A 57,782-nucleotide genomic window follows, 5' to 3' on the forward strand; every position below is an offset into this window, starting at 1 on the left:
ACATCACCCAATCTTGCACTGTGCAGACGTGAGATCAGGTGACGTAGATTGGGAAATAAACGTTTTTCCCGATTGATAAAAGGGCTCCTTCTGCACATATCCAAGATACCTATGCATGCACAGAAGGAGCACCCAAGAGCTCCCGAGATGTGTGACGTAGGTATCCCGGGAGCCTCTGGGCTCCCATTAATTCTCGATTCCCGAGGCATTCGAGAATTAACCCCCCTTAGCGGTAATCCTGAGTGTGACTCGGGGTGGATTTTACCTTCAAAAAGTAGTAATCCTGAATAACACACAGGGTCACTTAAAACTAAAAAAAAACACTCTTACCCTATTCCGCCAGCGGTCCCCGCAGGTCCTGGGGACAGGTCCTCCTCCTCCGATCTTCAGCTGCAGAGACGATCTCCGGGGTTTCCTGGTGACGTCGGTGCATGTGTCGCTGCGGGCAGGAGGATCGGCGGGAAATCAGCTGTATTGAGTCCATTACAGAGAAATCTGCATATAATATATATATTATTATAATATATTATTATTATTATACTATATATATTATACATGCCACTGTTAAGTTATATTAGGTTTCACTATTTTTTTAAATTGATTTTTATGTTTTTTTATTTAAAGTTAAATATTAAATTTATTAAATATTGGACATATTTTGGTGAGTTATGTCTAAGAATTATAGCCTACAATGTGGCGGTGCTGCACGGTTTTTTTTTTTTTAAATGGTGCTGCACCTAAAAAAAAATACAAACAAACATTTTACTTAAAATAAAAGGGCTGTCTACCCAGAGGGTCCTGCACAATGGTATGCCCACCTGTGGCCATCTACAGAAGCCCTTATTAGTTTTTATACATCCAACATCAGAAGGCTTTTCACATTTGCAGTCACCTGGTTCTGATGTTCCCTTTCATCACTTAAAGTGACTTTATAGAAGCTGCTAAAAATACCTCTAATGAATCAGAATGTTGTTACTTATGAATAGGATCACATTAAAGAACCCTGACCAGATGGAAGATGTGAGTGTTCCTGTCATTACATCCTCTGTACAGGGTTGGGCAGTGGATAGCCTGGACTGCCTGCCATGTCCCCTCTCCCTGAGTCACTGCTGGAGTGGGCGGATGGTAGGAGCAGCAGATTGTACAGAGGGAGAGGACAGAGTGATGTCAGCCTGCAGGAGGAGGAGAGCTGGAGGAGGAGGAGATCGCACACAGTGCAGACAGAAGGAAAAAAAGGGGTCGGGCAGGGATCATGAGGACTTCTGTAAACACACAGCCAGTGCAACACAGACACACACTGGTATCCTGCCACAGGAGCAGCACTGTCAGGTGAGTGCACCATGCTATATACTGCCAGCTGGCATACTCTGCTGCCCATCAGCTGGGGGAAACTTTCTGTGGTGCTGCTGGACTAGGGGTGTGCATCAGATGGCACTGCCAGTGCTGAGTACATCAGATGGCATGGCCAGTGTATATACTAAGTGCATCAGATGGCATTGCCACTGTGTGTGCTGGGTGCATTAGATTGCGCTGGCTATGTGTGTATTTAGTGAATTAGATGGCACTACCAATGTGTTTTCTATGGGCATAAGTTGGCACTGCTAATATGACTACCCGATGCATCAGATGGTACTGGAAATGTGTGCTTTAAATGCATTAGACATCATTAGCAATATCAGTGCTTTACAAGGTGTAAGTTATTAGCTCGCAGTCCTTGCATGCAGCTAGAAATACTTTTTTTTTTATCATGGTATACCTATAGATTCTACCTAGTCTGTCTTATGACTCTATCTGTGCCTTGCCAGTAATTACTTTCTTTTATTTTGTGTGAACTTTCAAATGAACATTCCCCTTTGATCTGTCACCCATTGCACTGCCAAATTCTTTGTAGATGAGTGAGGTGGGTGAGGTAGTGCAATTATCACAAGCTTCCTGACCAAGAGCAGTTTATAAGTATTTAAATGAACATTTATAAACTTTATAAACTATAAACTTCAGTGTATTTTCATGTTTCAAATGTTTCTAAATATTTAGAGAGCTGTAACACATTGTCACATAGATCAGACTGGAAGTCCTCAGCATAAGTTGCTGCATGCAGACTATAGGTAATACTCTTGTAATAGACATTTAAAAGGAAGGTTTCATTTGTCTTACAGTGACAACAAGTGGAATCAAAGCATTGCAAGATTTTCTCCAAATCCTGCCATACCTGTTGTACCTGAATTTTACACCAGGTACCCGTCACTGCTCTAATTTACTGCTCTGTAACACAAAGTGCAGCCCTAATTCTGGATGGGACTTCTAAAGAATGGCAAAAAAACCTTTACATGTCAATTGCAGGAATGAAAATTCTTTATGTAAAAAAGTGCAGTAATGTGCAAAAGACATCAGAACTTTGCCTTTTATTACATCATCATAGTCATGGTAATATCAGGAAATTCCTGACTGGTTGCTGTAAGTTAATGCCCTTTGCATATTACTATGATTTAATATCCATATCATTATAATTCTCAGTCGGATAGAAAATTCCTTATTTTTAGAAATAATGTGTTATATTTAGTTTAAATTTATATATATATATATATATATATATATATATATATATTCTGTTGATACCTGCCTATAGTAAATATAAGGAAAGAGGTAAACTTAGGTACACTGATACCTAGCTTCATGTTTGTTTGAGAATATAAAAATATGGTGTTTTTAATTGTGCTGGTTTAATCATTATCTTTGATTTGACAGATAAGTGTGGTTGTCAGTGCAGATTCCTAATACAAGCTTGTTACATAACACCAGACATACCTAAATATGTAGATCAGCGTTACATTTTAAACCACTTTACTCTGATACTAATTAATCAGAGATAGAGCTGATGTTTGACCATTTTAAAGTGACATGACAATGAAAAGCAGGTAATGGTGTGTATAGCTTTCACTAAATTGGATACCCTAACATTTTAAACAATGGGTATTGTGTAACTGCAGGATCTTGCCTGCTGAGTAAACTATGCCTGTGTGTATATCAGTTCTGGTATGTATCAGTGCTTGGTAGGGAGTGTCACTGTACAAGTGAAGATAGCACATTGCTGGGTTATATTTTCTTTCTCTTCAAAGCCTTCCAATAAATGCATCTAAATGAACAAATTACATTTGTCACGTCCAAACAACATCATGTTTCTAGACAGATTTAATACAATTTAGGTTGCAATAACTGCATTTTTCTTCTTTTATATGAATATTCATAAGCATCAATGGTAGGGACCAGCCCTTATTCCTAAGTACACTGTGCAGTTCAAAAGCCAGTAAGCCTAAATTAAACTGGTTTATATAATGTAGCAGGTAATGAGATGCAAATCTGTCCTGTAAATGTTTCCACAACTTTATCAGGAATGAAGATAACTCTGTCCTGTTCACTAAAGTTGTAATCCTTTGTAGTCAGATTTGCATTGTTGACAACACAAACACAGCCCATAAATGTATGAGACTTTTGTGACACACAAGAACAGTAAAACTGTGTCAAGGTTTTGAGGACTGAGTGGTGGGTCCATAAATAGTCAAACATTTCTGTTCATGTAAATTGGGAGTAGAGAAGGAGGAAATATGCAGAACAGGCAAACCTGCTTGATCAATTTTTCCAGGTAAGAAGACTCCATATACATGGTAGTCACGCGAAAGGCCCAACCAAACTAGCAGCCCCTGTATTGTGACTCAACTCTTCAGTAACCACCTAAAAACAGCCGGGTGGTTACTGAAAAGTGCCAGGTGGTGTACCCAGCACCCCGGGGAAAACACTGTATGGATACATTACCATCACTTGTATTAGATACTTTCATAAATGAGGCCTGCTGCTATTATGGGGGGAGACACCTTCTAATATTGAGCTGAGTATATGCCTAGTAATCACTGTTGATCTGTAGCAAAAAATGGCAGAAGGCTCCAACTGGGTAATTCACTGCCAAGTATCTAAAGTTGTGTTTGAATGTGAAAATGTTCTCTTGCATACTTGTGAAATCATTTAAAAGCCCTTTTACTTTAAAGTAGCAAATATTCTAGGTTTCTTGCATCCCTTGTTTCTTTAAATCCCTTGTGAACCTATCAGGTGACCCGGATGTCAAAATGTAGATACCATGCAGTGTTCTCCCCAGCCCCTTTTAGCTGGGCGCACCACTCGGCACTTTTCAGTAACCACCCGGCTGTTTTTGGGTGGTTACTGATGATTTAGGTCATAATAGAGGGGCTGCCATCCACCTACATCTTATTCCCACCCAGCTTAAAATAATTTCTGGGTTGAGCACTGCCATGTGGGGCATGCAAGTAATTCCTCTACTTATTTCCTAGTGGGCCATAATACCTGTAGTTCATCAGCCGACACTGTACATACAGCCTTAACATTTATGTAATATAGAGCTAAGATTGGCCAACCTTGGATTTAAGCCTTTCATGGGCTTAGCCCACCACCATTAATAAACAATTATGAATGGCAGCCTTAGGCTACATACACACTTGCAATGGTTGCAATTTGGCGTGTGTACAGCGCCCATCATCCTTCGTCTGAACAACCGTCCTGGCGGATCCACGGACGATGGACGGCGAACAATCGTAATGGCATCGAAGGGGGAGAGCGAGCAGCGGGGTGCCGTTTGGCTGACTGGCGGTTCTGTGTGAATATTGGTTAATCAGTCATGTAGGATTGCTGCAGCCAATAGTAACTGTTTTTATCCATAACAAGAATACAACACGTTTTCCCCAGGATGGGTTGTCATTAAAATTGTGCAAAACTTTCAAATCATACGCTCATGTGGCTTTGCCATATAGCTTCTATGACGCGCCATGGCCAAAGAAAAACAATTTCCTGAATATTTATTTATTTTATTTTCTTCACAATTGTGGTGGCCTTATAGAAAAACTTTCCAAGTACATTGCTAAACCCTAAAGCAGCCTTTGTCAAACTTTTTTACATGGGGGAACCCTCGAAATGACTTTCATGGCTTCAGGGAATGTACACTATGTATGTCCAATATTTCTTGTGATTACTATTTGGTTTTAGTGATTTAAATAAATTATGTTTTTTTATGGTTTCAGATAACAGTATCATGAATCAATATTGATTAATTAACTAGTCTTTATATAGCCCAACATATTACGCAGCCCTTTATACAGTCTAAGGTCAATTTGGGGGGGGGGGGGGGGCCAATTAACCTAACTCATGCTCATTGCTCAAGAAACCCTTAGAAATCCATGGAGGAACCCTTGGGTTTCACAGATTCCTGGTTGAGAAACACTGGATTAAGTTCGTACTTAGCAAAGTCAAATGTTTTTTAAAACAAATATATCTGTAGTAGTACTAGTGGAATAGAACAATCATTAAATGTTATGGTAGAATTCTGGTTATACCCATGGATTTCTGGAGCTTGGATTTCCTAGATGAATACCCTATAGTGAACATTCAGGGCCATAATGTTCTTCAGATGAGATATGCTTGTCATCCTGATTTATTGTATGAAACAGTTCAGCTGTTGCCATAATCAAACAGGCAGGAACAGAAAACAGACAAGATTGAAGAAGGAACATTATGATGCTGAAACTTCAAAAGGGCTCCCATAATAAGTTACATTTCGTTACATGTAAAAAAAATTTAAAAACTTTAACGATCGTTCCTTTTTTCCTGGTTTGTTTGTGAGTTTGTGAATAAGACAACATGGAAAATAATACTCAGTGTTTTCAATTTTGCAGAACAAGTGAAGCATGCTTGCACTTTCCAAATTGTTGCTTAATATAGAATTTATAGCAAACTGTTCTGATGAAAGCAATCAATAAAGAGATGTGTGGTATATTGGAAGGATTGTGCTTTTACAGTTCTGCAGCAGGATGATAATAATAAAAAGAAATCTCTTTAGAAAAGAAGTACATTATGTACTTGCCACACTCATCTGTGGTCAAGAAAATTTACAGTGTTTATCTAAAGACAAAAGAATGGCTGCCTGATAAGTCTACCATTTCTAATTTAGAACTATCCTAGGTATTTATATTGTTACATTGCCTTGGCCTAGAGTAGCCATCATCACTAGTTGGCTGTTTTATATAATAGATTCCAGTATCAAGATGGTATTTTTATGAAGTCCATACATGGACAGGTCTCTCACCAGAAATATGGCCTGACAGATCTTACCACAGTCTTGCTGGCACTGTTTTTTGTCCACAGTGGAAAAATTTGGGCACACAGTGGAGGGTTAGATTTTAATTATGTAAGAACTGCGGATAAATACAGTGTAATAAAATAGCTGTTCTTGCACATATAATGCAAAGTTTAAATTTTTCTCTTTTTTTTGTTAAAGAATAGAAAGGGAATAAACCCTCTGGCTAAGGATAAGGAATATCTGCCCAATAGGACACACATAAAAAACTACAGGGGTTTTTAACCCTTCCCTACTCTATTCAAAGCTTAAGTACCATTTTGGCTGTGAATACATTTTAAGTGATGTACTGCAGGGTATGTCTAGTATGTCATTACCCCACAACAGGACCAAATTCCTCTTATCAGAACCAGCACTGATTTATCTACACTGTTGAGCTGGGATATTGTACCATAGCACTAAATAAAATTGCAGTGTAGCTGCTTTTTGTCATTATGTTAGTTGAATTTTCTTGTATGAGTACAACAGAAGCTGGTTAGAAGAGGAAATAATGTGGGCAGACCCAGCTAATGTTGTTTGATACTGATCTGTCTAATAAATGTTTTGTGTTGAACCACACGCTGAGTAGAAAATGTACGGAGTGCAGAATATTTACAGCAAGGACATTCAACCTTTCTCACATATCTGAAGCTTTGTAAAGATGCTTTTATGTTTACATTTGTTTTTTAATTTAGAGGGTGTATAGAATTACATTTGCTTCCACTGACAAAAAAAAGTAAATTTGTAAAGAGAATTTGATGAAAACGTACATTTATATCCAGTTCTGTCTGTTTAGGCCTGTATGAGCCTGTATTTTTGTTGTGCTGCATTTTGGAAGTGACACCAAATGCAAGATCCTTTAATACTATTACTTGCTTGTTTGCCTATTTCTACAGTATATGTCAAACTGAAGAAAATGAATCCAAACATTCCCATTTGAAGATGACCAACAAATAATTATTTTTTTATACAGAGCGTATAGTTGAAAATTAGTTTGGTGTATTTCAGTTTTGTAATATATATTTTAGTCATAGATCTCCATCACATTCCCCTGATGTTTCTACCAAGGAACATATTGTTCTCTAGATAGTTGGAACTCTACATGAGTTCATGACACAAGGTCATATGTATCGTGATCATGGTGTACCAATAAAAACCCAATAGAAATTGTAATCTTTATCCATTTATCCAGAACTCTATTAAAAGAGAACAGTTCACTCTCTGTAATATGATACATTCTTGATATCACTTCTGTTAATATAAGCATGCAAAGGAAATTATATGAAAATGACTATTTTATTAGGTTCCTCTGATTGAAATCATGTGAATAGTACCTTGGTACTTAGTACCAGGGTAATGCAAAATGTTTTGATTTTACAGTAAAAAAGTAAACTTGCTGTCCACTATTGACATTTACAACCATTATAAAGAATACATATTATTATAAATAAAATAAATATTTTCAGTTTGCCTGTAAATATCTTTCACCTACATGACATAAGTGAACATAAGTAGAGTGAATACATTAAACATTTTAACATTAATATTACAATCTTCGTGCAGAAGATAATTTTAAAAATATATATTTTCAGATTTACACATACATAGGATCAGCATGATCACAAAAAAATGATCACAACAGTGTGTGTTCATGTTTTTTTTTTAAAAAAATGTGTTTTCTGTTATATAATTTGTAAAAAAAAAAAACCCCTATGTAATCAAGTCTAAAGCTGCGTACACACGTGCAATTTTTGTCGTTGGAAAGGATCTTTCACGATCCTTTCCAACGACAAAGGACTACACGATGCATGAACGGTGCTGTACATACAGCACCGTTCTGCTCTATGGAGAGGGGAGGGGGAGAACGATGGAGCGGCACCCTGCTGCGCGCTCTCCCCCTTCCCTTGCATTAGGATCGCTCGTCGTTCATCGTTCGTGGATCCGCCAGGACGGATCCACAGACGATGAACAACGCCGACTGTACAGATGCCAGATTCTCGCTCGATATCTGGCCGATGCCGATTATCGGGCGAGAAAAATCTGACGTGTGTACATAGCTTAAGAGTTGGCCTACTCGCTGAAAACAAGGCCTAATATTGTGTGTAGTGGTTAGGCAGATAGACAGAGTCGGTGTAATAATTAGTTATCTTTATCTCTACTGGCTAATCTACAAACATAAAATTTTAAAACAGAAAAGTATGTAAACATATAAAGTATATTATCATTCAAAATAAATTAAAGCCTAGTATTTATAGATCTATAGATCTATTTATAGATTTATAGCTTTAAAGTAAATCTCATCACTTGGGTTTTACAAGTAAACATGATCAATAAAAATGCACTATACATTTCTTTTACATAATCTATTTTGTTATGGGTTACATATAAACATCTGCATGTTAAACAATAATAGAAATTATGTAATAAATTCTAATATTTAAAACATTTGGCTTGTGTATTGCAATGGTAGCATTTGGGCACTTCGGTCTGACAACAGTTTGATTGGCTGGGTTACTTTTCTTTTCAGCTAGTATACTATTGTTCTTCATAATCAGTGCTGGGATATGCAAAGTTCACTGCCAGTGGCACAGTTATGGAATATACCCCATACAGTACCAAATCAGTATGGGAATAAAGAGCAGCCCCCAGTTATATTGTATGCTTTAATGAGAGCAAACCTGCCCAGCCTAGTAATGCAATAATGTTTTTCTTAATATGACGTTTTATTACGGTATGTTTTCCAAGAATAACAAGAAATACAAAAGTACAAACAGTATAAAACAAAGGCAATAAAGGCTTAATACAAACATTGTAACTTTAAGTAATGATAAAAAAGGAACATGGGCAAAAAAGAACAATGGTTCAAACAACATTCACCTTAATTTTGTTTATTAAAATGTCCTGAAATGGTGGCAATACTGTTTTTATTGTGCAGAATGCCAGGGGCTTTTAGTTCTGTTAAATATTCAATAAAACATATTTAGTTGGATCTATGCAATTTAAATACCTGTTGATCGTCAGATCGTCAGAAATACAATGAGCTCAAAAGTTACAAAAGTTATTATCCCTTCCTCTGTGAACTACCCCCCCATTATGGACACAAGGGGTCTGATTTAGGCTCTCCATGGCTGGAGAGAATACACTTTCATCAGTGACGCTGGGTGATCCAGGAAACCTGGAGTGTTTTCAATCCTGAACTAGCTTCACTGATAAATGTGTATCCTCTCCAACCTTGGAGAGCTTTAATAAATCAGGCCCAAGGGGAGAGGGAGGTTTTCTATATACACTTCCTGTACTGATGTAACAGCCATTAGCTATTAGGGCTTGCCCCCCTGTTTACCTTTGCTACCAATCCAAAAGTCGATACCAACTATTCATCATACCTCCTGCTGGCCGGCAAAACATGAACAAATGTACACACTTCAGGTTTCAAGTCTGTGATTACAATACCAGAGAAAAGTAGACTGTGGAAGCACATTAGATTTCATTTACATTATGAAAAAAAACTGAACTTTTTAGTAAAATTCTTGGTACATTTGTTGAATATTTACTTCCTCCCATTCCCTTTTTTGAACTTTTTATATGTTTTCATCCTTTAAGTCTATCTAAATACAAAATTCTTCTTTTACTTTTTGATAGAAAATGGAATGTCTAGGTCATCAGGACACATACATAGAATAAATATTTGCAGGCAGTGTGTCTCTAAAGGTTCTTTTAGTTATCCGGGTCATGGTATAGCTAGAAGTAAGCCACATTCAAGAGAATCTCTTCTGTACTGTTGAAGACTTTTCACCACTCATCCTATCAGCAAGTTCTAATCAGCTTCAGGAATATACTACAGAATTTATAGCCATAGCTAATTTAATCACCCTAATCCAATCAGTTAACAAGACCTTAAATTGCATTTTTTTCCAGCAACACTAGAATGTTGTGTATCGAGCACTGTTCAGTTCTCCTCCTCCATTGAAAATAACAGTGGCTGTATCTGCTCAGCCTTTTAGTGATCCACCATGGATTACAGATTTTCATGACCATTCCTATTGGTTGACAATTGTCTAGCTTATATACATAGCTTTGGATAGGGTGTTTGCAAGAGTGCTGCACAGGAGCACATGGAGCTATCATCTCATAAGACTCTGGGAAAAAGGGCCAAATAAGATGTATAATGGCAGGGTTCACACACTATATCAATATTTCTCTTTATAAAGCCCATTGAATGATCGGTCCCAGTTTGTTGCAACTGCATCTAATAGTACATGTCTTGCTTGCACAAATAATTTACAGAATGCATCCAAATGCCAGAAAACCCACAAGCCTGTGAGTTTTAAAATAGTCATTCAACTCTTATACTTAACTATACATTTATAGTACACCCATAATTTCTCCTGATAGATTCAACCTATAATAATACCAAAATGGCATGTTTTAGGGGCAGTTGTGTATCTTCTAAATGTCCTTTATGTTTTTGCGTTGCTGACCATAATGTTGTGTACATAGTGATCAGATGGTCTGAATATATACAGTACATGTGTTTACCGTTATAATTTGTACCTTACACCATCTGTCTTGGGTTATAGTCAGCACCACCAAACCTGTATTTTCTAAGAGGACTGTAATTTTAGGTTTCCTATGAAGTGGCTAAATACACTGAGCTACATTCATGCCTCTGTGATCATTACAATGGTTGAATTTACCAACAAACGTCAAATAGACGCTTTTTGTCTGTAATTTGTTCCTCTGATACATAGGGGCGCCAAATGTTTGTACAGGAAATTTTATTTTTGGAGATCAAAGCTGTAAAAGCCAGACAGACAGTGCAAGCTGGGCAAGTGGGTTTGGCACCAGGGCTAACATTTGGTAAAATTGGCATATAGCTGTTAAGAGAGTCAGCGTTCCCCTGGGAAAATGGTATACAGCAGGCGTTCAGAACTATCTACTTTATGCAAAACATCACTTCAAATACATCGACATAAAGACCTATATTGCTACAAGACTTTTTCCAGTTAGAAAACATCAATTGTAGTGAGCATGTTATTATACACTAATATGTATTGCCTTAATTGCAAAGTATAATTTGTACATTTTTGTATTTGTATTATTTTGCTACATTTGCTAAAAACTTTGGTTAGAATTGGGAAACAACAGTAAATGCCTCTGAGATTTATTTTTTAAATCGTTTTATAAGCATCTATATTGAAGACCAGAAATGTGTCCCCTTTCTTAGTAATTTAGCACATCTTTTATTTTTAGGTTACTCCTAATTTATAACAAATTATTTTAAATTGGATCACTAATTAACATGTGTAACATACAAAAACAAGTAAATGAATTTGTGGTTGCACAATGCTCAAAGAACATCTTAGTTCTGCTTATATTTTTCATTTAGAATACAAAGCTTTAAGGATTATAAATCCATGCTTCACAAAATACCCAAATTCAAACATTTTAAGGTTTATTTTTACACGTAAACTTTTTTCATGCCAAAGGTCCTTCTTACCTAAACTTGATTACCTAAGCTTGAAAATTTAAGTGACCGTTGTTAAGTGTCAGTTTTCTAATCAAATTCGCACAGATGCTGTCTGTATATATCTACAGCAGTTTTCTAGTGTTTTTATTCACTTCCAAAGAGATTTTGCGTACACCAATTGATTAGCTCAGGGCAACCTCCCACCAGTAGTTTAAATATTTATATCTATATGGCAGGGATATTGGAAAAAGCCCATTTGTATTATGAACATCAGAGCTTGCAATGTCACAGCAGGTTAAACACAGACTAAATCTGACAAAGTTTAACCACCTAAATGAGTTAATTGCACTGTAATAATGAACTCTGTTCAATTCCTGCATTATGTTTTCCAGTTAATGTTCAAGCTCATCCATTGCTGTATAAGAATCATCTACTTTTAGTTTTATGACTAAAAAAGGACAAGTGACAATACATATTGATAAAGAATGCCAACTGTATGTCGGCGGTCCCTGCAAACCCCTTTTGCAGAAATTACTGGTGCCCTGACTGCCCCGTTGTGCTTTTAAAGGATTGAGGATTCTACCTGCATTGCTGATTGGCCAGTGGCCAGTATGTGAAAGAAAAGACAATGGGCCTGATTTATCAAAGTTCTCCAAGGCTGGAGAAGATACACTTTCATCAGTAAAGCTGGGTGGTCCATTTGTTAGCAAATGTTTTCAATCCTGGACCAGATCCATTGCAGGTTTACTGGATCATCCAGATTCACTGATTTAAGTGTATCATCTCCAGCCTTGGAGAGCTTTAATAAATCAGGGCCAGTATATCATACTCCGAGAACCTTGTGTGTTAGTGTGGCTCTCTGGGATGAAAGAAAGAGTAAGGCAGTGAAGAAAAAGTAAGTGTATACAACTTCTGATGCTAGAAGATCACCAGACCAGGATGATTGCAGTCAAATTGATAAACAGCAATATAGCTGTGAACATCCTGTTCCCTGGGCGGATAACCTAATCGAGAAGTTGGAATTCACAGGGCAGAGCAGTGGTTCTCCACCCTTTTTACCAAGGGGACCCTTGAAATAACTTTTTGGGGTCTTCAGAGAACCCCTACTATATTTACTTTATGCACAGCTCATAGAATATAGTGTGGTGGGCAGTAGGAAGAATGTCTCCTATTTTACTGGATAGTGGAAAAAATATCAGACATACAGATAGTCAAAAAGATGATTGGTGTCAGGTATAAACTTACAAGAGAGTTACAAATTGCTCACTGATCAACCCCTAGCAAACCTGCTTGTGACACACTGGATTAGAGTATTCTGGCTGAATATGATTGTTTCAATTCACCTTCCTAGTTCATAAACCATAATGCAATCATGAATGGATTGTATATAGCTGGATAATTCTAAACCAAAAATATTTGGAGATCAGATCTTTGCCATATGAAGGTTTTTGTTTACTCTACTCAAAATGTATTTCTCTATGTATGGAGTTTCTTGGACCATGTAGGTAACTAATATGAAAAAGATATGTCAAATTACCAGTTGAACTCTACATTCAAAATATTGGATGTAGTACAACATATAACACACCTTCTTCAGAAGCACAGGTGTGTGCAAGAAACAGAGCAACCAATTGGAAATTCTTTTTCATTGCACTGATCTGTGAGGAATGACAAACTTGAATAGCAATGGTAACTATACCATCCACATCACCATTGTACCTTTTATTCCAATGTTTTTCCAGTATTTATTGCTAAAGATATTAAGACATAACAGATTGTTACCTTTTAGCTGGTGATTCATCCTGTCACTATTTAAAGCTTTTATCTTCTGCAGCCCTTTCCATAACATGCTGAGTATGCCTCAGGGATATTAAAAGCACTTATGAGTAGCTGCAGTGTTAGCACACCTTAAAAAAAGTCTTCCTGCTGATAAGTCTTAAAATAATGTTGCTTGGGGTTTCTGCTTTGCTATGTCAGAATGACTAATAAAGGAGAGGGGTTATCTGTGTTTTCCCTAATCATACAGAATATCCTCAGCTATAGAGCCCAGCATGAGCTGTCATTGCTGACCTCTTCTAAAAATGATAGTCGCATGGCTGGCATGGTCAACTTTGCACTAATACTGGAGTCAATGAACCATAACGTTTATACGTTTTTGTTTTTTATATAAATATGATCTTTTTATGTGTCAGTGATTTGGATATTAATATTGAAGGGTTAGTGCAACAGTATGAAAACTAGAATTTTCAGAATAGTGTCATCATTAGCAACTTCTGAATTTATTGCACTGCAAGTGTACCCAAAGCAGAACTGTGGTCCTTTAAACATATAGGTAACACTTCAAAGTAGAGGTCTACTTTTACAAAACAGTGCATATATACGTTGTTGTAACCATTGGTAATGAATCACACCTTTTTATGTAGTCTTATAAGGATCACTGGTAGCTGTTCACCTTGGGTTAGTGCCCATCACTAAACCTTGCAATAATTCATCATACACTTTTAATATTGACCTTCTGTCTTGCACTGCAGGTTGAAAGTCAGGGAGCCAGGGCTTTGCTATATGATGCAACAAGCAACTTTCAAAGAAAAAAAAGAATGTGCTTTTGTTACTTCTTTGTCCAGCCATAGACTAAGGGGCAGAAAGGTTACCAAGCAGTATTACTTTCCTGCATCAGGAAAAAGTCTGGTCCCCAACCTGCTTGTTCTGTCTAGCAATGTTGTATACATTTAAGGACAGGATGGGAAGATAATACAATACCTATATACAGTATGTATGTATAATGTGCTGTTTACCTGTTTGCTTAGAATTTTGCTTAATGTTTTAAATTGGATGTGCCAATAACCATCAACTGATTGAAATGTGATGAAATGGATTGTTGATGTAAACTATCACATTCTATAGTCATTAGTCTGACCCCCTTTGTGATAATGACACATATAAACCTGAGTATTTGAAAGCTGGGCTGTTGAACATAGAGGGGCCGCAATTTTTGAGAAAGCACTATACCCCCATGTATTTATGTAAATATCTCATATAAATATCAAAAGAAGTTTTAGACTGGGCTGGACTTAGCCCAGAGACTCATTAGGGTGGTAGATCTTCAGTTGTATGACCAAGCTTAGGTTGGTACAGGTTATGGTACAGGGTTTACCCTTAAGAGTCAAAATAGAGAGCCAAGAAGCTCTACAATAATCTTGTTACAGTGCCCTGATTGATATGTCTACTGCTATAAACTCAAATGGATGCCTGATAGATTGATAGTACCTTAGGGTTACTTTTTTTTAGCTGTTGTACAAATGACTTTATATGTACAAGATGTTTTACATTCTATGTATGTTAATGTGGTGCTATTACTGCACTTTTCTAGGTTTGTACTCAGTGTCATGTTTTATGGAAGACATGATTTTTAATGTTTGCAGGTAGAGGAATGTAAACCAGATTCTGATATATATTTGGGTGAATGTAATTAAGGGTCTAATTTGGTTACTATAATATTTCTGTGTGTGTTGACAACACCGTAACATTGGCTGACGTTGAATGGCCTCTTTCATACGCTTGTAATAAATTAGTCACATCTCTAGCAATCGAAACTGCTGAACATGAATACAGATAAGGATCCAGGGAAGGGTTGTTCATATGTCCTATGATTGAAGGAAGTGGAGTATTTGCTTTGTGTGTGAATATTTGCACCAATAATCCAGCATTCAGTTGCTATGAATGTGGTTTGACATATGTCTCTGTCTAATTGTTATTCTTCTTGGTAGCTTCGCCTAGTATGACTTCTTATAGCATCCCTTCCTACAAACTAGTTTTCTGTTGTCATTATTTGTGCTTTATATATTTATATAGTAAGAATGGTTATAATGTTTCCTTTAATTTGCTTGAATGTTACAACAAATACTTAAATTTGTTTCAAATTTAACACTAATTTAGTGATCAGAAAGTCCATTCACTGAAATTACTACTTATGTGGATGTGGGGGTTCACAAGCCATTCCATTGCAGACACATAAACTGCTCATACATTGTGGCAGTTGCTCTATAAGTGGTATTCAGTGTATTTAAAACTAACAACAGTGATCTCTATTGTGTTTTATAGCATTTGCCACTAACAAAGTGTAGTAGGGATCATGCTGATTGCCATTTTGTACATAAGTGCCATTAAATATAAGGAGCACCAGTTAGTTCATGAGCTGGTGATTAGTCATAAGAGTGATGATCATGCCAGCTGATCTCCACTTTTTTAAATAGGGAAAACACAATAGTGCTGTAATTTCTGCAGAGAAAAGTCACTTTTCTGGTCATCCACATGAAAACCAGCTTTATCAATGGACCCCAAATTCTTAAATGCATAATTTATCGTCTACTAGTCTAGAATATTCAGGTATGATGTATGATGTGTATAGTGACACATGAGGATGGAAGAGTTTGGTTTTTGTTGCATGTTCCCTATTACAATCATGTTAATCACGGCGCCTTGAGACTTGTTCAGAATGTTGGTTTTATTGAGGATATTGCTGCAGTTCATTGCTGTCAGTCAACTGACCCTAATCCCTGGTTGTCATTTAAATGAGTGTGTTTAACTCCTTTTTTGGCATGCATTTGGTGTGTTTTTTGAGACACTACATGTAGCTTCCAATCTGCCACCCTTTTAACGTTCCTTCCTCAATGTGCCAGCTCTGCCCTAAAACCACATCTGAATACCACCCCAATAAAAAAGCCTATGACCTCTCCAGGATGCCAAGTGGTTGAAAATAGGTGCAAGGTTAGCAGTTTAGCACACAGTTCCACAACGCCAGCCTGAAGTCCCAAATTGTTATTGTTACTGCATGCTTTCCTGTTGTATATTGTGACATGTCAGAGTTTATTCATTCAGATTTATAAATTACTGAGAGGTTTAATCCGGAAAAAAAATATATAATAATAATAAACAAGTGTCACCCAGAACAACCAATACAATTTAATTCACTGGTCAGTAAATTTAATTGGTTGCTATGGGTTACTTAGATTTCACTTACTGTTTGATTGACCAAGCCTATACCATGATTTGTGTTGCCTGGAAGTAGAGGTTGGACGTCAGCAGGTATAAATGAAGCAATGCTTACATTGTAAATGAATAGAATTTTCATTCTGTGATTTTGTGAGCAGAAGGAAAATGCTGGGAATATTCCTAGGAGACTGACCAGTGTTTGCAATAGACATTGGGGATTTTCAGCTTGTTCTTGGTTTGGTTGTTACGGTTACAAGAAGGCCCTACCTAGTGAAAAATAAAGTGTATCTCCAACATTAAGGAAGAGGTGTGCTGCTCCTATAGGATTGTCCCAAAAAACTGTAGCAACCAAACACCTCTGATTTCTGGGTGTTTTCGTTATAAATATATTTCAAAGTTAAAAATGATAATATTACAAAAATGAAAAAATTACAATGAGCATTCTCTGTATGGGCAACTCCAAGCAGAAGATCAAAGCAAACAACAAGGAAAATTCCAGAATGATGTGCAATGGGGATATAATATGAAATTTAAATGAAACCCTGTCTCCAAATTAAATAATCCCAGATAAACATACTCATAATCAAGTAAATTCACTATTTATTTGCAATGTTTTTCTTTTTTATATATACACTTTATTCACTTGCAGTTTTTCTTTAGGCGTGCTAGAAAATAGTCAATTCCATAGCACAGCCCTTTGCTCCTTGCCTGTCTAGCCCTCTCATCTTCCCTGTGACCCCCTGAACTCCTTCATCAGTGATCGCTAACCTTTTCAGACCGGTGGACCTCTAAATTTACCAGCCCTGGCCACGCATACGCGGGGAGCCGGATGTTGTGTGGTCAGAGAGACAACCCGCTCACTTCCCAAAGCCTGCGCTCCGTATGAAAGACGTAGTCCGCAGATCTGGCCAGTGCGTCCCCTCAAGTGAAGTACTTTTCCTGACCCCACTTGGGGTGCACCAGTCAGAGCCACGGATCACCAAAATTTTCTTGCGGACCACCGGTTGGCGACTGCTGCCTTACATAACCTTGAGTTTAGCTTCTGATGGAGGAGCAAAGAATGGAATACCATATGGAGTCACCTGAGTGACAGCCTTAAGTCTGCTGGGCCGCTGACACCACATCCAAGATGACAGCACCCAGAGGCAGGCTTAAGACTTTTTGAATGTTTAAATAAGGGAGGCTTTAAAGACAAAAACATACATAAAATAATATAAACATATAAACCCATACAAAGATTTGTGTTAAAATGAATGGTCTGGATACTGAATGAAGCAGCCCATCTGAACCAAAATTTACTGATTCCTGGCTGTTAAATGTAGAAATAATTATGGAACGCTGGACTGGATGCCCTGCCAACTATATAAACTGTATTTCCAAGCCAGTGTTCTTCAACCAGGGTTCCTCCAGAGGCTGCTAGAGGTTCCTTGAGCAAAAAGAAATGTGGACCTTTCAGGTCAGTAACTACTGGCACCAATATTCTTGGCGATCTTAAAAGGGTGATATCATTCCAATGAGCCAACAGTGTTAAAGGCATTTATTGACCACCACACTAATATACTTTGAGCTGTGGATACAGTAAATATAACAGGGGGTCCTTGAGGACCTGAAAGTTTCTTTAAGGGTTGCCCCATGTAAAAAAACAAATTAGAAACCCTGATATGAGCTATACTGTCTCTACAACATTTACCTTGTGGAATAAATATACTGATTAAAAGTATAGGGAAGCTTGGTGATGCCATTCATAGGTTCTTGGCTGTCACGCTGGTCTCCAAGTTTAAAAAACATTAATCTCTGGCCCAAAACACGTGTGTAGATAGGGGGATCTTACTTTTGCCTGAACACTTCAGTGGCTGAGAAAGTATTGGAGCCTGTAAGGTATCATTATTGCCATCAGGGAGTATTTTTCTGATGGAGGTCAGCAATAGCAGCTCTGTTCATCATCTTTTAAAGGATTACTTTAAACACTTAAGCTTTTGGATAAGAAATACTCAAAAAATTGTTTATTTACTAAATATGTTTAGGCTGTTTACTTAGCAAAGTGAATTATCACTCTGCAAGAAAGCACTTAGCTTAGTGAATGCGGTAAAAAGGATCTTTGCAAAGAATACCCCATTATGTGCAAGGTAAAGTAAAAAAAAAAATGGATTTTTGCTTGCATATGATTGGACGGTTGAAGTCAGCAAAGCCAAAATTCTTATTGCTAAGTGTACAGCCCATAGTAATCAACCCTAAAATATCCCAGGCCCTTATGTGTTAACATATCACACTGTTAGTTTGGTTTCCCATGATTCCTATTGACACTGCGGTGTCATCTGCTAATCTGAATGCTGCTTTAGATGGCCCACAGTCTCAGATGGCCCACAGGCTAAGAACAGAGTTGAATTACATAATGACATTTACAAAACCTTATTAGAAAACAATATAACACATCTATATTTGACCACAGAGCACTGATTATATCCATTCCTTTTACTGCATTAGTCAGCAGGAGAAGACTTTTACAGAGTGATCCATTCATCAAATGTTTTATCCTCAAAGAGGGTTTAATTTCCGCTTTAGTATTGAGAAGCAGTAAGGAGAATCAGATATTAAAACATCTTATTGTACAAGTGCTCTGACATATATTAGTAGCTGAAGATGATCATTGATATTTGACTTTCTCAGTGGGTTGGGATTTAGATGAAGGAACAGATGACTGGTTTCTGGCATTGTCCTATAAATACTATATGATTCATCTTCCGTAACCGATGACCTTCATGTTTGCAGCCGAAGCAGTTATTGCTTTTGTATTGACTGGGTATATAAATTTTATTTTTAAGCCCCTATAAAATTTTACATTTTTAGTCACATGTGAATGAATTAAATTCTAATAGCTGTTAGTGCTATACACAACTTTAGTCACGTGCTCCCTGTTAAATGAAGAGTTCCTGCAGAGGTTGCTAAAGCTTTAGCTATCTCTATTCTTCCCAATAGCCAGCAATGTAATGTACTGTGAGCTGTGGATATAGTAAAATATAGCTAGGGTTCCCTGAGGACCTGAAAGATTTTTCAAGGGTTTCTCTATTTAAAAAAAGTCATAGAAAGACATTTTGACAGAAAGCATGAGCCTACCATGGGTATGTTAAGTCACTGTTTGCTGGTGGGAGCCTCACAGGTTAATGATACAACGTTTATTGTCAGGTTAGGTTTCGAAGGAGAGGAGGGGGTGTTCTGGAAAGTGAAGGTGTAGAGCGGGTTAGCATAGCCGAGTCCTTAACATGTATGTTAGTACAAAAATGTAATTAAACATGCACATATTCTATATTATCAAAATATATATTTTTTTTAATATGTCCTACTTTTTAAGTAAATTATACCGGAAAGGGTTCTTCCTTTCCTAGACTGACAATGCTTGCTCAGTTCAGCTGCATCTGTTCAGTTCTGGACTGCACTATAAGCAGACTGTGTGGTTGTACATTTTACTGTATTCATTGTAGCAAAACTAATGCTCGGACCTTGCTAGTGAGCTCACACATCCACAGTTAGTCATACAAATAGTCTACAGCAGCCTTTCTCATCCTTTTTACCACCTAGAAACCTATAAATTTTGAATAAACCCCAGTTGTAATGAATCAATGGGAAAAATGCAATTTGAATTGGATGACATCATGAAGAATGCCCTTCATGCACTAGTGATCAGAATGCCACTTTTACAGAGAGCTAACAAAGTCTTTGATGTCAGGCAGCTGGCTCTACCAAGTGGTGTTGGTCCAGAAATATGCAAGCACAGAACCCCAGATAAGTATGGCGGTCTATAGAATGTGAACAGTGCAGGTGGACAAAACATGCACAAAGCAGTTTCTTTTTTTCACCAAGGAAAAGTACAGCTTAGCCAAAAGCAAACACTGCAGCCTGCTCATTGCACAGTGAAAAAACACAAGAAAGAACAAAACAGAAAGGTCATCAATCTTCCCCTGTAATGTTAGTAAATGTGCACCTGATTGGCTTCAAATACCACAGCCCTGCTTCTCTCAGTGCCACTGTACAGATTTAAAGAGCCTTGTATCAAGACAAAATCATATAATTATAATATAATTATTATACTACTATACATTACTCTAAATAATACATTTACTTTTTTCTATTACAGCTGAAAGGTATAAACTACTCTTTCAGTGGGGCACCACTCACACTAAAGAGGTTTTATTGCATGTTGTTTCCTATGGTACTTTAAAAGCACTGTTTTACCTTCTGCCTTGCAGTGCAGAACTGTGCATCCTGGATTGTAAGGGATTACATCAAAGACCTTGACTAATGCTTGGCGCACCAAAGACAAGAGTGCAGAACTGGTGGCATAAGAGGCAGAAGCCTGGGGGAGCATAGGATAATGTAAATAAAAGAGCTTTAGAATGGTACCCCAGGTATAAACAAACATTTAACCATTGCAATATGGGGGGGGGGGGGGTACAAAGTAGTTTTTTTTTATACAGCATTAATAAATAATTGTAACCCCTTTTATCTGCTGAAATATTGTGAAAACAGTGGACCATGCCTGCATGATATGTATAAAAATGGCCACTAATCTTTATCAGAAGCCCACGTGACAGCACACAATAGGGACACAGGGACAGCACTGTCACTGTGGAACAAGAAGTGAACCTGCATGAATAAATATTCATGTATTTCAAGGAAAGTAGCATTTTTTAAAAACATTACAAATTTCTTGTGAAATTACATTACAGGTTAAAGTTTAGAAGTTAGTGATTGTGTTCACTTTAATTTCAATAAAGGGAAGTGAGTTTTAGAATTCCTCAAAAAGGGTGTGATCGCTTGCCTTTCATAGTATTATGTAAATGACTGCCTATAAAAAGAAATGAGCTTTCCTTCTGTAACCTGTTCTGTATTATGTTCACATGAAACATTGGCTTTGTGGAAATATAATCTGTTTTTTTATATTCATTTATTTCATATGTAAATAAAATGATCAGAACATCAAAAAATGTGAGACATTTCAAATGTTTCCTTTAAGATAGAAGTGTGGACAGCATGCATAGTGGTTAATTGCTGGGAAGCTGAAAAAGTGATTTTATTTCTGAACATCGCACTAGAGTAATGCTCCATTAGCATCATTTGCTGTTTACGTTAAAACTCTGGTGGGAAAAGATGGAGCCAGACGAACAATTTGGCTTTAGCTGCTGTGAAGAAGAGAATTATCAGGGCGGTAGTATTTTTATTTTTTTAGTGATTTGTCTGTTACCCTTCAGTGAACACCAGAGAGTTTGTTCTTGGGGCGGGATTATGTTTGCTGATATACCAGTGACTGTTTTATTCATTTCTGTGGCTTTTATTGCAGCAATGTGTATACCTGGTTAACAAATAAAGTGCTGTACAGCCTCTTTGAAGCGGCAGGAAAAGAAAGGCTTTTAAAGTGTGCATGTAATCGACACTAAATAGCACATTAAAGGGAATTTATGAGGTTTTAAAAACTGTGAAGATTTTAAAAAAGCCTTTCTGTGACTTTGTTTCTGAAGCTTTTAGGCAGTGAGAGAGCAACACATAGAAAGCAGGTTAATGTTCCCTCTGCATATTGTATTCCATACAGCGGTATTATGCTTGCCACATTCTTCTTGCTGGATCACAAATCATCTTGCCCGTACATTATAAAGAAAAGTGTTGGACAGATTACCTGTTTAATGGGCCAAATGTGCTTATACACCACATTTCCTCTTATCTTTGGATTCAAGCAGTGGGAGAGTCAATCAGTTGTGATGTTGTGACAACCAAAGCAGAAGCAATACTACATTCCCTAACACTCCTGCATTGCTGTAGAAACCATGTGCCTGACATAGGTAGTTAGCTGTTGTAGAACCCCGATCTGAAACTGAAAGGTTTTTTAAATTATACCTGACAATGCTTTATGGCATCCCTAAGTATAATATTTACAAGATATGTGTATTTTTACTGTAGCCCTTGAAGCTGTATAAAACTTCATTGTTTTTTTTTTTTGCATTGATATGTCCCCATAGTAGTGACTTGCTCCCATTCCTTTTTCAAAGTAGTTTGTCTATTAGCTCTAAAAAAGAATGCTCACATTTTTAAATTCCTAAATTTCTGTATTTACACAAAAATAATAATTTCTTGCATCAAATTAGGCAAAGCAGCGTTCATCAGCAGTTCCATTCATCCCTATTATTAAGTGCTGAAATGGGTGGCATTGTATCTAGATGCATGAACTGTCAGAAGCATAGCATTATTTAAAAAAAAACTTTCAGATGACATTTCCCAGAAATGTGCACTTTCACATAGATGTGTTCTGATTTCATATAGCTCTGGCATTCAGCAACAGCAGTGCCTGTCCATTCATGACTCATAGTCTAATGATTGTTCAAGTAGAACTATGCCAACAATGAGATTATCTACAGTGTAGGCTTTGGGAGGCAACTAAATATACAAAATTATGGGACATAGAACTATGAGGAAATGAAGTAGCACATTTCATTTAGATATTTGTTTCCTGCATTGGATCATTTAAGAGATGAGAGTTGTACAAAATAAACCAGGCTCAATAAAACTACGTTTGGTAATCCAGTCTTCAGGTACCTGAAAAGGAGTTTTAAGTTGTGACTTTTATTGATATTGGTATAAAAAAACCTGTGCATGACTAAAAAGAATCCTTAAACTAAATTTTTGGAGTTTAACACCTGGTAAGTGAAGCAATGGCATCCGTTAATATGTATATTTGCCAATATATAGTTATTCATAAAACTGTGGAGGTCTATGTTGGTTCAGGCCAAAGAACAATTACAAAGAAAATAAAAATAGTAAACTAGCATACCATACTGAACTTGGCTCAGTTCATTTAGAAGGTGTTTTGATTCTCTCTAAATTAGGGTAAAGGAGACCTATTATGCTTATGGAACGATCAGTCTGTGATAAATACTGTAATGTAATTGCTAAATGTTTCATCTGTAAAATTTTGAATTAAATGAACTGTGACACTTAACTGCATATTCTTGTATTAGTTGATAGTTATACATTGAGTGTGTAATATATTTAATGATTTATTATAAATTCTGAAATAATGACTAAAGGCTTGATGTTGCCATGTAGAACTATATGGAACTCTTTAGTTGATATGCTGTCGGTTAGCTCAATACAGTGTATACAGTTAAAGTGAATGGAGTAATCTGGGCTTTGTTAGCAGTAGATTAGTACCAGGTGCTATAGAATGTGAAATACATTGGCTGGAGAAGTGTACCTGTGAACTATGGCTGTAACTGTGGTCCCTGTATCAGGAAATGTTATATAGCAGCAGGCATCACACCTAATGATCTCTGTGTCTGAGCAAAATGGTGAAAAGCTGCACTGTTTATCTTACCTATGTCAATTGAATCAGTAATACACTGTGAATACTGAACACGACTACCAACTAGCACCACTATTGAAAGGACTTAAAGAGACAATAGGATATGTACTAGAAACAACTGTGAGATCTCTTCTGCTATTTTCCTGTTAAAAAAAACTTTATGGAATTTCAATATTGAACAAGAATTATTTTTTCTTTTCACAGATGATGTCATACTAGGCCTGAAACCTAAGACTATCTCTTGTCCTGTGCCTGACTTTAAGCTGCAAAAAGTATACAGTTATTTTTGAATATTTTTTAATCACCAAAAAGGAAACTGTTGCCATATTTTACTGTTGCTCCGATGGATGCTATTGAGACTACAAACATTGAAATACACACAGAAGTTCCACACAGTGAAACACAGAATGGATTTCCTAGATCAGTTTCTTCAAACAGTGAAGATGACAAAACTGTCAGGACCAAAACCAAAGGTCTACCTAATGGTTTGAGGAAGGGAGCAAAGAAATATCCAGACTATATTCAGATTGCAATACCAGCAGACTCTAAAAATAAATTTCCTCTGGAATGGTGGAAAACTGGCATTGCCTTTGTCTATGCTCTATTTAATATGGTTCTAACCACAGTCATGATCACAGTAGTTCATGAACGAGTCCCACCTAAAGAGGTGAACCCACCTTTGCCAGACAAGTTCTTTGACTATATTGACCGAGTGACATGGGCCTTTTCTGTATCAGAGATATGTGGAATGATTCTGGTTGGAATCTGGTTACTCCAGTGGCTGTTCCTCAGATATAAGTAAGTACACATGAGAAAAATGTTTCTGAAAATTTCTTAAACTGCCTTTTTATAGAATGAACAAACTGATGGTATTATTGATATGAAAATAACCTAATGAAAATACATAACTAATACAGCTTTGTATTTCCATAATTAAAAAAAGGTTTGCTTAGAGTTTCCTAACACTAGAAAAAACTGACTGACATGATGTTTTTGGAGCTAATTTTTTATATGCTTTTTCCTTTCCAATTCTGACAGCTTAGTGCAAAACATTTGAAAGTGGAGCTTTTAAACGCTCCTTTTACATGAACATGCATAGTTTTTACTTGGCAAAAAATGGAGGGATTAAATTGCAAAGATCTTTCCTTTGGCACTGGCATCAGTAATATCAGCCTTTCCAAATATCCACACACTTTTCCCCTACTACTGTATATTGTAGTTAAGAAGCTGTACTGTGCTGAAGGGCAGTACTTCTAAAAAATCTATAAAAGACATGTAACATTTTTTGAGAAAATAGTTGTTCTGAGGAATGGGTTAATAGTACATATATACACACTGCAGGACATCATTAGAAACTGAGGATTCATTTTCCGAAGTGAAGCATTAACCCCCACAAAAAAAAAAACAAAAACACAAAAGTCTACACTTTAATGGTTTACTACATCAGCTGTATGACAACATAAAATGCAATATTCCCAATAACCATGCTCAGGAAATGTATTGTTTCTTTTTGCTTGTACCTAACTTTTTTTAACTTGTACCTAATGGGTTTTTCTCTTCGCAAGAGCCCCTAAGAACTCTTTGGTTGACCAAAAGAAATTGGGTCTTCCCCACTTTTGCTAGTTGAACATCAACCACTATCAAAACATGTTAATGTTAATGTTAATTGTTAATGTTTACTAAGTAGAAGTAAAATAACAAACTACCTTTGCTGGTGTCCTCCTCCACTGTCCCTCTGGCCGTGCATAAAGAAGTAGAGCACTGTACAAGTATAGCATTTGTTCGCCCCCATTTCTTCATGGCCAATCACTGACTATTCATATAATGTTTTCTACACTCTGTGACTGGCTAGGGAGAAAAGACACATCAATGAATGAGAGTCACCACTCTTAGTTTTGCTGCACCAGAGGTCCACTGGAGTTGTACTCCAGCAGTCATGTCACTTCATATGCACAGTAGGGGAGAAGTTTGTGCACCAGTGGACGTAATTTTTTTAATGATGGAATGAGCTATTTTTTAAGAATGCCATGTAGATCTATTGAGAAAATGTCCCATGGCTCAATATTATATATATATTTTAATTGGTTTTATGGTTTTTTTTGGCCTGCCTCACCATAACTTGTTATGATGAACGTTTTTTGTTGGACCCAAGCCATGCTGCTTAGAAACCATTGTTTCCATACTGCTAAGAGATCAAACAGCTTATTGCTTGAGGCACAAGTTGGTCTGCAACTGTACCTTTATTTTAAAACAGAAAAATAAGACATTTTCATTATAATAATTCACAGCAACAAAGTTCTAATTCTTCATTTTTTATTCTTCTTCCATTTACAGATCAATTGTTGGTCGAAGGTATTTTTTCATCATTGGGACTTTGTACCTCTACAGATGTATAACAATGTATGTCACAACCCTACCTGTGCCTGGTATGCACTTCCAGTGTGCTCCAAAAGTAAGTTTTATTAAAATTAAAAGGAAATGCTGCACAGTAAATTTAAAATTATATAATGAAGTTGTTTCTATCTGGTACACTGAAATTCGTAATTGACATACCATTAGTGAGATTGATAAGATAAGTTGAGTTTACATGCTGCTGCCCCATCCTACACCGTACAATAGAATGTAGAAGACTGATTTCAATGTGTTTCTTTTCTGTTTCTATTGGGTTTTATTTTTACCAGACTTGTTTTGATCATAAAAAACAAAGCTTTAGTGCTTTTAAGCTTTAAGCGTGTAACATTTATCATCAGAACCATTTGTTTTAATACCAAGGAAGGTATTAAATTGTGGAGTAGGCAGAAGTTGTTGGAAAATAAACATATATCCACAAGCTTTAAAAAAGAGTTTTTTACTCTGTAATCTATTTGTCTTTGGGTGGGCTAGTTATACTAGTGGTTAACAGTAAAAGTATCTTGGAAACTTAGTCATCATTCTATGACTATGGATAATCCAGCTCACATTACCACTGAATGAAGCTTTGCAAATAGCTGTTGAGAAATTCAGCCTTCTTTCCCTTTGCATTAGTGTATAAGTACAAAGACTGGAACTTTGTGCCTAAAACCAGCTGACTGTAAGCGCCTGTATCTACGCTCCTTGGGCTTTGAGTAGATAGCGTCAGTTTGATACCAGTCTAAGATACTTCTGAGATCATTCAAAATTTCTTGACAGGTGGATCTGGCTTGCACATGACCTCCTCATTTTACATCAACTGTAATATACCTGCTTCAAGCAAAAGTTCATTCTTATAGATTTGTATGGTAATGCAAAACCTGCTTGAGTTGAACAAAAGTCTGTCAACACAGACCCTAGATTAGTTAGTCTAGTAGGAGATATATCAATGAAAAGGCAGGTTGTACATGCTGCTTGCCTGGACAAACCTGCCAACATTCTAAACTACTGGTCTTCCAAAGATTCTCATATGTCTGAATAGAAAGTATGTTACCAATATGTAATCAGATTTAATGTGTTACTTTTCCAGAGCAGCTTAAAAAACAAAAAGACTAGACGTCCTGCTTGTATAATGCTGGTCTTGAGTTGAACTGCTATCTAAGAAAGGTTCAGCATTTTAAAGAATACATTTTAGGTGTGCAATGGTTTGAAAAGGTTTTCTTTAGTGAACAGTCTATGTAAATCTGGACTTTGCCTTGATAGAAAAAAAAGCTAAAGCTGTGGGTTGTGGTACATAAAATACACCTGCATGACTGTGACCTATATACAAAAATGTTTTTTATGTGTAAATGTTTAATTTTGTATGATTGATTTTAATATTTCTAAGCTCAATGGAGATTCCTATGCCAAAGCACAAAGAATTCTGCGACTGATAACAGGGGGTGGCCTGACAATCACGGGATCCCATATCTTATGTGGAGACTTTCTTTACAGTGGACACACTGTCATGCTGACGCTCACCTATTTATTCATCAAGGAATGTAAGTTTTTTTTATGTCATATATTAAATATATAATATTAAATGGTAAATAGAAAAACATTTTAGTATAGTTTTCGTTAATATTAGTTTTCTTAAAGTCTGTGTATAGCCAAAAATAGACATGATAGGGATCTTCTAGCACAGAGGTCCCTAACCCCCAGGCCATGTGACAGTTGGGCCGAAGTGTACCAACCAGTGGGGTCTGTTGCGATGGGACAGTGGGTGGGTTCTGGTACCATGACATCACTCTGGGGGGAAGTTCCTTCCCCTTTGAGTGACATATGGCATCCCTGTGCATGCTCGGTCTGGAGTCTGTGCATTTAGTGGTTCGCGACCTGCAATATGGTGATGCTCACTGCACCAAACTCACTCAGATGGATGTAGATTTCCAACCTGGGAAAACTGAGCAGGCACCAGAATCGCTAGGATCTACTTTTCCCAGAATCAAATTACTATCCTGCTTCATTTTGTTGCTGCTTTTAACATCATGGTTTTTAAAGCCCACAATCTGAGTGACAGGAGGTTTTCAGAATTCATATGAACCTTAAGCTAGGAAGCCTACTTTCCACAATGTCTACCACTGAACATGGAAGGCATATTTCTGTTGGTGTGAGTCTCATGGCTTCCACAGCAGGTGTTTCTCTGCAAAAAGAATTATCTCCTTTCTGGGTCTGGGCCAGAGTTTGGCTTTCAGCACGATCAAGGTCCTGGTTTTTGCCTTTTGTATCCTATTTTAGAGACTGGTGGCCTTGCATTCCTTAAAGTCTAAAAGAAATAAACAAGGCAATTTTAATAGCATTTAGGTTGTGTCATGGACCAAATACTGGTCAGATTTCCAGACATTCTAGGTATTTTATTTGATGGAAGTAAATATTGTCTATGTATGATAGGGCTTACCTTCTGCACCATACTCTTAGTTATTTGGCTTTGATATTGTTTTTCATGGATTATCTATAAAAGGAAAGTTAAGGGCTAATTCACACTGGCAGTGAGGTTGTGGTGCTTTTATACTTCACATCAGGAACAAGTATAGTCACCATACAGCAGTCCCCATAGGGAAAGAATAATCAGTTGTCACATATGGTGGGCAAATGCTTGAAGGGACCCATGAAGAGGCAAGAGTAAAACTGCCCTTTTCTTTCACAATGTTTTCAGATATGTGTAGGGCATTATTTTAATATTAATATCAATGATAATTTTTCAAAAAACATATTTTTTAAAGTTTGTTTTAATGTTTGTTTAATTTATAGTATAAAGTATATAGATTATGAGAACAGCAATCCATTACACATGCAGTCACTTTCATGTTTGCAGTGGCTATGTTTCATTATTCTTCTCTTTTAATGCAAATCCATTAAACAGATCTAATCTGTATAAAACCTGCATTAACAATCAAGGTCCCCCACTTTCACAAATTACCATTAACAATATGTTAAAAAGTGTGAAAAAAGTTTGAAAATATACCAAGGATCTAAAATCTTGGGAGAAGACGTCCCTGCGCAGTTCATGAGCATTTTCTCTCAATGGGCCTGATTTAATAAAGCTCATCAAGCCTGGAGAGGATACATTTTTTATCAGTGAACCTGGGCGATCCGGCAAACCTGGAATGGATTTCTTAAAAGTCGTTTGTTAGGAAATGTTTTGAATCCTGGACCAGATCAATTCCAGGTTTGCTGAGTCACCCAGCTTAACTGATGAAAGTATATCTTCTTTGGGCCCAATATTTGAGTTTGTGAGCATTTTTAGGAGCATGCCAGAAGGATCATGACACCATACTTACCTTGGCATCGTAAATGGAGCCAAGGATAAGTTAGGTATATTTTCTAACTTTTTGCCTTCATTTGTATGTTTGTTGCAATTTCTAAAGGATTATGGAGGCTGATGCAATAAGCAAACTTTGTATTTACATGCAGGTTCTGCTTTGAAGTGATGTTTTCCTATAGACACACCTAGTAATATCTGTCATCTAGTACTAATTTGTATTGTAACATTTATAGCTTTATTGTTTTTCATTAACCTAACTTAAATGATAATATATATTTTTACACAAAAATCATCTAAGCAACCTGATTTCCTCTAAAACATTGCTTCTAAAAACCAAAACACCATTTACTCTGTATCCTGTACCATTACAACAATATTACTTGGGTCAAGTCACTTATCTCTGCTGTGAGACAAAGATATAAAATGATGTAATGATTTCTTTTTATAGATTCATTTTTTTCCTGAAAGAGTTGTGTCTATGAAGTAATCATTTTCACAACACTGTTAGAAGATATCAGAACATTGTGTTGTTTTTTTTTAACTATCTATTTATCATTTTTGTATGGTAAACTTTTTGGCCACTGGCATTACTTAGCATGCCCTCCTTTCTTCTACCCCATTTTTGTTATGTTGCACTTATGAATTCTCTATTTGATAATTGCGGCTTTGCCACACACCTTGGGGTGTTCTTACTTTTTCTTTTTCTGCTTCCACAACATGAAATATGAAAGTAATTAGGAATCAAGGAGATAAAGTGGGGCTCCCTATAATAACTTTGCAGATATGTATTTTGGAACCTAAGTCCTGAGATCTCACCAATAGAGTATTTGCCTCCACTTTTTGTAGGAAATTCTCATTACAAAGGTTGGTTTTAAAATAACTGTAAAGTTTAGAGGATTTTCATGTGACAGTTTTCATGTTCTCTCTTGCAGATTCCCCTCGTCACTTTTGGTGGTATCATTTAGTGTGCTGGCTGCTGAGTGCTGCGGGGGTCATTTGCATTTTAGTAGCACATGAACACTATACTGTAGATGTTATTGTAGCCTATTTTATTACCACTAGACTCTTCTGGTGGTATCATGCAATGGCCAATGAAAAGGTAGGTTAAATCTTGTTTCATTTCTACCACCTTTGGTACTAATCTTTGTGTGCTCATAATATTAGCTATGTGTAATATAGTACTGATACTAGAATCCAGCAACTTTCAGTGCAGATGGATATATAAAGTATTGGGTCTGGACATAAGCCGGTCTTGGCTTTTCAAACAAGATAAAAAATTGCGAGATGAGAATTTCAGAAGATGAGAAGAAGAAATCTAGAGAATGCTAGGCATTCTTCAAGGAATTAAACTGCTTTAAAAAATGTGTTTATGTCTCTGTACCTAAAATCTTGCACAATAAATGTACAGCTAATTTTCATAGGCTTAAGTATTATAATTTGCACTGGCAAGTTCTGTCTATTATGTTTGCGAATCCTAAATATCTTTTTACCCTTACATCAATGTTTGCTGCAAAGATATGAATATGACCCTTCATACCGAACCAATTTTCATTGGAATGAAATTGGAGTCAGCTTATTTTAAGATTTTAGTGTTTTCTGAAGGTCTAAAGAATGTATGATGTAAATTTTCTATGTATTGACTAGATTTTATTGTTTTAAGAAATTGTAATAAATCGTCTTATCTTTTGTTTTAGGCATTGAAGACTTCATCCCCAACTAATTTCCTCTCTCGAGCCTGGTGGTTTCCTGTGTTTTTCTTCTTTGAGAAGAACGTCCAGGCTTCCATTCCATGTTCTTTCTCTTGGCCTATCTCATGGCCTCCCAGCTGCTTAAAGTCTTCATGCAAAACATATGCAAGGGTTCAGAAGACAGGAGAGGACAGTGAGAAGTGTACCTGAAACATCAAGGCGATAAACAGTGACTGTGTAAAAAAGACATTCTCTATAACCAAAGGAATTCTATTTTTGTTAAAGAAGATGCACCTCTAAATAATAAAGAGGACCAAATTTTAGGTTGTTGGTTGCAACAGTTGTAAACAGGATACATCTGTATCCATGCACATATTACCGACAACATAATCTGTATTTTTATGGATGTGTTTGTTAAATCTTAATGGATGACAAAAAGCTGTTCCCTCTTGTAAATTTACATTCTTTGAGGTGCCCAATGTAATCCGTAACATGTAGAGCATACTGGTATTATTCCATAAAATTCCCCTACTTTCAATATTTGACTTTGGTCCAGGAAACAATGTAGATAATAGCACACCAACCTGTAAGAGGAGATCCAGATAAAACACAACTTTTTACCAGTGCTTTTGATACATTCAGTTTCTTTGGGTTTGGATTTCACTGACCTGACATCAGACATCTGAGATGTGCATGTTCATTGCAGCTTGCAATAATCAGCTGTGCTTATGAAAGACAAAAGGTGTCGGAGATTTAAAGCAGAGAACCTCTGTGCCATTGCAGTTGCAGAATGTGGCATCAGTGATGGCAAACCTGATTTAAGTTTGGTCTGCCAATGAGATCCAGTAAGCTCAGTTCTCTAATAGAGGTTAAAACAATATTTTGGTTTATTTTATTAGGCAAAGCAAACTTTGCTGTGATGTTTTTATTTTAAATCTACTATATGTTATGGATTACAGCCTATATACACTTTTTTACCTACCTGTGCCTATTGTAAACAGATAGAATTCTAGTTGCTCTGCTGATAACCTAGCAGAGCTAAAGCTCCATAGAAAGAGTTGGATCTGTCACTCTCTTTTGTTGCAGCTGAGCAATCATACTGTTATAACAATTTATAATCTTCAATCCATTTAGATAGTTTACATTTTCTTAGTTTCTTTTTTGATGCCAATCTATTACTGTATTATTTAAAGTACACATTTAGCAATGCATACTTTCCAAACTGGTTACAAAAATGACCTATCTTCAAAAGACTTATTGGGCACCCAAAATCCTTGAATCCCAGTGCACTTTAATATGGAAATTTTGACTTGTTCTTGCAGTGTTGAGGACTTCTTCCCCACTATAGTTATTGTCAGTTGTTAGGTAAAGGTGGGGGTAGCTTAGTCCAGCCAACAATATTTTAGATTGTATTTTAGGGCACATCAGGATTTAGGGTGTTTGACAGGATTTAGGAAGGTCTCTAAGGGCAATGCTAACAAGTTTAGAAATATGGGCGGACAAGTGTACATTTTGTAGATTGACTAAAAGCATAGAACAACTCATAGTTATTTGGCTATTTTTTCTGCTGTAAATACATTTTGCTATTTTGTGGTCAGAATGAAAAGTGCAATATGACATAAAGGTTTTTTGTATTTTTTGAGAGATTTAAGATTCTTCCTGTTATACAAGAAGATAAATAGGAAATGAGATAGGTAAAAAAAAACCTATATGTCAATTTATTATTTATGTAAATGTTTAATATAATTTTATTTGGCATTTCGCCTGATTAGATTTATATTACGAATACTACAAAACTACATGAAAATGTTTAGTTTTATAATTGAAACATGGATAATATATTCAGAGATGTATACCCACCGCTCAGGGAATTCGGGAACAAATACAGCCAGTGTTAAAAATGTACATATTTCTCTCTTTGTTTTGTGTCACTAGTGGTTTGGTGGCCCATGCTAGACTAATAGTAATCAGACTCAAATAGATTTAAAGTTAAAATTCTGCCCTTAAGCATGAGAGAAAAGACCCCATTGCATTAAGTATGTCAATTTATGTTATTGGCTAGTAGTCTTTTTTAACAGGGAAATGTCTAGGCGCTGGGTACATGCAATCCACATCTACTACCCAGGCCGCAGGGTCTAATGCATGTTACTACAACTGATATTCACCCCCTTTCCTCCCACACTTTTTTCTGCAAGAAATGTCCTCATTTTTTTAAAGATATGTTTGTTTTTTAAAGATATGAACACCTCTAATTACAGACCTTTGTATAGGCAGCCCCAGGTTTTCAGGGTCTCGCTGTCTGTGGTTTATACATATTTGCATTTTAGGTGGAGGGAGGAAAGCTCTGTGGTTTGTGTGTTTCACTTTTTCCCAATATCCTCTTTGACGCTGCCACCCTACATGGTATAAAAAGTCTCTGCCTGTATTAAAAGAATATTTCTTCCCTGGAAAAAAATAGATTTGATAGGCAGATGCTGGGGGAGTCATCTTCCATGCTTGGTAAATATATGTACATAGCTAAATAACTTTCTGTGGCATTTTTTCCTGTGATGTTTGCTAGTAGTGTGTGTAACTTTTTCCAGTGACTTTTTATTATGACATTTTATGTAGCCTTACCCCTGTGACTAATATTTTTCTGTGCCTCTTTGCCCTAGTTACTCATGGTGTTTTGTGTGGCTTTACCAGTTCATAATTGTGTTCTGTGTGGCTTTTTCACTGTAACTGATGGGATTCTGATAGCTTCACCCTCATTACTGATGGGGTTCAGTGTGACTTTATTCCTATGACTGTTGGCATTCTGTGTGGCTTCAGCATTGTAACCTAAACCATTCTGTGTGGCTTTACCCCTGTAAATGATGGTGTTTTCTATGACAGATGGCATACTGTATGACTTTATCCCTGCAATGGTATTCTGTGTTGCTTTACCCCTGTGACAGATGGCATTCTGTGATAAAATTCCTACTATGGCGATCTGCATCTCTTCCCCTGTGACTGTTGTCATTTCATGTGACTTTACCCCTGGTATAACATACTACTCTTTGTGACTAACAAATTCTGTTGCTTCGTCTTTCTTTTTGATGCCATTTTGTATTTCCTACCTCTGTGTCTAATGGAATTCTGTGTGGCTTGTGAAAACTAATGGCTTTCTGTGATGACATTTTGGGCTTTACTGTTATAACTGGTTGAGTCCTATGTTTTCCAACCCTTGTGATTGCAGATAGGTTGTGTAGTTTTATTCCTCTGACTGAGGGAGTTATGAGTATCTTCCCCAAGACATTTCAGTTTAAGCTTCTCATAAACCACATTTATAAACTGGCACTGACAAATTGTCAGGCAGGGCTTGTGTAACACAACACTTCCTCTTTATGGTTCTTTCATATTCTAGCAAAACCCCAAATTTTTACATCATTATTTAGGTTTATGCATTTTTCCTTGAAGAGATTAACCTGTTTATGGCAAATTTGGATCCCTGTGTGACAGTAAGGAATAGAGGTACAAAGTAATATATTGATGACCTGCCTTTCATATTACATACTTATAGACAAATTCGATTGATGTCATGAATATATTACCAACACTGGGATAAGAGTACATGTAATTATTAAGTGGAATGAAGGTGGGGCAAACTTTAAATTTAAAGTGTAAAAACCTTTTAATCCTATTTTCAGAAAAATTAAGCATTTCTTAAGCAATAAATAAAAAAATAAAAAAATCAGTCTATTTTTTGGCACACATTTTCAATAGCTTTAAATATTTTCAACTTACATGTTTGTGGTGTTATAGGTCTTGCGTTATGTTCATTTAAACCTACAAAATAATTAATGCATTAGGAGATATTTTGTTTTGTTTCTGTAAAAATTTGAATATGCCTAATGTATAGTTAAGTTTGGACTCAGTGTTCAGTCTGCGCTTTATGTTCATTCATGGTTTGTTTCTTTATACCAAAAAGTGACCTAAAGAAGCATGTTTAAGGAGAAAAGCAAATACATTATTTCAATAACCTATTTTTGTAAGCAAAGATCTAAAGTTTTTTTTTTATTTTCCATTATTGTATACATGGAAACATATTTTGATATAAAGTGTTGATGCAAAATAAATCAAAATGGTGCTGTTGTATATTTTTTGTGGCGTAGTCAATGCTTGATATCTCTTTTGTCAAAAATATATGATTAAAAAACCCTAAGGGTTATTAATTGGATTCAATACTGGAGATCTTAAATGTTACTTGAAAAAAGTTAGATTATGGATATTGCACTGTATAGATGTTCCTTCATTGTTCAATATCTGTAAGTGACACATATTTTTTTACCAATTGGCTTGACTTGAATACATCTAATATCACAACAGAAGATGACTAAAATGCCACCTGGACCTGCCAAGTCAACTGAGTTGCCAATTGAGATATTCCACAGGGAAAGGAGCACTGCTAAGATCCACCACAAAATGTCACATCTTTAAACAATTTGACTGATTTCAGGTAACCAGATCTAAATGCTTAGTTTCATAACTTAGTTATGGTCTAGAACTGAAATTATATTACTATTCAATTTTTTTATGAACGCCACAAAAAGACTGAATGGAGAGGTGTGTGTTTTTGTTAACTGGCTATATGTATAATGTAGATCTGTTCTACAACAATCCTTTTTAATACTTTTGAATTTTCCAGACAAATAGAACACAGAAAAACACGCAAGACCAGAATTTGTATCTTCTTTTTGGCATTTATTCATGTTAAAAACTTTGTGCTTGTTTAGGCTGTCCTAGATCAAAATGCAAGAGTGCCATGAAACACTTGGAAACTGATATACTGTCTCTGACGTCTTACTACACATTTGAATTTGGAGCAGTGTACCCTACTGAAAATGATAAACAGACTATAGTCCTTCCTGCCCAAGAAAATCTTATTTGTACCTTAGGGGCTTATATATCTATATGAGAGCATAGAAAGAGAAAAGTCATCTACTGTGATAGGGCTTTCCTTCCTGCTGAGAAACAATGTTTTCTATGTAAAACTACCAGGAGCAAAATGGGTGTTCTATGTCCTAGTTCAGTGGCCTTTCACCAGGCACCTTTCACTGAAACCAACAATTTACCCTATCGACCTATATTTGATAGTACTTTGTTTGTTGTTCTATTTTTATTGTTTTAAATATATGTTGCTATATTAACATCCAGTGTGCAAAATTCTTCTACATCTATCAGGATTTATATCTAAGTGTTTATAATATTTATGATCATTTTGTGTAATTCACTTTACACTAGATCAAGAGGGTAACCATTTTCCAATAGGTTCTGCCTGCAGGTCCTTTTATTTCTGACACCACAGATTGTTGCACCTAATTTACATTATAATTCATGTAGAAATATAAAACCTTATTGTTACAACGATATTATTACAACATTATCAACGAGTTTGATTCCTTCAATGCAGTCTACCATTGCAAAGGTAGGAACATCACCACTGCAGGTAAGAGGAGTGTTATTAGTATAGTGTAACATTATAATCAAACAATCCCTCGTGCAATTAATCTGTTGTCTCAGTGTTATTTTGCTGTAATATTACCTCAGCAGTAAATGATACACTAAAAAAATCTATATGTCTTGGTAATTATATGTTTCTACTGTCGCACAGTATTTACATTCCCTATGCTTTATTGTAGGTACAATTGTCTAGGGATATAAGTGTAATGTTAAACACCTCTCTGTTGTTAGGACCAGAAGGCTCAAATCTCAGTAGAAAACATAGAAGCTTACATTATTTAGTATGGTATGTACTGTATGCCTATGGTGGTATACTCATGTGATTTTATTGAAAGAAGCTCAGTCAGTTATAACTAATAAGAAACAAGCACATGAGACAGGCAGCTCACAGGTGCATAACACAAATAAGACTTTGAGCCAGTAAAGGTAGGGATAAATAAATATGTACAATGGTACTCATTATTAAAAAGAGAATTGCACTTGCACAGGCACTGGATCTGCAATATTTATTCAAGTCTGTATTTGTCCCTAGTAGCAGACTAAATGCTAGAAAGAGTTTTTATTTGGTTTTCCCCAATGTATGCTAACTCCTTATCACATTGATAGGTTCCATAAAACTACAGCTTATCAGCCCAATAGGTTGTGTATATTATCCAGTACAAGCATACTCAGAGGTGATCAGTTAGGCCTTGTCAAGTAAAGATACTCCTAAGCTAGGTACACACTTGAAATAATTATCGTTAGAAAGCGAACGACTAACGACTATGCACAATTATTTTGAACGTTCGTATTGTGCACAATTCTGTATATGTTGTAACAATACGATCGTTCAAATATAATGCACCAATAATGTACACAAGCTAGATACGATCGTTTGAACGATGCAGGAAGTGACATGTAAAGGAGAAAGTGTACTGCAGAAACATCCACGATCACTGAACGACTGTACACACAATAGATGGTGAACGATCGTTGGTCAATCAGATCCGCCGGGACTGTCGTTCGTTTCTAGCGACAATCCTCGTTCGTCGTCGTCATTGGTCAGTCGTTGTGCACTTTTTTTGTTAACGATTATCGGACGATTGGTCATTAGTTGTTCGTTTCCGATGATAATTATTGCAAGTGTGTACACAGCTTTTGCTCAAAGTAGGGATTAAATTAAAGGATTAGGCCAGGAAAGAATTATGGCAAATCTAGATGTACAAATATTACTATTATAAAGAATAATAATGAATAATGAAAAGGTGAACATATCACTAAAGAGTCATGTGGAAGGAAAGTTTTTGGTTTACCATTCTACTACCTAGTGGAAACAAAAATTACTACGAATGATATATAAATAGAAATACAGATTAAGGGAAGTATTTATATCACCCTAAACAAACTCATTGTTTATTGTACAGGGTCAGACAATGGCCCTCCCTTGCATTTAAAGTGCAAATGGTTTTAAGATGCAATGGGTGAGGAATTCTGCATGTCAGACTTGTGCATACCGATCCAGCTGACAGTAAAGGAGGTGCCTGAAACCACATGATTATTAAAACCAGGATTACAGTTAGGACACCGGGCAAATTCTTACCAGTCTGCCACCAGCAGCTGGGCTTGATACAGCAGTACAAGTGGTTGTTACCCCGACAATATCCCTTTCTCTATGGGCTGCCATGGTGATCTCTACTTCATGGCACGGAGAAGTAGTGGGCCAGTTTCCAGGTTGGTCCCTAACACCAATTTTACCCTTACTGTCTCCATCTAAAAACAGCTCAATATCGTTGTCTGGATTATTTGTAGTAAAAGAGAATAACAAAGGACTATTTATAAAACATGGTATCTGTCATTCCCTCAAACATGCCCTCATGGAAATCTTCACATTCCATGTGTATCAATGACAGTAATTGATTCCCACCAGGAAATGTTTGAGGGAATATTAGATTCCCTGTTTTATAAATAGAGCATCAAGTATAATTGGTTAACAAGACCATGTCAAAAGCATTAACTGAACTGAGAACAGTATGAACACATAATTAAACATGTAGAAAGAAAACAACAACAGATTGGTGCAAGAACAGATACATTTTTATATATTTTCATCACAAATAAAAAAATGAATAAATATGAAATACTTTTGCTTTATAAGTTAAAACTTGTCTATCAAATCTACTTGCTTGGGTAATGAAGCCATAGGCCTTTGCTGTCTGACTTAGGTGTGTTAATGTTGGGAGACGCATATCTGGGCGGCGATTCCTTGCTGTAAGCCGTTGCAGTCCAGCATGCCCTACAACAGGGTCATTTGCATCAGCAAAATGGATTAGGTAATTAGCTGTCTGTCCTCTACTTTGAAGCTTGCAGCATTCCCAGGTATTCCCAGGTGTATGTGCTGCAGGCTATGATCCTATCCTTTCATTGGCTACTGGTCCTGGTTTTTTGGACTTGCCTCTGCAGGATTCTCCTGTATTGCATTATCTGTTGATGATAACTGTACCTACAGTGGATTGTCTGACTTCCTATTGTGTCCCCTGTCCTGCTCTAGTGGGCTCCTGGCCCTCTGTCAGTTCTTTCTAGATGCCAAGAGTGTGGAGTTAGATTGGAGGATTGGTGCCTGGTGAGCACTGGTCAACGCCTTACATTACAATGGGCCACATAAATACCCACCACCATGGAGGATCTCCATGAACAGGTCCAGCTTCTAACAAGCACTGTAAACCAACTGGCACAGCACATAGCCATTTAGGAGATTTAACAACACAATACTGCTCCTACTGTGGCGGCCCATCTGTGCAACCCAAAATTCATTTGCCAGAATTTTCAGGTGAACACCACAAGTTTGAAAATTTCATTAAATACATGCAAGCTATATTTCCTGCTGCAGCCACTCTTACCAGGCACAGAGTCTCAGAAGGATAGTGTATTCATCTCCTGTCTCAAAGGCGATTCCCAGACATAGGCTTACGGCCTGCCAGGTGGAGTTCCAGCACTGGGCTGTCACTTTGCACTGGACTGATCTGGCACTCAGAAACTGATTTCACCTGGGCCTATCTGATAAACATATTTGTTAATCATCCTTTGCCATATTCTTTGGATGAGACTATCCAACTAACTATTACGATTGATAGCAGACTACATACACACCATTAGGAAAGGTACACCTGCTGCAACCCCAGACTTGTCTTGGGGATTTAGTAGGGTTTCTACAAGAAATATCACCCTTCACCACTTTCTGCTAAGCTTCAACTTAACTATAATTGGTCTATACACTGTTGCTTAAAGAATAACAGGGTAGCATACAGGGTAACTTTGCCTCGCTCCACCAGGAGTGTAGATTTCTTCCACGTCTCTTTGTTAAAATCAACATCAATGCAGCACCTTGAAACCTCCTTCACCAGTTGATGTCCAGGCTAAACCAGAGTACAAAGTGGGGAAAATGTTGGACTCCTGTTGGGTTCAAAACTCCCTCCAATGCTTGATATATTGGAAGGGTTATGAACCAGAGCCCAGGAGTTGGGATCTGTCCTACCAAATTCATGCATTCATAGTTAATCATAGTGATCATAGGGACTTACCGTTTGGCTGTCTGACCATGTCAGAAATGTAAGTGTGACAAGAACTGTGGAGGGATTTGAAGGCAAAGCACAGGAGCTTAAATTTGATTCTAAGGTGAAAAGGAAGCCAATGGAGAGAACTACAAAGAGATGTAGCGGAAGATATTACTTTTTACTATTCCTATAATATTGCCACTATATATTTTCTGGTGCTTGTCTAATGTTTAATAGTTGGCATGCAGCGTCAAAAATATTTAATGACAAGCATCATCGCAAAACACTTATCTCCCTTCCTCTCTCCATAGTAAAAAGTAAGTTCGGGAAAAAACATTACAAAGAATGCACCAAAAAACATAGTTCAATGCACAGCAAAATGCAGCGCAGTACAAAATGTGTCAATGCTGATGCATTTTCTACATGTTTTTATGTGCTTTTTTATGTGAACAAGCCCCAATGCACTTTTAAAGCATGTTGTATGCAACTTTTTCATGGGCTGCCAATAAAAAAAACACACACACCCCTGCGCTTTTTTTGCCAATGGATAACAACACATCATACACGTGTGAACTAGAACCAATGAAAACAATGGGAAAGCTGTGCACATGTGTAGATGCTCATTGATGAATAGGGTTTGAAGGGTGTTTCGTTACCAAATGTACAGCTCAGAGTGCTGGGTCAGGTTTACTAAAGCTTCAAAACTATTTTATGTTCAAATTGAGCCCTCTAGTGGTAGAATTTACATTGTTTATGACACCTTATAGCACAAAGTATGTAGGCAAAGGACACACCTTTGACACTCCCTGTTATACCGACCATAAAGACTCACTATGAACAATAAAATTTGTTAACCTTATAATAACACAATGATTAAAAAAATCCAGCCGGGAGAGAGTCTTTTCATGTTCATATTTCAAGTACACAAATCCTTTAAATATTGTGTTCGGGGATGCATTAAAGCTGTTTGTGTATTTTTTATTATTCTTCATAAACAGGATTTATATAGCACCAACATATTTCTCAGCATTGTACAATAAATAGGGGTTGCAATTGACAGAAGAATACAGACAGTGACATAGGAGGAGAGGACCCAGCCCCGAAGAGCTTACAATCTAGGAGGTGGGGGAAGTAACACACAATAGGAGGGGAGATATGTAGTGGTGGGAAGTAGTGACGTTTTCAAAAGACAGAAGAAAATCGGTAGGCAAGTTTGAAAAAATGGGTTTTGAGTGCTCTTTTAAGCGGAAAGTGGAGCAAGCAGAATAGGACGAGGAAGACCATTCCAGAGAGTTGGGCCAGCTCTAAAAAAGTCTTGGAGCTGTGCGTGTGATGAGGTTATGAGTGAGGAGGTCAGTAGAGAGCGGCAGGGGGAGTATTTTTTACAAGGTTAGAAAGGTAAGTGGGACAAGAACTGTGTAGGGATTTGAAGGCAAAGCACAGGAGCCTGGATTTGATTCTCAGGTGAAATGGAAGCCAATGAAGGGAACTACAAAGAGATGCAGTTGAAGAAGAGCTTTGAGAAGAATGGATAAGCCTGGCTGCAGTATTCATAATTTATTGTACAGGATAGAGTTGGGTTAATGGCACACCAGAGAGGATGAGGTTACAGTAGTCCAGACGAGAGACTTTAGTAAGGGCTATTTAAGAGTTGGTGCTCAGGTAATTTGTGAGTCTTTTGTAGACAATTCGCTCGAGAAGTTTGGAAACATATGGGAGAAAGGAGATAGGATAGTAGCTAGAAGGTATGGAGGGATCTAGTGAGGGTTTTTTCAGGTTAGGGAGAATAATGGCATGTTTGAAAGCGGAGGGGTATTTACCAGTAAAAAGGGAGAGGTTGAATAGTTCGGTTAGGGCAGGGGCCAGGGTGGAGGAATGGGCACTATTTTTGTAAGAAAGGTCAACAACGATAGCTATATGACTGATTAGGTTAACCTCCCTGGCTGTTTTCCAGAGTGTGGCTTGGGGTTGGTTTTTCAGCACAAAAAGCGGTAACCCCCGAGACACACTCAGGGTGGCATTGTAATGGACTTACCTCGTCCTGACGAGCCCCCGGGGACCTCCAGCAATGTCTAATCAGCATCTGTGTCCCCTGGCCTCGCGCCCCCGGCATGATCAAAAAGATGTGTGAGCGCGCAGGGGGTGGTACGCTGGGGGGGGGGCATGACCCGGCAAGAAATGTAAACAGAATATACCGCTTTGACATTCAAAATTACTGATATAATCAGACCACCAAGGAGGTTATCTGAATAACATTGATTATCTTGTTACAATGTCACCTGTCAAGGTTTTAAATTAATTGAGCAAGCAAACACTTCTTGAGGATGATGTGTTCAAAGCTTGATAAATGGACGAACAAATTGATCGAAGAGACTTTGACAAGGACCAAAATGGATCTATGAGACCCTGACTGGGACAGAACATCTCCAAAACAACAGGTGTGGGATGTTTCCAGTATCCAGTGGTTTGGACCTTCCGAAAATAGTCCAAGGTTCATTGTTGTACATGGTTTGAAGGCTGACCCCTCTGTTCTGACCATTTAGGAGGGCCACCATAGCACAATGTGCTGAAAATAATAATAAATAAAAACAAATAATATTAATATTGAAAATAGTATAAGAACAGACAATATTTGCTGGATAGCTGCAGACCAGTCAGAGTGACTATGATGATCCCTGCCTGCCCACCTCTAGAAGCAACTTCAATGCACAAATGAGCATCTCAACTGGAGCATGCATCAATGGAAGATGGTCTAACCTGATGAGTGTGTGGATGGCTAGGTGTCTGTCATTTACCTTGCCAGTAATTTCACTTCTCTCAGATTCATTGCTTGTGTCTGCCTGGATGGAGCAAACAGTACTGGTGTGGCAATGTTACTACTCTGCCCACAGATCATTTGTCCAGCAGCCTGCAGCATGCCCAGCTTCCCTTTAGCTGTGCAAAGATGTGCCTTTTTTTAGAATCCCCTGCACTTTCTCTGGGGCTGTGCTCAGCTTGAGGGGATTTCAGGAAATATGCAGCAGCCAATGAGCTCAGTAGGCTGCTATCTGTATTTAAACCTCCTTGATGCCAGGCTCTAGTTGCTGGATACTCAGCTTTGTTACTTGTCGTTTAGTCATATGCTGCCATTTCACGTCCTTTTGGATTCCTGACCTGTCCTTGTTCCTGGACTATGCTTGTCTGCCACCAGCCCTGACCTGTGCTTGTACCTAGACTACACTTCTCTGCTGCCTGCCCTGTCCATCAGTCCTCCTGGACTATACCTCCTGCTGTTATCTGAGTACCTGATCTGTGCTGTTCCTACACAGGAGCCCTCTGTCCCACTCACCCCTGGTGGGGAGAGCCTGGGCACCACTAACTGGTGTTCTCCCCGCACCAAAGTAGTCCATTGGCCATTGGGGTCATCATCCCTTGCGGTTTGCTCTGGTGAAGACCGGGAGACACTTAGGCCCTGATTTTTCTAAAGCTCTCCAAGGCTGGAGAGAATACACTTTCTTCAGTGAAGCTGGGTGACATAAAAAACCTGGAATGGATTTCCTAAAATCATTTGCTATTTGCTAGCAAATGTTTTGAATCCTGGGCCAGATCCATTCCAGGTTTGCTGGATCACCCAGCTTCACTGAAGAAAGTGTATTCTCTCCAGCCTTGGAGAGCTTTAGAAAAATCAGGGCCTTAGACTCTGTGCCTCAGGTAATTGCACGTCACCTGCCAGGGGGCGCAGCCCTAACAGGTAAACAAGGGAGAGGACTTGGGAGGAATAATTTCAGTTCTGCTGTCCAGCTTTGTAGAAGTCCTTACCCATAAGATTATGTTCTGACCATGTGTGGGATTATAAGGTTAGGTAATACGCTGTGGGGTTAAAGATGGGCATCAGATAGGAAGAGGATAATGTTGGCACCCAGCTGGGAGGTAAAGTTGGGTACCAGGGAGGAGTGGGTAAAGTTGGGCAACAAAAAGTCATTGGGGAAGGGGAGGGGGTATGTTTAGGCACCCAGCAGGATTTCAGCATTTATGGTAGGAAAATCTGACAGAGAAGAAAATGTCAGACCAATGGATTGGAGTTACCAACAAGTGGGATCGGGCAGCATGTTGCCATTTAGAATGCTGTATGCCCATCAGCGGAAAGGTGAGGAGTCTTACCAACATCATATATCTCCGGAGAACCTGGGAAGGTAAGATATAAGAAAAATCGGCCTGAATTTGCCATTTTCATCCAGAGTTTGGGCTGTGAAATCAGGAAACGTTATGCAGGTCCCTATCTGTAAATGGTGATTTTAGTAAAAGTCATGTCATGTTCACTAAAATGTTGGTAAAACTAGCATTTCATTTTACAGCGGAATGAAAAATCTTTGCCATGATGCTTTGACAGACCCTGGTCACAGATGCTATGACAATGGCAGGTATTAGATATAGAGGAATATAACAATACATGAACAAGTTCCCTTTAAACCGGTGGGCCCTTCCCTGTTCTGCAGCCATGTGACAGGGAAGGAAGGTTTACTGTGCACGTTTCCGTCCCTGCCCCTCTCCTCATATGTAAGCAGAGAAATGGAGGGCTGAGACCGCACTGACCGGGGAGGGAAAGCCCACTGAGGACTATAAGTCCTAACACAACAATAAGGGCCTCGCACACAGCCCATGTCCAGGGGTCAGCTGACAACCTGTACTGCGTGTCAGGGCTGAGGGAGGAGTGGAATGTGCAGCCAATCAGCGGAGCGCTACAATATACAATCTTACTTCACATTGTTTGGAAACAACAAGGCGTCACAGAGCGCATCCCTGCTCCCCTCTAGACGTGCAGCCTCCTTACTTTATCAGGTACCTTATACTGCACAGGACAACCCCCAGTGCAGCACAAATGGTTCCTATTTTACAAGATCCTCTATGGGAAATGGTGTCTGATGTATACAGTATAAATACCTCATATTTAATTACATGTTCTGGAAACGTGATTTACTGTGTAAAATTCATAAAGCAACTCAACACAACTTTAATAGGGCTACACAACAACAACAACATCTGTCATTTACTGAAACATTCCATAGTGAAGAGTCAATTACTGCCATTGAAACACACAGACCTGAAAAGTTCCCCACCAAAGAATGTTTTAGTGAATGTCAGATTCACTGCTTTAGGCTATGTACACATGTGCAATATATGTCGTTGGAAAGGATCTTTTACGATCCTTACTAATGACTGTACGATGCGTGAATGAGCCCTGTACATACAGCACTGTTCTGCTCTATGGAGAGGGAAGGGGGAGAATCCCGGAGTGGCACCTCCCTGCGCTCTCTCCCCTTTACTTCCATTACAATCGTCCATTGTTCGTCAGGACGGTTGTTTGGTAGATAGACACACGCAAGGTTCTCGTTCGATATCAGCCCTGAGCCGATTATTGGATGCGAACCATTGCACATGTGTACCTAGCCTTATAAATAAACCCCTCAGAGAAATGAGAGCTGCCCCATCTACTCATCAGAGATGGCAGGCAAATACAGACAACAAGAAAGGTGGGAGAAAGGGAGAAACGCTAAGCTGCTAAATCACTTCTATAAATGTTCTAAAAATGTATCCAAGTGAACACATCAATTCATCTCATCAAAAGGACTCCTGCACCTTTTTATTTTACACAGTGCACTGCAACACACATATTGTGGGTACATTGTATGTCCTATGGCACTTACTGTACTTGTGCATTGGGGTGGCATTCTAAATAAAAGTCAGTCAATTAGTTGCATAGAATGGCATGGTTACCAGGCATTGCAGTATTGAATAGTAAAACATGTGTGAAGGAGACCTAAAGGCTAACTGAATTATCAAATAACTCAAGTTCACTTATCCTTGTTTCCCATGTCAGCTGTACTTGGCACAAATGTAAAAGGGATTTTTATTAAGGACTAAGAAGAACCCTGCAATTTACACACCTGCCACCCAGGAATCGCCCATGCAACCCCTGCCACCTGTCGCACATTGAAAAATGGGGTGCCTTATGTTCAATGAAGGACCAATAGATCTTTTAAAAGGGAAAGGTTTATTTACAGCTTGGATGTTATATACATATCATTTACAAGACAATGGGAAGAAGGTAAAGGGTATATAGGAAAGAGAGAAGAAAAGGTCTATATCTAGCACATGGTCAATGTCACTCACACAACCATAAAAACCAGGGTTTTCTCTCCTCTCCCATCTGCATGTCCAGAGCAAATAACCTTGCTGATTCATTCTTGGTGAAATTTTGCTTAGGAGGTCACATAGATTGTCCTTGTCCCCAAGATGAGAATTGCTACCACCGGCCCCTCCAGAAAGGCTGAAGCTATAGTAAACTGGTTTGGGCAGGAAATACCACTAGGTGTTCCAACTGTCAATGTGTTAGTGATCCTCAGGCATCCACTCACGGGAGATAAATCATTGTCTCTGCTCAGGAATCCTTTGATGGTTATTTTAGGGACTGCATCTGTCTCCACAGATAATGAGGTTTATAGCTTGCTTGAAAGGAGGCAGAATTATCAATTTTAGTCACTTCCAACATCCATGCAACTGTAACTTTATATTACCCAGCACCGTTACCACTGCGCCCACCTGTTACCCAGCACTTCTGCTAATGCACCCCCTGTTACCTTTGTAGGAGCAAGATAAAGAGAATAAGAATGGGATTTATTTGATGAGTCTACTTCCTCCTCTCTCAGCTTCCATCACCTCTAAGATACTCTAAGGTGCAACTAGGTCTACTCCCTAGGTGCAAGGCATCGAATCAGACCGTGTAATGTGCAGCACAGAATGCATTGGAATAAAGTATGTAATGTAAAGCAAAGGTCTGACAGGTGGGCCCCAGCTCTGGCCAGTGCACCGGCCAGTGCACACACAACTTGGGGGGATAAGGTTTTCCGGTGACATCGCAGGCTCAGGGAGGTGAGCGGGTTGTGTCTCAATGTGTCTTTTGTCTGGCCTGCATAGGAGAGTGGACAGGTTCTGGTATTATGTCGTCAACCTGGGAGAAGTTTCTTCCCCTTTGAGTGACACACAGCTCCCTGCGCATGCGCGGTCCAGAGTCCATGCATTTAGTGGTCCGCGACCTGCAAAAGGTTGGGGACCACTGATGTATAGCATAGTGTGTAGAATGCAGCAGCCCAAAATATTTATCATGTAGTACAGCATACAGAATGCAGTGGCCTGTATGTATAGACAGTATACAGAACAAAGACAGTATAGCACATTAGTTATAAGTATGAATCAAACTGCATAAGTAAAATGTATGTTAGTGGTTAGTATTAATGACATCTTTACAGCAGTATGTAAGTAAATGCCATTTTGCACATAGTTTCTACAATGATGAAATTTCCTAGGTGAATGCCCCCTGGTCCTACTATAGTCACAAAAGAAGAACAGGGACCTGAAATAAGCAGCAGAGAAAATAACGAGTGGTAAACAACAGGTATGGTTTGAATTATAACTTAGTTTAAAGCATAGCAGTTTATATATAGAAGGCAGCAGTAAAAAGTTTATAAAGTAATCATTATGTGAAATTGCTGCAAAGCCAACAATTGATGTGCATTGTAGACATTACAGCTGAAGTAGCAACCTTAGGCCAGAAGGGGGAGTATGGAGCTTGCACGTCTAGAGGGATGCTGGGCTGCGCCCTTTCATGTGATAACATTAAACAGAAGAGTATAAGTGTGAGTGCAGCTGAGGCATTCCTGGCAGACTGTGCATGGTGGCTGCAGTATGAGCATGTATGCATTGACAGGGAGCATGTTCTGGAAGGAGTACATATCCACTTGGCTGCCACTCAATGTGTCCTGGACAATGCTTCTCCCTTGCACCTTCCTGTTCTTGGTGCTATACAAGCTGATGACTTCTCTGTGGGCCTATTTTCAGGTTATTACCAAGAACAACATACCTGGCCCCACTCCTCTGCCCTTCCTGGGTAACTTTTTCTTTTTGCTGATGCCCAATTGGCTTCTGCAGCTCCTGGAATATGAAACAAGCGATACCACATTTAGGAAGGCATCAAATGGGGGCAACAAAACTGGAGCCTTACTCTATCCACACATTATTCTCACCAATATGGTAAAAATGTATGGCAAGATCTACAGCTTGTTCATTGGCACACGTCTCATTGTTATCCTCAATGACTTCAACACTGTGAAAGATGCCATGGTCAATCACTGCGAGGTGTTTTCTGATCGCCCCTCGGTGTCCGTGGTGGAAATCCTCACCAAGAGGAAAGGTAGATTCCATGGGGCACTGTGTGAGACCCGACTAATATCTCTGCTATGGTTATTGTGCTACTTACATTATGCTGGGGTGATAAGTATGAATGTGTTCTAGCATAATATATAGACAATATACATTTAAATTTACCATTGATGGAAACAGGCAAAACCAAATGACAAGCTCAATTCTAGGTACAAAAACAGTCACAAGTAATAGAAATAGACATCAGCAAAAATAAATATGTAGACTTGTTGAGTGAACAGCTACTGGTATCAGCAATTTTTTGTAGTACAGGGCGATTACAAGAGATCGCTCATACGGGTCATAGAATGATTGGAGAAGGCTTACCTAGAATCCATTGCTTTGGAAACCATCAAACATCTTCAAAGTTTAAATGAATATCATGAGCTTTTTAAATTTTACCTTAATTAAAAATCATTTAACTTTAAATCAAGTACAATCATGTCTAGCTTAATTTTATATTATATCCAATCATGGATAGTTTAAGACAGCTTGCCTATCAAAAGTTAACAAAAGAAAGTGATGATTCAGGTTTTGAACATTGCAAATATTCTGATATAATAAAAAGTGGTAAAGAGCACCCCAGGCTTTGGAAGGTGATATTTTGAACAGGTAGACTTGTTGGGAAATATTCTATCAATTTCAGCATTTCCTTCATTTTTCTAGGAATTAGCACATGTGTGTCAGTGTAAAGTGAGGACCATAGCAGGTCCAAAGGGTGGGCAGGTGTCTCCCCAATTGTTCTAGAGAAGATAACTGTCCATTGATAACCACCATAACAATAATTTGCTTTGCTTAATTTCCCACTTTTTCTACTCCTCTTTAATTCTTCCGGTGCATCTTTTTTTATTATAGATTTTGTTTTGTATTGCTTCTTGGTACTAAGTATGTAATAAGCTAAGTGCTAAACAAAAGTGTTTTGACAGTTTTAATGACTTATATCTGTAAATATAAACTAAAGTTGCTAATATTCTACTTACCTGATCTTGGTTAAAACCCTAATTCCCTTTTATTTTATGGATCTAAAGGATAAGGACCCTCACATGCTTCTGCAAACCTAACTGATCATCAGTGGGATCTGTGGTCATGTACACAGTGATGATTGCACTGTTTTCCTAAAGCAGATGGGGTGGGGTGGTCCTATATTCTGAGTATTTCCCTAAACAATTATTGATCAAAACATCTTTAAAATATCATAGAAATGATTATTGAGCTATTATTGAAGGCAAAACTTTTACACATAACATAATGATTGTGTACGAAAGTCATCAAATATATTAGTATTCAAGCTGTACAAGATATCCGCTAAAAATAATTTTGTTCAACCCGAGCAGCTAAAACATACTTCTTTTCCAAGACCTGTAATATCTTGGTAACTATGCAATAGGCCTGATTTAATAAAACTCTCCAAAGCTGGAGAGGATACACTTTCATCAGTTACGCTGGCGATCCAGCAAACATGGAATGGGATCTGGTCCAGGATTCAAAACTTCAAAATTTTTTAGCAAATAGCATATAACTTTGAAGCAATCTATTCCAGGTTTGCTGGATCACCCAGCTTCACTGATGAAAGTGTATCATTTCCAGTCTTTGAGAGCTTTATTATGTCTGTAACAAGTTTCGTGGAATGCAGTCCGCTTCTTAGACATGAAGACTCCAAATTTTATATATATGATTTTTATTGTATATACTAGATTTAGGAGGACCATGTCCTGATGGAACACAGAATAGAGTAATCAGACTGCTACTTGGGTCTGTCAATTTAGTGGGACACAATCCTTCTCACTTTACATGTAAGGGCAACCCAATTGTGCACTAAGTACTATTCATTTCAATCTTTTAGTCATCATAAAACAATCTGCCACAAAGAATGATTATGATCTGTAATTATCTGCAAAATATTATTGTAGAGTGGTCACACTAAAACCAATGTTCTTCCTATAAGATATATCACTGCCCTAGATCTAGTATGTGGAACAGATGACAGACAATTACATTATCTGTTTGAGGTTTTTTACATGAGTATTTTTTTTCTTAATATACTTCTTTAAATTTACCATAGCAAATCCACAAGCAACCAGGCTTTGTGTGGCTTTTATGTCCTTATGTACCTGGTGTAATGTTTTATGTCAATACCAGACAGAAGTTTATATTGGGCATCTATTAAAGTTTGGCCTTCCAATAGTTTTACAGTATTGGTAGGCTAAATGTGTTTGCAAAACATAAAGACTGTAATTCACATGGTTGTATAGAGTCAGATAACTGGTCCACTTATACTAAAGGATAGGGCTCCAAATCATCTGTGTAACTCTGTATACATATCTGTGGGTCTATGATGGCATCATCTAGAACAGTAGTCTTGCCGTTAGGAGTTGAGTAAATGGCATTAGCCATCAGATGTCTGATTTTAAATAGTGGGACATTTCTGTATTGGAAATTGATCAGATCACATTTTAACAAAGGTAATGCAAAGGAAACTATTTTTTTTAGGGCTGTATGAACTATATAGGTTTTTAGCTTTGTAGGGAACATGTTTTGGGATTTTCTCCAATGCAAAGAAATCTTTCCCAATAGGAAAAGATATAGTAAAGGTTTTGGCTTAAGCATATCTTTGAAATCATAGGTTGGCAACCTCTCTCATTTTTTTTTTCCGTGATCCATGTGGAACAATATAACATGTCAATGTCCTTGTGTTCAAAGTTTATGATAAAAAACACGGCTTGTATTAGGATTTTTGATGACCTGATATATTTATAATACTCAATTTCAAGAGATAATTACTTTATCTTATTTTAGCACCAGTACTGGACTTAATACCTTTGCAATGTTAGACTATCAAACTATCATTTTTATGCAAAGGTTTTTTTCTTTTAAGTACATTGATAAGCACCCTTGGAACTATATACAAAAATTATCTTTGTACCTGTGATTGGCAGAATTAAAGATGCAGTTTCTCAAAACTGTTTCATACAAATCCTATTTAGAGCATCATTTATAGAGCTCTTAACCATACCACATAAATGTGAATTATGCTACATGATTCAGGACTTTATATAACTTATTATAATGAATGAAAAAAATAAAAATCCAGGAAAAATGGAGATAATTCATGTGTTATCTGTTAAATTCATGTGACTAACTGCTCTTCAGGTTTAAAGTGGTACTAAACCCGCTATATTCACCTGTCTCCATTCTGGTGTAGGGTGCTTCCATCTTCTTCTATTCCTGGAGTTCATGTATTCCTGGCATGCACAAGAAAGCTGTAAATGCCGGCTGTCCCTGGCAATAAACACTAATAATAATTTGACAGCTGGGTGGGCAACAATCAGGCACGTAAGAACAGTTATTGCAGAAGCCTTTTTGCAATAAACACCTAGCTGTGACTTTAGTTCCAATTTATTCAGAGAGAATGTTGTTGAATACTACATTCTCCACACCATAGCCCTCATTTTATGACTGGATTATATAATGCATACCACTTTACAGTGCCATTTAATTTGAGGCACACAGTAATGCACTAAAACAATGCAACCATAATGCTACTACAATGCTTGACTGTGCTGTGTGTAGTGTGTCCCCAAAAAATCATGCAAATCCTATTAATGTTTGACGTTGAACCACACGTGTCTTCATGTCTGCCCTTTCTTTCAAGTATTTAACAGGAAGAAAGGCCATTAGCAGTTTTCCTCATTTACCAGTGATTTTCTGCAGTAGGGATGGGCTGCTGGCACAAAGCATATTACACATACTATACCCAGCCAAAACTTTTGTTGGATCAAGCCATACACAGTGATTGGAGTATATAGCTATGTACATAAGCTCTTGTGTTACAAGGTATTTGCAGAAAATGAACATAACTACTATTGAATTACGTATGTGTTGATGAGGTTTTTGAGCTTTAGCTTATTTGAAAGTTTGCAAATAATTAAATTGTCATACCTGTTATAATGAATATGCTGACATTGTAATAATTGTTGGATCTCAGGTAAATCTTAGGACTAGTTTGAACATTTTGAACATTTTATGCTAGGGCAGGGGTGAGCAAACTTTTTGGCTGTGAGGCCACAATGGGTTTTAAAATTTGGTTGGGGGGCCGGGCCAGGATCAGGTGAATGGAGCGCAGAGACAGGTGTCACTGAATGTGACGTCATGATGACATAACCCCGCCCACTCTCCCATCGCAGATCTGAGTCTGCAATGGGAGAGTGGGTGGGTTGTTCCGCCCACTTCCCTGAGCCCGGGATTTGTACAGGGAACATGGTCTGCGGCTCTGGTCGGTGCAGCTCCCCAGCTTGGTCCATCTCCTGACCTCGCTCGGGGTGGCCAGAGCCGCAGGTTGCGGATCTACTTCAGGGGAGCCGCTGAAGGAGAGAGAGAGTTCAACGGGCCAGATAAAAAGCCTAATGGGCCATAGCTTGCCCATGCCTGTGCTAGGGGCTCCTTAAACAATGAGTACTTTGTGTCCCTCAGAGCATTTACCACTGACACCAGTTATCTATTTGGGTATCTATAACAGTGGATTTTGACTTGGGCATATCATAAAAATTGTCAGCAGTTCCATGGGACCTGAAAGTTGTTTCAAGGGTTTCCCATGTTAAAAAAGTTGAAAAATGCTGCTCTGTTGCCTTGTGCTGGAAGACTCTACTGTCCTGTTCTAGAAAGCTCTACTGTCTACCAGAATATTTCACGACCTTGTTCTGGAGGACTCCACTGTCTTGTATTGTAAGATCCAACTCTTGTATTGAAGACTCCACTTATACTGGAAAACGCTTTAATCTTCCCTGTACAGCAAATTTCTTTTCTTTTTTATTCTGACACTCTTCTCTAGACTGAAAACAAAACTTTCTCTAATGGGGGCACAGACAGCAGGTAAATATCTGCATGTTTATTCACGCTGTGTTTGAGTCTTTGTTCCAGGTACCTTTTCCCTATAAAACATTGCACAGAACTAAAAAGAAAAATGTTTTTCACATTTCTGCTACAGTTTGCTTCTAGTCAAATATTGAGGTGCAGGGATCACAAAGACCAGTGATTGCTCAAAAATATGAAACATCAGAAAAATTTACGTTGTGTTTTGTTTTATAAAAGTGTTTTTGAGATTTCAGGGAAATCCAGGAAAGCTTGAACAGTAAACTTTTTTATTTCTGATTGGTAATAATTGACTTTGCTGTTTTGATTTTGTATCATAAGACTTGGATCATGTAGCTGAATATTGTATGACTTTTTTTTTATAAAAAGGTTCCTGTCTACATAGCAACATTCATAGCAACAGCAAAATACTGAGCATTTACAGACATTCTGTGCTTGTCTGAGTCAAACTATAAGCATTTTGAAAAAGCATTTTTTTTGTTTTTCTACATTTGCTGCTTGTCTTTTTTTGTGGGGTACAGTTTGAAAAAATCTACAAATACACAGTGGGCCAAGGTAGGCTTAGCTCATATTAGCAGCAAAAAACATTTACCCCTTCTGAGTGACTTCTGGCAACTGCTAGGCACCTAGGATTGGTAACAGGCCATAAGTGCTGGGCCCCTAGGTTTGGAAACTTGTGGCTAAAATTATTGTAATTAGTATGGCATTATGAGAACATAAATCTCTACCTAGCAAAATGTGCTGCCTGCTCTGTTACACATATCTGTCTGCATCTTACCTCAAACGCCAATTTCTCCAGAATTAAGAGGCGCAGAGAAACAAAAATATAGGTGGAAGTGGGAGACACGTTTGGCTATCACCTTTCATCACCATGACAACATTAAAAAAAAACTGTCCATCAAAATGCACTTCCTTGTTACACATGACTGTAACCTTCCAGTACCTCAACCTCAATAAAATTTAGTGGGTAGAGTTCATTTTCTAATGATGCCATAGTGATGAAGTTTTAGGGGATGTTAGTCACAGATGTTCCCCACTTGTACCTATATTTTTGGTTTCTTACACCTCCCCATTCCCCAATTGAAGTTCAGAATGTTAGATAAGTGGACAGGAACGTGTAACAGGGCAGGGAAACCCATTTTAATGGGCAGAGTGTTTTATGTTTTAATGATGCTGTAGTAATGAGATTGTAAGGGGAGAATGTGCCCAACACTTGCACCTATATTTTCAGTTTTGTACCCCCCACCTCAGAGAAATTGGGCTTCAAAGAAGAGAAGTAGACAGTAGTTTCATAGGTATAGGTTTGTGACAGGTAGGTATATATTTAGGAGCCCCATCCCAATGCTCCTTGCTATGTTAATGGCCCCGGGGGTCCCCAATTTACGTTTTCAATTTAGGACTCCTAGTTGCACTTTCCTTTGAAACAGCAACCCCAAAGTTCAATTTTCATAACTTTTTAGATTTGTGACCCCCATATCTTGAAATTCTTTAAAGCTGGGGGGCTGAACTTGTAGTACCTAGTATCTATGAGGGTCCCCTGTGCACCCTAAAAATTACAGGTCATTGTGACATACATATTAGGAGATATTGAGGTTTGTACACAGAAGAGAGCTGTGAGGATACAGAATGACATGCAGATTTCACACACAGCTCTAGCAGTGGATACATTTCACAGGCAGATTTTTTTTAAATAGAAATCCGAGCTCGTGTTATGAGATGGGGGTGGGGCTGCCTGTTTTTTTTTATTGAATCTCGCGATCGTGCTAATACAAACCCCGTGCTCGGTAAAAAAGTGAAAGTGCAAAAACACCCCACAAAAAAACGTTCACTGGGGTACTATTTGTGATCCCTCCTCTAAAGATTCCTCTAAAGGGATCACAAATAGTACCCCAGTGAACGTTTTTTTTGTGTGGTGTTTTTTTGGGCCACCCAATATCCCCAGACCCTCCGAAGCAAGGCTCCAGACGAGGGCTGGGTACTGAGCCCATCCAGCCGAAGCTGGAATAGACTTACTTACCCCTCTAACCGAAGCAAGGCGGGGGCCTTTTCTCTCTGGGGCCGCCTAAGCAGGTCCCAACAGATACTAAGCTGGGAGCTCTCCCGAAGAGACGCTCCCACTGAGGGAGAGCGCCTGGCTGTTAGACCAAAGCACTCTCCAAGACTTCAGGGCTAGCCCATAAGGGAATAGCACCCTCCATCAAAAGTGGCAACAAATACCACACCAATGACAAACTTAAAAATATGTAAATAATATGTGCACAGTGCATAACACACTGGGCAAGGTTTTAAAAATTACCCATCTGCACTAGCCGCAGCTAATGCAGAATAAAGGCGATGTGCCAAATCAGCAATGATGACGTGTCTAGTGTACATTAAATTCAGTGGGTTCCCAGCCCAGTGACTTTAAGCAACTCCCGGATCGCCACTCCAGGGGGACGATACACAAGCGAGATTCACATAGCTCTCGAGACTGAGTGGCCAGACCAAGCTTTCACATGAAGGCTGAACTGTGTGTGCTCACCTCTCATCGCAGCAATAATCCTCTGAACGGATGACACAGAGCACAGAGCAGCCTCACTGAGATCCATGCACAGGATGGGAGCTGCCGAGTAGAGCTGGGTGGGGTATTCAAAGCAGTCGGGCGGAGCAACCACCTAAAACCCTCTGGGGAGATGTGGAAGGCAATAGCCTTATTCACGAAGCATCAGGAGTCTCTTGTGTTCAGTGAAGCAAAGTTTCTTTATTCATGCATGGAGATTCTCACAATCAGTTAACACGTGCTCAGGGCACACTGAAGGAGAAGTCTGACATTCAGCCTAGAAGCATTTATCCTGCGGCCTTACTTAATAAATCACAGGCTATGATTAGCCAAGGCCATGATGTTCTTCTCTTTTCTAAAAACACAAAGTCCTAAAAGCAAGGCGTAAGCAGATTTTTGATAACTAGTCATCATATAGTAAGAATGCGTATATAGATTTTACCTTTAACAGAGAACTATGAGCTTACTTTACTACTGTAGGGGGTTTGTTCACATGGTCAGTTTGGCAGTAGTCACAGGGCATTTGCACCACTTCCCAGCATCCGATCTACACCAATGTAGTAACAGACAATGACAGGCATTCAGGGTAGATCTCACATTATCCATTTAACTCACTGCCTAAACAAACGCCTGTCAACTTCCAGGACAAGAGACAACATAATTGAAGAAGCTGTGGCATGTGGTTATTAATCGGTTACTAAAATTCACTACAGCCCATGTCAATAAGCCCTAAAACTTAAAATTTTACTAGATTAGGAATAAAGGAAAAATCCTAAATTTGGGGCACTTGTTCTAAGACAGCTCAGCTACTTAAGAGGAATAGGAGCTGTAAAAGAGGGGAATTTACCGTACTTTGAAAAGATGTCTATAGGATAGGAAGTGAATGGAAATGTTGAATGGAGAAAAAATCCAAAATTATATTTAATATTCTTGATTTCTGCGTGCCATTTACAATTCTGTATATTAGTGGCCAAGAAAAACTACCTCACATTTACAAGGGAAAATCATGGATTTTTGGTTGGTTCATTTTGAAGTGGTTGGCTTTGAGTGTCTGCAAATGAACATGTAGCTGCCAGACTTTAACCCATAATATGTATTTACACAGAGTTACCAGCAGCAGGTATGTTTAGTACAGCTAGGCTCACAATAAACAAAACACATGTAAATATACTGCACTCTACACCTCAAATCCAACTGTTTGTGCCAAGTAAAACAGCTAAAGATAATAGTTGATACTTGGCACAAGTGATTGGATAGGAGGTAGGGAGCACAGTGTGCTTCATGATATAAAATAGACTTTACTCTTTGTAGATAAACACTGTTCCTGCAACAAAACAACAAAATCTCTGAAAAAATATGGTATTATGTTTTTTATTTTTTTTAAAGCCATTAGATGATGAAGTTTCTGTAATCCAGACGTGTTGCTTAACTATTATTTTCCTGAACTTCAGACTCACTAGGTATTTACTTTGATTTTGAATATACATTTTTATTGAAACATTTTTATTTTTTAAAGAAAAAAAAAGGAATACAAGAAAAATAGGACATTACAAAAATTAGGAAGCAATGATAATAACAAACCAGTACCATTTCAAAAGTATAATGTGAGGCATAAACCCAACATTACGAAATATCCGTATAACAAAATCCAGTCAAACTAGTTATGTCAGATAGCACTGAAATAAAGTGGAGTGATAGAAAGGAAAGAGACAAGAAGGAAAAAAAAAAATACCATAACATGGATGGGGTTAATTTAACCCCCTAAC

General features: G+C 37.9%; 2 protein-coding genes across 3 annotated transcripts in view; both read left to right on the plus strand.

Moving 5' to 3' along the window:
- The first annotated feature begins 1,203 nt into the window (after positions 1 to 1,203).
- SGMS2 (sphingomyelin synthase 2) lies at positions 1,204 to 35,478 on the plus strand. Of its 2 annotated transcripts, XM_072405685.1 has the most exons (7): positions 1,288 to 1,329; positions 2,157 to 2,234; positions 24,187 to 24,780; positions 26,317 to 26,434; positions 27,758 to 27,911; positions 30,607 to 30,773; positions 31,369 to 35,478. In XM_072405685.1, exons 3-7 carry the CDS (start codon positions 24,326 to 24,328, stop codon positions 31,570 to 31,572), a joined length of 1,098 nt encoding a protein of 365 aa, XP_072261786.1. In that variant the 5' UTR covers positions 1,288 to 1,329; positions 2,157 to 2,234; positions 24,187 to 24,325; the 3' UTR covers positions 31,573 to 35,478. The 2 variants fall into 2 exon arrangements, with proteins under 2 accessions (XP_072261785.1, XP_072261786.1); XM_072405684.1 differs by lacking the exon at positions 2,157 to 2,234 and having other exon boundaries at positions 1,204 to 1,329.
- A 12,567-nt stretch (positions 35,479 to 48,045) lies between these two features.
- CYP2U1 (cytochrome P450 family 2 subfamily U member 1) overlaps positions 48,046 to 57,782 on the plus strand; it is a 21,130-nt gene continuing 11,393 nt past the window's right edge. The window contains exon 1 of the mRNA XM_072405686.1: positions 48,046 to 48,600. Within this exon, the coding sequence (XP_072261787.1) occupies positions 48,096 to 48,600 (505 nt within the window). The 5' untranslated portion in view covers positions 48,046 to 48,095. The remainder of the gene's footprint in view (positions 48,601 to 57,782) is intronic.

The sequence above is a fragment of the Pyxicephalus adspersus genome, chromosome 3 (assembly GCF_032062135.1).
Source record: "Pyxicephalus adspersus chromosome 3, UCB_Pads_2.0, whole genome shotgun sequence".
Classification (NCBI taxonomy): Eukaryota; Metazoa; Chordata; class Amphibia; order Anura; family Pyxicephalidae; genus Pyxicephalus; species Pyxicephalus adspersus.

Bases quoted from the DNA above. Each gene is read 5' to 3' on its own strand.
- SGMS2 (XM_072405684.1), top strand. From the start codon at position 24,326: ATGGATGCTATTGAGACTACAAACATTGAAATACACACAGAAGTTCCA. The intron at 24,781-26,316 runs GTAAGTACACAT...TTCCATTTACAG, and splicing joins TGGCTGTTCCTCAGATATAA to ATCAATTGTTGGTCGAAGGT. The intron at 30,774-31,368 runs GTAGGTTAAATC...CTTTTGTTTTAG, and splicing joins ATGCAATGGCCAATGAAAAG to GCATTGAAGACTTCATCCCC.